Source organism: Dioscorea cayenensis, chromosome 1 (assembly GCF_009730915.1).
Source record: "Dioscorea cayenensis subsp. rotundata cultivar TDr96_F1 chromosome 1, TDr96_F1_v2_PseudoChromosome.rev07_lg8_w22 25.fasta, whole genome shotgun sequence".
Lineage (NCBI taxonomy): Eukaryota > Viridiplantae > Streptophyta > Magnoliopsida > Dioscoreales > Dioscoreaceae > Dioscorea > Dioscorea cayenensis.
In genome coordinates, this window is record NC_052471.1 from 24,490,569 (window position 1) to 24,562,657 (window position 72,089).

The following is a 72,089-nucleotide window of genomic DNA, read 5'->3' on the forward strand; positions in this document are numbered from 1 at the left end:
ACCGGCCCAAAACACTCCTGAATCCATATTTTCATCGAGGTAACGTCAACGGGCACACGTTCACGTCATAGATTGCTTTGCTTTTTTCAAAAACCGGCCTCATTGGTGAAGATCTTGCTATCAATGCACAAGCCAAGATACTCGAATATGACTGCCTTTGTGCCTCTCCAAACCATTGTGCTAGCTTGAATACATGGACTTTGGCACACATTCTGGCATCTTGAACCCAACTTATGTCTTTGTGTTTGACCTTTCTCAAGATTTCCTCCAAATAGTGCGTTCACAATCTACATTGGCTTCTTTCTTTAACATTCGGCTTCACAACCCTTTATGCATGAAAATAACACAAATGCACAAGTATTAGCGCTAAAACCTGATAAAAAATATTCTCATCATAAGGAAAGAACAATTCACATTCTTATAACACAAGCACTTATCAAACACCCCCACACTTAAGCTTTTGCCTGTACTCAAGCAAAAATTAAAACATTGAAAAGGTGGTAGTAGCTTCACACATCCTCTAAGGTAGCCCTTTCCAAAGCGGCCGCTAAGGTGGCTTTCACACTTTCGAGATAGTAGCTCTTTCTACCAGGGGTGGTAGCTTTCACTCATCCTAGGAGATAGCTTTTTCTCTCATTAGGGCATAACTAGTATCCGACTTATGAGAGTAGCTTCATACATCATAGGTGGTAGCTCTTTCCACCCAACAAGCACAAATAAACAATAAAACTATTTTGTTCTTCCTTTTCCATTTTTCCATTTTTTTCAACAAAATAAGGACAAGAAACAAAACTAATTAGTCCCTTTAACATCGAACTCGAGTTTCCAAAAGAGTTTAATGAACGAGTAGTGCAACAAGTGTCAATCGGGCAAAAATTCCTACAAATTCAAGCAAGAACTAGAGCATGAGAATATTCAATGTTAATAAGTCTCATGAACTCAAGAATACAAACATTGCAACTAAGGTGAACCTCCATTGGCTATGTGAGCATGTATGTCAATCAAAACTAATATAAAAGACATGTGCACTATGAAACTCCCCCCACACTTAAGTTGTACATTGTCCCCAATGTACACATTCAGACTCACTAATAATGTAAAACAATCAAGAATATATGTGGGATAGGCAATCGAAACAATACTCCCCTGACTCCTAGTGTTGCATTTGATGGAGCTAAATCCTTGGGAGTGATGTTCCAACGGGTTGTGAAGCGTGCATGACCAAGTGCAAATGCAACTTGGTCGTGTCCATGACTAGTTCTCAATTCCTATACTAATAAGACCATCTACACACATACACTAGGGTGTTCAATAAAGCTCAATTAACAAAAACAAGTTGAGTATATAAAAGATAGAGAAATGAATACAACTCAAAACCACAAAATGAAAAATAAACAAAGAAGAAAAGTCTTTTCTGAGTATACAAGTCCAAAATGAAATGCAAAAGTAATAAAGACGATGAAAAATAAAGTTAAGTGTCGGTGTTATCAGCTGTCGGCTCTGTTGCTGCTGCTGGATAATTAAATGGTGCTGGTGGATCAGGTGATGATGAGGCCGGAGGAGCTGAGGGGTCCATGGTCACAGAACGAACGATGGGGCAATGCCTCGCTCAAGAATCTGCTATAGTGTGTCAAAATGTGCCATCAAATCTGCGTACTACATGGCCTGCGTAGCTCGGACCTCTATAATTTCTGTCTATAACACGCCTACAACACTCTCGAGCCTCTCAAATCAATCATAGGCTCGAGATGATGTAAACAGGTGTATTAGGGTGGCTGCTCTGCCATAGGGGGTGCCTCGGTGTCTATTGGGGGCAGGCTGAGAAGCCTCAGCATCATCACCCTTACCCTCGGCTATCTCTGGAGCTGGTGTAACCAAGGCATAAACTCCAGACTTAACCCTGTGAATCATCCCCATCAGTCACAATGTCTCTTTACCCAAAGGAGCAGGTATACTTGCCTTGTCAGTCCCTCGAATCGCCTCCAGGAGACCCATGCCGATGACTAGTCTCGTGATATACGGGCCTGAAAATATGACTCTTGCTCTAACATACTGGCTCTGGTGATGCATGTACTCAGCCAGAATGCGCCCCAGATGAATCGGCTCTCTCTGTACTATGGAGTACAGGTATAATAGCTCCTATCTGATTAGTACTCCTGTGCTATCACCACGCCCATTCACTAACCTACTAAGAACGATATGGGTAAATCTGTATAACGGCCGTGAAAGGCAACTAGCCTTCGATACTCCTAGCTCATACTGCCCCTCCCCACAAAGTGTCCTATATGCTCTCTGGGCATCAGACTACCTGGGTAATCTATGAATAATCGATCGTACTCCTCTGTATATGTGTAAACCTAATCATACCAGCCCAGATAAAAGGAAAACTGTGTAACACTCTTACTATAATGATGGGTAAGTGCTCTGAACTGTATAACATCGATATTGTAGAATCTCGAGTATGATCGGTCAAACTCAAAGGATGAAAGTACCTCCAAAGTGAGCTGACGAATAACTGGCTCTCGGATAGACAAAAGACGCCTCGAGCTACCGACAGACAACATCTCCTCAATCTCATCTGCGATATCCTCAGCTGACTGAACTTCCCTGAGAATGGTCATGTCTGGAAATAAGGTCTGACCAATTTGAGCTTCGATAGCCGCTCGAAATGAGCCTGATGCTCGGGAATAGCAAAGTCTATGTAACCTGACTCAAGGGAATGCTTCCGCGGACGCTTGTCAGTTTGCTTCTTTCGACCGGGGGCCATTCCTACAAGATTTGAAAAGAAATTTGATCAAGAATGCTCACAGGTTAATGCTGCATAAATCCACATGGTTGTATGAAAATTCCGCACGCCCGTGTGGATCCACGGGCCGTGAAAAACGCACTGCCTTATGCTTAAAACTCATAAAATACATCATTAAAACTACTCAAAGTTTTCCTAAGCATGCATTCCGCTTAAAATTTTAGAAACAAAGCAAAATGCACCATTTCTAACAAGTAAAAACAAGAATTTTCAAAGAGAAAGAAGGGAGAAGTGTTTACCATTGAGATAAAATCAAGACACCTGAAACCGGCGAGAAACTCAAATAATCTATTCAAAAGCAACAATAGGAGGTTGGGAGAGGGAGTGTGTGTGTGTTTTCTGGGTAGTTAAAAGTGGGAAGGCAGAGAAACTCGATTAAATTTTAAAGAAAACCCGCGATTCTACAGTTTTTGTACATCCACACGGGCGTACAGAAATTACCCACACCCATGCGGCTCCAAAGGAGAGAGTCACAGAGGCAGATGTACGCCCTTGTGTGCTCTCATGAAACCACTCCTCTATCTTTGAACGCAACCGCACGGGCGTGCAGAAAATGGCCACGCCCGTGCGCCTGACCCACAGGGCAGACACACCCCTGTGGCTTCTCTGTCCAACCGAGAAAACACTCAAATGTCTTCTCGGAATGAAGGAGAATCTCTCTGCAAAGATTCATACGGGCGTGCGGAAATTACTCACACCCTTGTGTTTATGGGAGAGTCATCCATAGGGGTGAGTCCACGACCTTGTGTTTTCTAGGGATAAATTTGAAAGTCTCTGTAGGAAAACGTACGCCCGTGCGAAAATGCCACATGGGCTTTGACTGTTACAAGGTCGTTCATAGGGGAGCTCTGAACGAAAATGCATGCCCGTGCAGAAATTCCACACGGGCGTGTGTTTTCTCTGGACACTTTGAAAACACTACAGGCTCTATAGAAAATTGTTGAATATATAAATAAACTCAAAGCCTGCCTTATAAAGCAACTTTACCCAGAGAAAACACTAAAAATAAGCTCAAACGACCAAAATTCTTCTCCAAAACACAATAAAGCACAAGATATCACAAAAATCCAAAAGAAAAACACAACAAAAGCATCTAGAAATCAAGACACCGACATTCAAAGTCTTATTCATGCAAACACTAAACTAACAACTAAGAAAATAATAAACGCTTGGGTTGTCTCCCAAGAAGCTCTTATTTAACGTCACTAAGCTTGATGTACCTTATTTTACCTCACGGGGGCTCATAGATGAAGGTTTTCCTATTACCCAGGACTTGAAAGCACGATGAGCAAAGTCTCTTGAGGGTAGAGGGAGAAGTTATTGGGCTTGGTACCGCCTAGCAAAGGTTCATCCAACTTGTTTGGTTCACGCACATCCCCAACAGCCTTTTGGCCTTTCCTATGGCGTCTCCTCACCCGCTTCATCTTTTGAAGCACTTTCTTCATGATCCCTAAGTAGATGGTACTTCTTTCTTTAGACCAAGCATTAGCACTTCTTAATTCTCCACTTCTTGGTCTAGCAAGCCCTTGTATGGGTCTGGATTGAACATTTCCTGCATATATTAATCAATTATCTCATCAGTAATGTTAAGAAATTAGAGAGTATAATCAAAATCAAGAGAATATCGCATTGCTTCAGTGAGGCGGTATGTTGGCTTATCATCTCCAACCCTCAGTGTCAACTCCCCGCCGTCCATGTCGATCAATACCTTGGAAGTGCACAAGAATAGCCTCCCAAGTATCAAAGGAACATCTGCATCCTCATCGACGTTCAACACCATGAAATCTACAGGAAATATATACTTGTCAACTTTGACAAGCACATCTTCAACGATGCCCCTCGGATGTCTCACTGTTCAGTCTGCCAATTGCAATGTCATCCGAGTGGGCCTAGGCTCTCCCAAGCCTAGCTTCTAAAAGATGGAATATGGCATGACATTGATACTGGCCCCTGAGTCTTCCAATGCCATTTCTTTACCCAAGTTGCCAATGTTGCACGGAATGATGAAGCTTCCTGGGTCTTTCTTCTTGTTCGGTATATTCATTTGCAAGACCGCCAAGCAAGATGCATATAGAATCACAGGGGCACCCTACTCCAATTTCCTTTTGTTCGTCAACAAATCTTTCAAAAACTTGGCATACCTCAGCATTTGGGATAATGCCTCAACAAAGGGAATGTTTATATGTAGTTACCTAAATAAACCCAGAAACTTCTTAACTGCTCATCAACTTGGTGGTTCTTCAATCTAGTGGGATAAGGGATTCTTGGCTTATAAGGTGGGGGTGCCACCTCCTTCTCCTTGGTTGCTCCCTTCTCAACCTCTATGACCTTTGGTGCTTCAACATTGGTTTTCTCACTCTATTTTCCATTTTTGGAGCTTATTGTTCACTGTTGTTCATTATGCTCAGCCATGTTATTAGATCCGTCAACTTCCACTTCAGCTTGATTTGACCATTCTTGGACAGGTTCTTTCCCTTTTCTTCAGAGTGTATGTTCAAGTTCAGGATCTCCTTCAATTAATAGCGAAGGGTTCCCTCGTGTCATAACTTGGAGATGCAACAAAAAAGAAAAGAAAACTCAGAATGATGATAGAATAGGAAAAATGTGAAATAGAATGAATGAACGAATGGCTAAGATAACAAAGTGCAAAGTATCTCTGACAGGACCGAATATGCACGTAAACCGCAAGTGCACGGGTGTCAAAGTAATAATACCCCGGTGAGAGGATAATTGAATCCACAGGGAATAGTGCTTAGAACCACCAAGGTTACTATTTAAATAGAACGAAAATATGTTGAAAGTGATGTGAAAACAAACTCACTGCAAATGAAAATAAGAAAAGATAAGGGAGGTGCAAGAAAAAAATAGTAGAGGCAATCGATGATAAATGGGGTACGCGGATATTGTTCCGCCTAAGACAATCGTTTCAAGTGCAAAACCCCCTATTATTCTTTCTAACTAATGTATTAATGAGTCATGGAGATCCTTTAATACATGGTCCAAAATCTAAGGTCAACCATGCCTAACTCTATACATGTCCTCGAGGAGAAATTGAATCACCTCGTATAGAATTGCAATGAGTTCTAGGGATTCCAAGTGATAAACCCTATTCCTATGTATAGACATAACCGTTTGGTCGAGGTTGAAGGTCCCTAACAAAAATTAAGTCCTAGGAGCTAAAATCACTTCAACGTTTCACTCCATTACACTCGCAACTAAGCCCTAGCGGAAGATCATCCCTTAGCCCATTCACTCTACTATAGCTGCAAAGAACTCTTGGAATGTGGAGGTAGGATAGATCACACAGGAGGGGAAAGGGGACGATTCACTACCTCTCGACTCACCCACTCAACCCTCTCTAATCTAGCTTTGTCTAACTCTCGTGGTGTGTCACTCACTCACAAGAGCTACCAATAAGAACTCTCAATCCTAGTATCACTCTAGTGGAGTATTCAAACAATCAAGCCTACAAGATTGGAACTCACAATAAACATCAATTAATTGAAAGCATAATAAAGATATTCAATGAAACGAATACATCCTAGGGTTCACAAATACCCAAGTACCCACTAGGGGTTTGTTTAGCTCTCCATGGAGCAAAATACAATAGATAATAAAATCAAAAGGAAAGGCGGTGTCGAAGGCCGTCAAACCTCTCTAAAGCCTTGCCAAAGCCTCTCCATACCCTAGCCGCCGGCAACTCCAAAGATAGGGAAATATGGAAGAAAAGATAGGGGAAAAGATCGAGAAATCATGGCTGAATCGCGGTTTTTAAAGGGCTGGAATCGGGCATCCACACGGGCGTGTGGATGTTCCACACGCCCCTGTGGAATCTCCACACGGGCGTGTGGAATCTCTGAATTTCTGATTTTTTGCGGGCTGTGAATAGTAAATGCTAAAGTAAATTGTTGTAGTGATTTGCTGAAGTACCTGCTACAGTACTCGAAAAAAACACTCCCGAATCCACTTTTCATCGAGGCAACATAGACGTGCACATGTTTATGCGGCAGATCATGTCGCTTCTTTAATAAACATGTTTATTGGTGAGGATCTTGCTAACAATGCACAAATCGGGATATGCAAATGTGACTGCCCTTGTGCCTCTCCAAATCATTGTAATTGCTTGAATACATGGAGGTTGGCACACATTCAAGTGTCTTTGAGCCCAACTTGTGTCTTCGCGTTTGTTCTTTCCAAGATTTCATCAAATAGTGCATTTACAATATACTTTTATCTTCTTTTCTTAAAACATAGCTTCACAACCCTACCTGCGGAAAAGAACATAAATATACATGTATTAGCGCTTAAACCTTTATAAAAGTAATGCTCATTGTAAAGAAAGAACACTTCGCATTCTTAACACACAAGCACTTATCAATCTCTAAACGCCTACTACCCGGCAACGGCGCCAAAAACTTGACAACGCCCCTTGCGTATGTCCCGCAAGTGCACGGGTTTGTTGAGTAATAAAATCCCAGGTGAGTGGGATATCATATCCACAGGGAGTTGGGAGTAAAAATACTAAAATTGTTTCTTATCCGTGCGAAGATGAATAATGATTGTGTTGACAAGATGTAATGTAAACAAGAATAAAAGAAACAAGAAAGAAAAGCACAAGTAAGTAAGAGATAAGGCAATCGATATAAATGGGGTACTCAGATATTGTTCTGCCTAGGACAATCATTCTAAGTGCAAAACTGACTATTATGCCTCCTAACTAATGCATTAATGAGTCGTGGAAATTCTTCAATACACGGTCCTAAATCTAAGGTCAACCATGACTAACTCTATACCATGTCCTAGAGGAGAAATCGAACAATCTCAACACCTCACACTCGGATAGAATCGCATGGAGTTCTAAGGATTCCAAGTGATAAACCCTCTTCCTAGATATAGACCTAACCCTTTTGTCCAGGTAAGAGGTCCCTAGTCACAATTATGCCCTAGGTGCTAAAATCACTTCAACGCTTCACTCCGTTGCCTCTGCAACTAAGCCCCAGCGGAAGGTCATCCCTTAGCCCATTCACTCTACTATGACCACAAAGAATTCGAGGAAATGGAGGTAGGATAAATCACATCGGAGGGGAAAGGGAATGCTCTACTACCTCTTGACTCACCCTCTCGACCTTTTCCAATCTAGCTTTGTCTAACCCTAATGGTGTGCCAGTCACTCACAAAGGTTACCATTGTGAACTCTCAACCCTAGTGTCACTCTAAGAGAGGATTCAATCAATCAAGCATTCAGGATTGGAACTCAAATAAAACATCAATTAATGAAAGCATAATAGAAGGTTTAATGAAACAAATACATCCTAGGATTCACATATCCATGTACCTACTAGGGGGTTTAGCTCTCCATAGAGCTAGTTACAATCAACAATGACATCGAATGTGAAAACAAATAATCCATAGAAAACCCCTCGATATTCATGATGATAGTATTGTGGAGAAGTCTCGTCTCCTCCAAAGGTCCTCTTGTCCGGCCTGGGACACACCTCACCGGATCGGTGCCGATGAAGCTCTCCCAATAACCTTCTTCAAAGTGGAGCACGATGTCGAAGCCGGAAAACCTCTCCAAAAACCCTGCCAATACCTCTCAAAACCCTAGCCGCAACCCCCTCTCCAGTTTGTGAAAGAATGGAGAAAAGAATGATGAAATCAAGGCTGAATTGCGGCATAAATAAGGTTGGAATCGCTCATCCACATGCCCCTGTGGATTTTCCACACGGGCCTGTGGAATTTCCGCGCGGTCATGGATAATTTCCACATGCCCGTGTGGATTTTCTGGAATTCTCTTTTTTAGCCGGCTGTTAATCTATACAACAATTTGCTACAGTGTTTGCTACAATATCATGCTACAGTACCAGCCCAAAACACTCCCGAATTCATGTTTTCATCGAGGTAAGATCAACGGCCACACGTTCACGTCGTAGATAGCTTTGCTTTTTTCAATAACCGGCCTTACTACTAAAGATCTTACTATTAATACAAAAGACGGGTTACTCGAATGTGAGTGCCTTTGTGCCCCTCCAAACCATTCTGCTAGCTTGAATACATGGAGGTTGACACATATTCTCACATCTTTAACCCAACTTATGTCATCGTATTTGACCTTTCTCAAGATTTACTCCAAATAGTACGTTCACGATCTACATTGGCTTCTTTCTTTAACATTCGGTTTCACAACCCTATATGCATGAAAGTAACACAAATGCACAAATATTAGCGCTAAAACCTGATAAAAGTAATGCTCATCATAAGGAAAGAACACTTCGCATTTTTATCACACAAGCATTTATCACCGGACCCATAAGAGGGGTTGCTAGACCAAGAAGTGGAGAACGAGGAGTTGATGATGCTTGGCCTAGAGGAGAAGGTACCATATACTTTAGGGATCATGAAGAAGATGCTCTAGAAGATGAGGCGAGCAAGGAAACACCACAAGAAATGCCCCAAGGCTGTTGGGGATGCGCGAGAATGTAGCAAGGGTGATGAACCCTCAATTGGTAATAAGCTCGACAACTCTCCCTCTACTTTCAAAAGACTATGTTCATCGTGATTCCAAGTCATGGGTAAGAGGAAAACCTTCATCTACGAACCCCTGTGAGGTAAGACAAGGTACATCAACCTAAGTGACGTTAAACAAGAGCTTCTTGGGATGCAACCCAAGTCTTTACTATTTTTTTGTGTAGCTTTCAGTTTAGTGTTTGCATGAATAAGGATTTGAGTGTTGGTGTCCTGATTTTTAGATGCTATTGTTGCCATTTTACGTGGATCTTTGGTGCTTGTTGTGTTTTAAATGTGTATGGTGAAGTATTTGGTCATTTGAGCATGATTTGCGTGTTTCTCTAGTGTATTTTGCATGATAAAACTAGGCTCTGGGTGTACTTATAGGTACATGAATTTTCTGTAGAGCCTTTAGTTTTTCTAAGGCATCTAGAGAAAATGCATAGGCGTGTGGAATTTTCACATTCCCGTGGGTTTATACTGAGAAGCTCATCTTGAGAACACACAGGGGCGTAGACTCGCCCCTGTGAAAGATCTAGCGATAGTCGCACGCCAGTGGATAATTTCTGCACGGGCGTGTGTCCTCCTGTAGAGACTTGAAGATTTTTCTCGAGAAGACACAGGTGTGTGAACTTGCTCCGGTGGATGACCAAGTGACAAACGCACAGAGGTGGGTAATTTCCACACGCCCGTGCGGATCTCTGCAAAAGAGCGTTGTTCCATCCTGAAAACACAAATTGGCGTATGTCTGCCCCTGTGAATGGGTCCTATGAAGTTCCACAGCCATGTGGAATTTTTGCACGGGCATCGGAAACACTTAGAGAATTTTCTCAGCTGGATAGAGGAGCCACAAGGGCGTGGAGATGCCCCTGTAAATAGGGCTCATGGGGGTGGGGAATTTCAGCATGCCCGTGTAGATGCGTTCAGAAGTGTAAGGTGTTTTTCTCTTAGCACACAGGGGCATGCATCTACCCCTGTAGAGCTCTCCAATGGAGTCACACGGGCATGGGTAATTTTCACACGCCCGTGTGGATGCACAGATTTCAAAGATACGCGGATTTTCCTTAAAATCTCTTTGCGTTTCTTCTTTATTACAACTTTAATCACTTCCCCGACCTCTTACCGTCGATCTAGCAAGGTTTTACATGAGTTTCCCAGCTGATTTTCGAAGTTTTCATCTTTTCCTCATCGGTAAACCTTCTTTCTCTATTTTTTTTTGCTATACTTGATGTTAATGGTTAAAAATGGTGAATGCTATTTCGTTGCTATGATAAGATGGTCCTTACATGCTTAGAATGAATTCAGGAATGAAATTGTGGTGTAATTTTGGATTCTCGACATGTGGCCGAGCGGTTTATCACACCGTGCGGATCCACACGGGCATGGGGAATTTCCACACGACCGTGTGGATTTCTGGAGTATTACTCTGTGAGCTTCTTTGATTATTTCTTCTTTAATTTTTGTAGATATGGTACCCCGATCGAAGAAGCAAGCTGACAAGTGACCACGTGAGCTGTCCCCTGAACCAGAGGATACGGGATTTGCTATTCCCACGCACCAGTCATGATTTTGAGAGGTTTTCAAAGATTAGGTTTGGACAATCTAGGTTCTTGGATTTGAATGAACTAAGAGAGGTGCAGTGGGGAGATGAACTGGCCACTGAGATCGAGGAGTTGTTGGCCGTAGGAAGCTGGAGAAGGTTATTGTCGATTTGAGAGCCAGTTATACGAGCATTAATGCTCAAGGTTCTAGTGCCTTTTTAGTTCGACTAGTCATATTCCAGATTCAATAGTGTGGACACCATGCAGTTTCGAGTATTTAAGCACCATTGCAGTATGAGTGTCACACAGTTTTTGATCATGATGGGACTGTATAATGAGGTTTTTTGACACGACCGTATATCCGTGTAAACCGCAAGTGCATGGGTGTCGAAGTAATAATCTCAGATGTGTGGGTATCGTATCCACAGAGAGTAGGGAATAAAGACACTTAAGTTGTTTCTTAACTAATGTGGAAGATGAATAGTGATATGTGTGACAAGATTCAATTCTCAAAAGTAAAAGAGAAGGTAAGACAATCGATAAAGATGAGGTACCCAGATATTATTCCGCCTAGGACAATCGTTTCAAGTACAAGGAACCTCTATTATACTTCCTAATTAATGCAAAAGTGAGTCGTGGAAATCCATAAATTTGCATAATCCAAAATCTAAGGTCAACCATGCCTAACTCTATACATGTCCTGGAGAAGAAATCGAACAATCTCAACACCTTGCACTCATATAGAATTGCGATGAGCTCTAGGGATTCCAAATGATAAACCCTATTCCTATGTATAGACCTAACTCTTTGGTCCAGGTGAAAGATCCATAGCCACAATTAAGCCTTAGATGCTAAAATCACTTCAACGCTTTCACTCCATTTCCCTCGCAACTAAGCCCCAGCGGAAGGTCTTCCCTTAGCCCATTCACTCTACTATGGCCGCAAAGAATTCTTGGAATATGGAGGTAGGATAGATCACACCGGATGGGAAAGGGGACGCTCCACTAGCTCTTGACTCACCCTCTCAACCCTCTCCAATCTAGCTTTGTTTAACTCTCATGGTGTGTCACTCACTCACAAGAGTTACCAAGAAGAACTCTCAACCCTAGTGTCACTCTAGGGGAGTATTCATATAATCAAGCATACAAGTTTGGAACTCACAAAAAACATCAATTAATTGAAAGCATAATAAAGAGATTCAATGAAAACGATTACATCCTAGGGTTCACAAATACCCAAGTACCCATTAGGGGTTTAGATCTCCATGGAGCTAGATACAATCAATGAAATTCAATGTAAAAACAAAGCATCCATAGAAAACCCCATCGTTAGTCATGGCAATGGTCTTGTGGAGAGTCCTCTACTCGTCGCAAGGGTCCTCTTGTCCGGCCTAGGATACACCTCACTTGATCGGTGCCGATGAAAGCTCTCCCACTAACCTTCTTTCAAACGACGTTTGATGTCGGAGCCGTAGAACCTCTCTAAAGCCCTAGCCAATACCTCTCAATACTCTAGCCACAGCTCTCTCTCAAGGTCGGGAAAAGATGGAGCAAAGAATGCTGAAATTAGGGCTGAAATCTGCTTTTAAAGGGCTGGAATCGGGATTTCACATGCCCGTGTGAGCACCCATGTGGATTTTTCACATGGGCATGTGGGATTTCCACACGCCCGTGTGGATTCTCTATTTTCCTGTTTTCTCGGCTAGCTGTGAACAGTGCTGGTACAGTATTCTTGCTATAGTTTTGCTACAACACACACCACTATAGTACCGGCCCGAAATTCTCCCGAATCCATGCTTTCATCGAGGTAACGCAAACGGGCACACATTTACGTCGTGGATCGCTTTGCTTCTTCAATAATGGACATGTTAATGGAGATCTTATTCTATATGCACAAGTTGGAATACTTGAATGTGACTGCCTTTGTGCCCCTCCAAATAGTTGGGCTAACTTGAATATGAGGAGGTTGGCACATATTCCCGCATCTCGAACCCGACCTATGTCTTCGCATTTGAACCTTAGCAAGATTTCCTCCAAATTGGTGCATTATGACCCAGATTGGCTTCTTTCTCTTTATATTCGGCCTCACAACCCTACCTGCATGAAAGTAACATAAATACACTCATATTAGCGTTAAAACCCGAGAAAAGTAATGCTCAACACATGGAAAGAACGCTTCCTTTCTTATTACACAAGCACTTATGACTTTTACTGACATGGAGGAGTATGGACGCCTACTTACTGATTATCTGGGCAGCTTGACTCCTCAGAGTGCATACAGGACATTATGCGGACAGGGTCAGTACGAGCCAGGGATATCTAAAGCCACATGCCTAACCCGCCCAAGCTATAGATATATACACGCAGTGCTCAGTAGATCAGTGAGCACCAAAGTGAGAGCACAAGTGTGTTAAGTCGGCAGGATCTACTTTACTTATTCTTGATGGTCCCGAGAGTGCCGATTTCATCTAGGGCATATCATAGCCGATTATCTTCGTTATGAGGGCCAGTATGCTAGAGTTGGTGTTCTGTTCTCAGGGCCTCTACATCACCTGACTTATCATGGGGATGGGATTATTAGATGCTATCAGGGGTGGCCGAGAAGGCCATTATAAAGACTCCACTTGGCATAGACACTATGAGATTGATGGGGATGATCTGGAGTTGCGGACCAGGAGAGCATATGATGATCATGTCCCCTTTTGAGGCAGCCAAGGTCGAGGGTGACACCGGAGAGGGTTCGCACCCAGTGCTGGAGCCACAGACAGAATAGGTACAGGCAAAGGCTCCCCCTACAGTGCAGGAGCACCTACTAGTTTAGATATTTTCTCCACCTCGAGTCCATGATTGATTAGAGAGGCTTGAGAGCGCTGTAGGGGTTCTACAGGAAGACTTAGCTAAGCTTCGCACTACACATACCGCGAACCACACTGAGGTGATGGGATGTTTTGATAGTGTACAGCAGTTACTCCAGCATGTAACCTTACTCTTCATAATGCGACCTCGGACCCCTCCAGTCCTCACCGGCCTCACCATCACCAGATCCACTGGCACCATTCGATTATGTACCACCAGCAGTAGCAGTAGAGCCGACAGCAGATGACATCGACGCTTGACGCATCTTTCTTTCTTTCTTGTTATTTCATTTTATATTGCCATTAGACTTGCACTATTCAGAAAGGATTTTCCTTCTGAGTATGTCTTTTATTTTCGTTTTGTTGTCTCCAGTTGTATTCATTGCCTTATCTTTTGTATACACGAGCTATTTTTGTTATTATTGAGCTTCACTGAACCTCTTTGTGTATGCGTGCAGATGGTCTTAACAGTATGGGAATTAAGAACTAGTCATGGACATGGCCAATGTGGGCCGTGTGTGCTCACATCCCATTGGAACTTTACTCCGAAGTATTTAGCTCCATCAAATGCAACACTAGGAGTCGGGGGAGTATTATTTTGATTGCCCACTCCGACATATTTTCCTTGATTGCTATACTTTCTATGGTGCTTGCATGTGTACATTGAGGGCAATGTACATCTTAAGTGTGCGGGGGAGTTCACATTGCACATGTCCTTCACATAAATTTTGATTGACATACATGCTCATGTAGCCAATGGCGGTTCACCTTCGTTGTAATGAGTGTATTATTAAGTTTAGGAGAAGTTTTAACATTGAATGTTTTCATGCTCTAGTTTGTTCTTGAATTTCTAGGAATTTTGGCCGATTGACACTTGTTGCACCACCCGCTCATGAAACTCTTTTGGAAACTCAAGTTCGATGTTTAAGGGACTAATTAGTTTTGTTTCTTGTTCTATTTTGTAAAAAAAAAATTTGAAAAGAGAAAAGAAAGAAAATATATGGTTTAGTTGTGCATTTGGGATAGAAAGAGCTACCACCTATGAAGTATGAAGCTACTCTCATAAGTCGAATACTAGTTATGCCCTAATTAGAGAAAAAGCTATCTCATGGGATGTGTGAAAGCTACCACCCCGGTAGTAAGAGCTACAACCTCAAAAGTGTGAAAGCCACCTTAACGGCCGCTTTAGGAAAGGGCTACCTTAGAGGATGTGTGAAGCTACTACCATCTTTTTGGTTTGTTATGTTTTGTAGTTAAATAAGTTCCTTATACTTAGAACTTTGAGGTGTATACATTGGGTTGAATTGAGCGAGTTTCCACACACTTACATGATTTCGGGTTGTTGTCCTTTTTTATTCAAGTTTATAGCTAGAGCATTGTTTCTTCGTATTTAGTGTTAAAATTTTCCTTACTTATAGAATGCTCTCCTTGCATGCTTTGGTGAATGTCAAGCTAAGCACTTTCAATCTTTACTTCTTCTACGCTACAATGTTTTATTTCTTTGCTTGAGGACAAGCAAAAACTTAAGTGTGGGGGTGTTTGATAAGAGCTTGTGTGTTAAGAATGCGAAGTGTTCTTTCCTTACAATGAGCATTACTTTTAGTCAGATTTAAGCGCTAATACATGTGTATTTGTGTTCTTTTGCGCCTGTAGGGTTGTGAAGCTAAATATTAAGAAAAGAAGCCAAAAGTAGATCATGAACACACTATTTGATGAAATCTAGGAAGGAACAAACAACAAGACACAAGTGGGGGTTCTAAGATACGGGAATGTGTGCCAACCTCCATGTATTCAAGCCATTACAATGAGTTGGAGCGGGCACAAAGTCAGTCACATTTGCGTATCCCGACTTGTGCATTGATAGCAAAATCTTCACCAAGGAGGCTTTTGATTGAAGAAGAGTTACGATCTACGGCATAAACGTGTGCCCGTTTATGTTGCCTCAAAGAAAAGTGTGGAAATTATCCATGCCCGAGTGAAAATTCCATAGGCCCATGTCGAAAATCCACAGGGGCGTGTGGATGCCCGATTCCAGCTCTATTTAAGCCACGATTCAGCCCGATTTTGGGGATCTTCTTTCCCCCTTCTCTCCAACTTTTCTCCATCTTTTGAGACGCCATCTGTTAGGGTTTTGAGAGGCATTTGGCATGCCTTTGGAGTGGTTCTCCGGATTAGACATCGAGCTTTGCTTGGAAGAAGGTTATTGGGGGAGCTTTCATCAGCACCGATCCGACGAGGTGTGCCCTAGGCCGGATGAGGGGACCTTTGGAGAAGATGAGGCTACTCCACAAGACCATTGACATGAATACTCGAGGGGGTTTTCCTATGGATTGCTTATCTTTACTTTCGATTTCATTGTTGATTGTATTGTGCTCCATAGAGAGCTAAACCCCCTAATGGGTACTTGGATTTTGTAAACCCTAGCATGTTATTGTTTCATTGACTTTCCATTATGCTTTCCTTAATTGATGCTTTTATTTGAGTTCCAATCTTGAATGCTTGTTGAATGATTTCTCCCTTAGAGTGACACAAGGGTTGAGAGTCAATATTGGTAATCTTTGTGGATGGGTGACACGCCATGAGAGTTAGACAAAGCTAGATTGGAGAGGGTTGAAATGGTGAATTGAGAGGTAGCGGAGCATCCCCTTTCCCTTCCGGTGTGATTTATCCTACGTCCATTTTCTAGAGTTCTTTGCAGTTACAATAGAGTGAAGTGCTAAGGGATGAACTCCGCAGAGGCTTAGTTGTGCGAGCAACAGAGTGAAGCGTTAAAGTGACCATAGTATCTGGGGCTTAATTGTAATTAGGGATCTTTCACCTGGACCAAAGGGTTAGATCTACACATAGGAATAGGGTTTATCACTTGAAATCCATAGAACTCCATGCAACATTATGCATTGTGAGGTGTTGAGATTGAGTGATTTCTCTACCGGGATACAGTGTAGGGTTAGTCACAGTTGACCTTAGGTTTGGGACCGTGTGCTTTAGGATTTCCATGACTCATTAAGCATTAATTAGAAAGTATAATAGTAGGTCTTGCACTTGAAGCATAAGTCTTATGGGGAGCATTATCCGAGTACCCCATTTCTATCGATTACCTTACCTCTCACTTACTTGTGCCTCTCATTCTTGTTCCTTTTAATTCTATTTACATCACATCTTATCAACACAATCACTGTTCATCTTCACTTTGTTAAGTAGCAATTTAGGTATTTTTATTCCCTGCTCTCTTTGGATATGATACCCTACTCAGTTGGGATTTATTATTTCGATAAACCAGTGCACTTGCGGGTCACACGCAAGGGGCATTCTCACAAGTACACAATAAAAATTTTAATCAAGTCTGTCATACCGCAAGTGCACCAGTCATCAAGTAATACCTCGTGGATTAACATGAGGGTCGTATTTCCTGAAGAATGGCTAGGGGCTCTTATTACTTCTTTTTTGTGTAATAAATAGCCTAAACGTTTAGGTTCTCTCTTTAATCTAATTGTATAAATTATGAATACAATACAATTGGAGATGCCATTAAGCACACTTGGAAGGAGTAGGACTATGTATGATAATTATCTTGATTACTAATTATGATAGGCATTAAGTACCAATTATGTTCTAGGATCGAACCGTGAGAACTCAAGGGCCTACTAGCCATAATAAGCCATGGAGACTAGGTCTAAGTCACTAGAAACTTAAGATGGAATTCCTCCACCCCTTCACTCGGATGGAGTCAAATCCTCCTCGGCCTCCTATGATTTGCTTTAGTATGGGAACCCTACGAGAAGAAATCAAACAAACCCTAAGTCTAATGGTCAATCAATCCCTAATCCAAAAACCTAGCTAAGCCTAACCTCTTTGAACATACATAGATCTATCATGGCATGGGTGTCATCAATGTGAGGGCATATCTCCCTCATCTACATCAATAGGGATAAACAATTAAAGCATGTAATGATGAAGAAGACTAGAACGTTATATATTGATCAGTTAAGATTAATAAATAATAACAAAGGGACCTTGATATACAATTCCCCTTGAATTAGGTCCTCATGGATCAAAGAAAGTAAAACATCAAAGTCCAAAGGAAGCTACCAGGCCAAATAATGAATAAATAAATGTTCAATGTGTTCCTAGACTAACTCCCTCCAATAGTTCTCTAAAGGTTGGGAATTAGTGGATCCCAAGGTTTGTCAGGATGACGTGTGTCATGCACGCTCTCCTCCAGTGATGATCATTGATCTTCTCTTGAGAAATTTGCTAGAATCTACTAAAATATTAATAAAAATTATCTTCAATGCTTTTACTCTCTAGAAATCCGGCCGCCCAAACTCTTTCACAAAAGAATCTTTTCTCAAATTGAGTAAACTAGGGTATTTATAGTAATCAGCACCGCCACGGCTTCACCACGAGTGTTGTGAGGCGTATTGTGACTAAGTTGTTACTTAGGCTCCAAGTCTCATCCTGACATGGTCTTTGGGTGTTATACATCTTGACAATGGCCGTTATAGACTTTACAACACCCATTACGAGGCTGTTATGGCTTCTCTGCTATTACTAGTGAGCTCATGCTTCCACGGCGTGATCACGACAGTGGTAAGTATAGACAACAGGCATTGTGAGTTCCCATAACACCCATTGTGAGTTCCTTTCTTACATTGAGCATTAATTTTTTCAGATTTTATCACTTATGCATATGTATTTATGTTCTTTTGTGTATGAAGGTGATAAGTGCTTGAGTAGACATATTTTTATATATGTTTTACATGCATTGAGCATAATTTCTACCATGGTTTATGTCTCATATTGTGTATTTGGTGTTCTTTTGTGCAATTAGATTGTGAATGCCTTGAAGAATCAAAAGGAAGCAAAGAGAGGCTATAAATACACAATGTTGGGAGTTCTTGTTCAATTCAAGGACCAAGACACGAGAAGAGTTCATGAATATGGAGATGTGTGCCAACTTCAAAGGAGATTCAAGTCAATTTATGAGTTGGAACGGCACAAATCTAGTCACATCTTCATGTTCCTTCTCTTTGTGAAGATTGCAAGACTTTTTAAAGATGCGTCGACGAAGAAAAGTCTTATAGCCAATCACATGCATGTGTGCATGGCCATGTGGCCTTAAGAAAAGAGTGTTTAGATCATGTTTCTAAAAAGTATTGTAGAAAAATATCGTATCAATTTTACAGTAGCAGTACTATAGTAAAATTACTGTCCACGAGCGGTTTTGGGCTATAAATATGCTGTTTAGCCCTATTCTTTGACATCTTTTGTGCGGCTTTTGTGGGGCTAGATAGCTAGGATTTGGAGATGAGGTATTTGCCAATTTGGATGATTTTCTTCACCAACTTTGATAGTTTCCTTCACCGTCGTAGCACTTGGGAAGCCACCGGTGACCTAGCTTCGGAGAGGAATCCTTCAAAATGGTGAACTACCCATCAAGGCCAATCATCACAAATTCAAGGGGTTTTCTTTATGGTTTACACTGCTATTCATTGTATTTATCTTTGTTTTGTAGTTTTCTCCATGGAGGGCTAAACCCTAGTAGGTATTTGGGCATATGAACTCTAGGATCTTGTCATTTGTATTGATTTGCTTTATGGTTCTTTTTAATCCGAGTTGATTTGAGTTTTAATCATGTGTTCCCTATTGCTTGCATGTTATATTGATCCTTTGTGGTTGATTGTATATGGAGGATTTGTTACTTTGATGAGAGAGAGGTCTCCATTAGAGTTAGAACTCCACGGTTAAAGAGGGTTGAGAGGGAGAGTCATGAGATAGTGGAGTGTCCCCTTTCCTTTTCGATTGAGTGTTTCCTATCTCTGTATTCCCTAGACTCTATGTAACCATATTTGGTGTGAGAAATGAGATTGAGAGATTTCTCTACCAAGACCTTGTAGGAGGTTAGGGATCCTTCGCCATGAAATAGGGTTGGATCTATTTTTAGGAATCGGTTTCACTCTTAGGTATCACTAATGCTCATTGAGGTCATATGGGGTGTGAGGTATTGAGATTGAGTGATTTCTCCATTGGGACCTTATAGGGGACTATTACCAGTGGCTTGGAGGCAAGGGCCGGTTGTGCATGGATTACCTCGACTCATTAGACTCGGTTTAGAAGCATTTTAGCAAATCTTGAGCTTCATGTTAAATCCTAGGGGGAGCATTGACCGGGTATCTCATCTTTGTTGATTGAGATCTCCCTCTATTTTACCCTTTCATATTCATCTCCGACATTCATATCTTCACACATTAGATCACGCCACCATCCCTATTTATCAGTAGGCCAGATAGCAGAGAAGTAGTTAGTACTAGTAACCCTGTTCACTATGGATTCGATACCCAACTCACCGGGTATTTTATTACTTCGACAACCCGAGCACTTGCGGTTCACACGTAATTCGGACTCATGTCAAGTTTTTGGTACTGATGCCAGGGAACAGGATACTAGGAATGCTAGGACTTTGTTGTTCTAGGCATTTATCTTTTTTTTTTATTTTGTCTATTTCACACTTTCTTTTTCTTCCATCATTTTCATCGGTTTTTATTTTATTTTTATCTATTTTACTCTATCTTCTTCCACCATTTTATTTTGATTTATTTTGTTTTATATACATTTTCTTACAAGGAATATGAATGATGATTAATCCAGTTATAGATTTATATCTTCAGGTTGATGCTCTTGAGAGAAAAATTGATCGATTTATTACTGTTCATCAACAATGCAATCCATATCGTAGCACATACCATCCAAATTAAAGGAGCTATGCATATCTCTTATGAGAAATTGATGGACAACAATCTGAAGCACCTCAAGAAAATTTTCAAATGGATGAGATGCTTGAAGAGGATGTGCTTCGGTTGGAAAGAGTGTTACCTAGATTTATTGAAGCAACCGATGCCCGTTTCCAAAATATTGAGGCCACATTGAGTTGTCATGAATTCTCCATCAAAAACCTTGAGCATTGATAAGTGCTTGAGTGGACATATTTTTATATATGTTTTACATGCATTTAGCATCATTTAACCTTGAGCATCGTTTCTTGTGTATTTGGTGTTCTTTTGTGCAATTAGGTTGTGAATGCCTTGAAGATTAAAATGGAGCAAAGATAGGTTATAAAGGCACAATGTTGAGAGTTCTTGTGGAATTCAAAGACCAAGACATGAGAGGAATTCATGAATGCGAAGATGTGTGCCAACTTCCAAGGAGATTCAAGTCAATTCACTAGCTGAAAGGGCACAAAGGCAGTCACATCTTTATGTTCATTCTCTTTGTGAAGATTGCAAGATCTCTTGAAGATGCGTCGATGAAGAAAAGTCTTATAGCTTACCACATTATTGTGTGCCCGACTATGTGGCCTCAAGAGGAGAATGTTTGGACCGCGTGGGTGAAAAGTACTGTAGGAAAGTTATGTAGTAAAACACTACAGCAATTTACTATAGCAGTATTGTAGCAAAATTACTGTCCATGTGCCCGCATGGAAATTTCTGCAGCCCACGCGGGCGCGTGGAAAATCCACATGGGCACGTGGGGGCACGTGACAGATGCGGTGTAAGGCCTATAAATAGCCTTTTTGCCCTATTCTTTCTCATCTTTTGTGCGGCTCTTGAGGGGTGAGACGGCTAGGGTTTGGACAGGAGGTCTTTACTGATTTAGAAGGTGTTCTTCATCAATTTTGATAGTTTCCTTCACCGTCATAGCTCTTGGGAAACCACCGGTGACATAGCTTTGGAGAGGAATCCTTCAAGACGTTGAACTACCCATCAAGGCCAATCATCACTAATTTAAGGGGTTTTCTCTATGGCTTTTGTTGCTTTTCATTGTATTAATCATTGTTTTGTAACTTGCCCCATGGAGGGTGAAACCCTAGTAGGTACTTGACCATGTGAACCCTAAGATCTATTCTTTTGTGTTGATTTGCTTTATGTTTCTAGTTAATCCCAGTTGATTTGAGTTTTAACTTTGTAATTTCATTGCTTTCATGTGTTATTGATCTTTGTGATTGATCTACATTGCATAATTTGTTACTTTGATGTGAGAGGTCCCTATTAGAGTTAGAGCTTCAATATTAAAAAAGTTTGAGAGGGTGAGTCATGAGATAATGGAGCGTCCCCTTTCCCTTCCGATCGAGTGTTTTCTATCTCCGTATTCCATAGACTCTATGCAACCATATTTGGTGTGAGACATGAGATTGAGAGATTTCTCTGCCAGGACCCTGTAAGGGGTTATGGATCCTTCGCCGAGAATTAGGGTTGGATCTATCTTTAGGAATCGATTTAACTCTTATGCATCCCTAGAGTTTATTGCGGTCATATGGGGTGTGAGGTGTTGAGATTGAGCGATTTCTCCGCCGGGATATTGTAGGGGACTAGTACCGATTGCTTGAAGACAAGGACCGGTTTCTCTTGGATTACCTCGACTCATTAGATTCGGTTTAGAAGCATTTAGCAAGTCTTGAACTTCATCTTAGATCGTAGGGGGAACATTGCCCGGGTACCTCATCTTTATTGATTGAGATCTCCCTCCATTTTACCCTTGCATATTCATCTACGATATTCATTTCTTCACACATTAGATCACCACACCTTTCCATTTATCATTAGGCTAGAAAGCAGAGAAGAAGTTAGTACTAGTAGCCCTGTTCCCTATGGATTCAACTACCCGACTCACCGGGTATTTTATTACTTCAACACCCGTGTACTTATGGTATACACACGCTTATTCAGACGTGTCAAGCATTAATTAGGAGATATTTTAGACATACTTGCTAAGGAAAAAGAAGAATTTGAACAAGCAAGGAAAGTTTCTCCTGGACATGATGAGGCCATGAACGACCATGACGAAGTGCGGCAAATTGAGTACATTTCTGCAAAAAATTGAAATAAAGAAGATGAACACCATTTTGAGAATTTGGATTGCATGAATGAAGATTGTGCTCGTGAGTAAGGAAATTTTCAAAGGGATTTGCTAACATCATGTTCCTTTCAAGCTCAAAATACACAAGAAGGAAACCCTAAGGTAATGGAACAAGCATGTATCTTTGGGATTGATCATCACATAAATTGCAAGAAAAAGATTTTGGGTTTGGAAGAAGATGTTTGTAGGAGGTTGAAGCCATTCAATGACCCATCTGTGCTAAGCTTGGACAATTCCCAACCCAAATTGTTTCCTTGGAGTCCAAAGGTAAGATGGTTGGAATCTCTGACAAATACTCCATCCTGGCAAGTAGATTTTTGGTTTAAAGGAAGTACTTATGCAATGTCTAGTCAGGAGGAACACACTCTTTTCAAGCATCCATTAGGTAAGGAAGAGGTACATCAAGCTTAGTGACGTAAAACAAGCACTTCTTGGGAGGTAACCCAGGTTTTTAATTGTTTTCTAGCTTAGATTTTTATTCCTGTAGTAATAAATTCATGAGTGTATGCCTTGATGAATTTTTGTTGGTGTTGGAGTTTTCATGGAAAATATTTGGTGATTAAATTTGATTTTCATGTATGTGGCATAGTTTATAGTTGAAGAATTAGTGTTAATTTGAAGTTTGGAGCCTTGCGTGGACTGTCTGTAGAAATTTTGTAGCTCACATGGTCATGTGGAATTTTCACAGGCCGTGTACAGTATCCACACTAGGGTGTGGAATTTCCACACCCCCATATGGCTGATAAGAACATGAAGGGCCACTATGCATTGTCTTCATCCACAAAGCACCTTCATCTCCCATATCTCCATCTTCAAAAAATCTTAACTTTTGGACACCAAAACTAATTTTCTTCGACTCCTTGGAAATTTAGAAGTGTTTTGCAGGAATTTTCATCGATTTATCTTCACCGATTTGCTCCCGTAAGCTTCATCTTCTCTTATCTTCTTCATGCCCTTATTCTGCCAATCTATGGGGTTTTCTTGGTTTTTAAGTGTTGTTTTTCATGGGGAATCTTATGGAAACACGTGGCAATTCATGATAACTTGTTTAGAGGCTTGTTGGGGGTCTGATCTTGGCCTTTTGGCCAAGGTTGGCCACCTACACAGCCCACGCGTCTGCATGGGTTGTTATGGCCACGGCTAGGCAAGGGAAACAGGACACGCGGTCGGGTGGCCTGGGCCACCCCCATCACCCATGTAGCGCATAGGCTAGCCTCATGCCTGCGTGGGCGCATGCTGGGTAGCCAGCTAGGCCTCACGGCCGGGTGGCCTGGGCCACCCAACCGTGTGGCCTAGCTGGCTACCCAGCATGCGCCCACGCAGGCACGAGGCTAGCCTATGCGCTACATGGGCGATGGCTTGGCCAACACGCACCCACGCTGGCGCGTGGCTCTCTTCTGTGCCTACATGGCACCTTGTACTCACTAAGTGCATGCCGAACTGATTGCTTTTGATGCTTAGCATGTAGTTTTGGCACCAAGTACCAAGAAACGTGCCCAAAATCATTCACATCAGGTTCGGGAACCATCCCCACCACCAATGACGAACCAGTAACACCAACACATGATGTCGATGATTGAAGCATCCCACTCATGTTTCTTTAATTTTCTTTAATTTTGTTTTCATTTTTAGTTTTATTTATTTTATCTTTTAAACTTTAGTTATCTTTGTGCTTTGTTTTGTTTGTGCGAGTTTGTGCTTCATTTGTTTCACTTATAAGAACTCATACATCTTTTCTATTTTATTGAGCTTCACTGAAGCCCTTGTATTTGTGTAGGTGGCCTTGAGAGTGATGTTAACGATGTTTTGTCATGGACACGACCATGTGACATTGTCACATGGTCGTATGAGTTTCACAACCCGATGAACATAACACACTCATGAGTTAAACTTCACCAAAGGATGAATGAGGAGTTGACAAGGTCCCCTTGCATATATCCCGCAAGTGCACGGATTTGTCGAAGTAATAATCCCGGATGAGCGGATATCGAATCCACAGGGAGTAGAGAATAAAAACACTTAATCCGCTTCTTAGCTATGTGAAAGATCAGTAGTGATAAGTGTAACAATGATTCCATTCTCAAAAGTAAAAACAACGAGTAAGAAAGCACGAGTAAAGGAGGAGGTAAGGCAATCGATAAAGATGGGGTACTCGGATAATGCTCCGCCTAGGATAATCGTTTCAAGTGCAAGAACCCTCTATTATGCTTCCTAATCAATGCAATGGTGAGTCGTGGAAATCCATAAATACACAGTCCCAAACTTAAGGTCAACTATGCCTAACTCCATACATGTCCCGAAGGAGAGATTAGATAACCTCTCAATCTCGCACTCGAATAGAGTTGCAATGAGCTCTAGGTATTCCAAGTGATAAATCTCTTCCTAATTATAGACCTAACCCTTTGGTCCAGGTGGAAGGTCCCTAACCACAATTAAGCACTAGATACTAAGATCACCTCAACGCTTCACTCCGTTGCACGCGCAACTAAGCCCCAGCGGAGGGTCATCCCTTAGACCATTCACTCTATTATGGCCTCAAAGAACTCAAGGAATGGAGGTAGAATCTATCACGTCGGAGGGGAAAGGGGATGCTCCTATACCTCTTGACTCACCTTCTCAACCCTCTCCAACCTAGCTTTGTCTAACGCTCGTGGTGTGTCACTCACTCACAAGGTTACCAATAAGAACTCTCAACCCTAGTGTCACTCTAGGGGAAATGTTCATACAATCAAGCATTCAAGGTTGGAACTCACAACAAACATGAATTAATTGAAAGCATAATAAAGAGATTCAATGGAACAAATACATCCTAGGGTTCACAAATACCCAAGTACCCACTAGGAGTTTAGCTCTCCATGGAGCTATGTACAATCAAAGAAATAGAATGTAAAAGTAATGAATCTATAGAGAAACCCCCTCGATAGTCGTATCCATGGTCTTGTGGAAAGTCCTCTAATCGTCGTCCAAGGATTCCCTCGTCCGGTATAGGATACGCCTCGATGGAAGCTCTCCTACCAACCTTCTTCCTAAGCAATAAATCCATAGAACCTCTCCAAAACCTTAGCCAATACCTCTCAAAACCCTAGCTGAAACCTCTCTCTAGTTGGGGAAAAGATGGAGAAAAGAATGCTGAAATCGGGGTTGAATCGGCTTTAAATAGGGCTGGAATCGGGCGACCACACGGGCATGTGTATTTTACACACGCCCATGTGGAATTTCCACACGGGCGTGTCTAATTTCCACACGCCCGTGTGGATTCTCTGAATTCCAGTTTTCTCGGCCGGCTGTGAGCATTGCTGCTATAATACTTTCGCTGCAGTGTTTCACTATAGTACCTGGCCTAAAATACTTCCTGAGTCCATACTTTCATCAAGGTGATGCAAACGGGCACACGTTCACGTCGTCGATCGCTTTGCTTCTTTAATGACGGACAAGTTGGTGGAAATCTTGTTCTATGTGCATAAGTCGGAATGCTTGAGTGTGACTGTCCTTGTGCTCTCCAAGTGGTTGTGCTAACTCAAATATGAGGAGGTTGGCACACACTTTAGCATCTCACACCTGACATATGTCTTTGCGTTTGAACCTTAGCAAGATTTCCTCCAAAATCGGTGCATTATGATCCACATTGGCTTCTTTTCTTCATACTCGACCTCACAACCCTACCTGCATAAAAGTAACATAAAAACACACATATTAGTGTAAAAACTAGAGAAAAGTAATGCTCAACATAAGGAAAGAATGCTTCGCATTCATATCACACAAGCACTTATCAAACTCCCCCACACTTAAGCTTTTGCTTGTCCTCAAGCAAAAATTAAACATTCTGTGCATAGATGAAGGAAATATTGGAAGTGCTTGGCCTTAGGTTCACCAAAGTGTACAGAGAGAGCATTCTATAAGTAATGGAAATTTCAACATTAAATACAAAAAATCAAAGCTCTAGCTAAAAACTTGAATAAAAAAAGACAACAAACCCGAAATCGTGTACATGTGTGAACTCACTAAAAAACAACCCAAGGTATACTCCTCAAAGTTCTACGTACAAGGGACTTTTTTATCTACAAAAGTGACAACAATTGCAAAGATGGTATTAGCTTCACTCATCCTCTAAGGTAGCCCTTTCCAAAGCGGCCGCTAAGGTGGCTTTCACACTTTCGAGGTGGTAGCTCTTTCTACCGGAGTGGTAGCTTTCACTCATCCTATGAGATAGCTCTTTCTCTCATTAGGCCATACCTAGTATCTGACTTATGAGAGTAGCTTCATACTACATAGGTGGTAGCTCTTTCCACCCAAAACAAACAAGAAAATTATTTTGTTCCTTCTTTTCATCATTCATTTCTTTTTCAGAATTTAACACAAGAAACAACCATAACTAGTCCCTTTAACATCGAACATGAGTTTCCAATAGAGTTTAAAAAGTGAGCAGTGCCTGAGTGTAAATCGGGTAAAAATTCCTAGAAATTCAAGCAAGAACTAGAGCATGAAAACATTCAATGTTAAAAATTCTCCTAAACTCAAGAATACGATCATTGCAACTAAGGTGAACCGCCATTGGCTATGTGAGCATGTATAACAATCAAAACTAATATAAAAGATATGTGCACTATGAAACTCCCCCCCACACTTAAGTTGTACATTATCCCCAATATACACATGCAAGCTCACTCATAATGTATATCAATGAAGAATATATGTTGGAGAAGCAATCAAAACAATACTCCCCTAACTCCTAATGTCGCGTTTGATGGAGCTAAGTCCTTGGGAGTAATGTTCCGACGTGTTGTGAAGCTCACACGGCCAAGTGTCGAGACAACTTGGTCGTGCCCATGACAGAGTCTCAATTCCCATGATGACAAGACCATCTGCACGCATACACGACGGGGTTCAGTGAAGCTCAATAAAACAAAAATAACTCGAGTATATATAAAAGATAGACAATGAATACAACTCGAGATGCAAAATGAAAATAAACTCAAAAGGAGAATCCTTTCTGAGTGAACAACTCTAAAATAAAATGCAAAATAAAGAGAATGCAGAAAAATAAAGTCAAATGTTGGTGTCATGCTCTGCTGGCTCCTCTGCTACTGCATGTGGTGGGGAAACATAAGGTGGATCCACCGGTGCTAGTATAGGAGATGGGGGTGCAGGAGATGCCGAGAGGGGACTGAGGAGTCCTCGGTCCCAAAACAAATGAGGAGGCGACATCTCGCTCTAAGATCTGCTGTAATACGTCAAAATGTGCCGTGAACTCTGTGTACTGAGTGACCTGTGTAGCCTTAATATTGGCAATCTCTGCTCGAGCCTCAGCTACCTCTGTCCGTATCACTCCCACCGCACTCTTGAGCCTCTCGAAGCGATCATGAGCTCGAGATGGTGAAAACATATGTACGTGGGGAGCGTCCTCTGCCGCTAAAGGTGCCTCGGTCTCCATTGGTGCTGACTGAGGCTGGGGAGCTGGTTGGGAAGCCTCGGCATGATCACCCTCACCCTCGGCTATCTCTGGAGCTGGTAGCACCAACACATAAACCCCTGTCCGAAACCTACAGACCATGCCCATCAATCTCAGTGTCTTTAAACTCCGGGGGGGTAGGTATACTCGTCTTCTCAGCCCCATGAATCGAATCCAAGAGACCCATGCCCAAGACTAATCTCGTAATGTAGGGGCCCGAGAAGATCGCTCCCAGTCTAGCATAATGCCCCTGATGTCTGATGTACTCTGCCATGATGTGTCCTAAGTGAATCGATATGCGCTGCACCATCGAGTACAAGTATAGAAGCTCCTGCCGGCTCAGAACGCTAGTGCTATCACTACAGCCATTCACCGATCTGCTCATGATGGCATGTAACTATCGGTATGCAGGTCGGGAAAGGCACGTGGCCTTGGACACCCCCGGCTTGTACTGACCCTGACCATATAGCACCCTGTAAGCTCTCTGCGGGGTCAAAGCTCCGGGATAATCAGTAGGTAACTGATAGTACTCCTCAGTGTCTGTGAATGCCTCCTCATACAAGCCAAGCAGAACTGAAAACTGAGTGATGCCCAAGCTATGGTGGTGTCCAAGTGATCTAAACTGAATGGTGTCTAAACTGTCGAAGCTCGCATACGATCTATCAAACTCGAATGATGATAGCACTTCCAATGCAAACTCTCGGATGGCTGGCTCTCTAATCATCAATAACTGCCGCCAACCACCTGTTGAAACGAGATCCTCGACCTCATCAGCGAACTCATCTCCCTGTTGTAGATCTCTCAGTATACTCGTGTCATGGAATTGAGTCTGTCCGAATCGGAGTCCCGACAAGCGCTCATAGCGAACCTGATGCTCTAGAATCGCGAAACTCATGCCCTCAGGCTCAGGGGATGACTCACGAGATGACTCACGCGGCCTCTTATCAGCTTGCTTCTTCGACTGAGGTGCCATAATCTGCAAAATTTGAAACGAAATCAATCAAACAAGTTGATAAACTAACACTGCAGAAATCCACACGGTGGTGTGGAATTTCCACAGGCCAGTGTGGATCCATGGGGCGTGAAAACCGCACGGCCACGCCACAAGAATCCAAAAATACAACTTAAAAATACTTCTAACTTTGTTCTAAACATAAATCATCTTTCTAATTGAAGAAATGAAGCATTATTAAAAATATTTACCTATGAAAATCATGAATTGATGAAGAAAATTATAAATAGGGCTTACCAACGAGTTAAAATGAAAGAACTATGAATCGGCCAGAAAACCTTGCAACAATCCTACCAACTCGGCGATAGGAGGTCGGGCGTTAATGTGAAAGTGCTCCCAGACGAATGGAGGGTGTGAGGGAGAAGAGAAACGACTATTCTTTAAAAAGACCTCCCGCCTCTTGGCGTTCTGTACATCCACATGGGCGTGCGGAAATTACCCATGCCCGTGCGCCCCCACAGGAGAGCTTCACTGGGGCAGGTGCACGCCCCTGGGTGCTCTCGGGAAAAACTCTCACTGCCTCTAAACGCTCTCGCACGGGCGTGCGGAAAATAACCACTCCCGTGCGCCCGACCCACAGGGGCAGTCGCACACCCCTATGGCTTCTCTGGACATCCGAGAAAAATCATTAAGTGTTCCACACGACCGTGCAAAAATGCCACACAGGCGTGGACATTCACATGCCCAACACACAAGGGCACCCACACGCCCCTATGTCTTGTCGGGATGAAGAGGGCTCCTCTGCAGAGTTTCACACGGGTGTGTGGAAATTACCCACGCCCGTGCACTTATCACAAGGTCGCCCACAGGGACGAGTTCACGCCCCTGTGTGCTCTTGGGATAATCGGCCAAACTCTGCAGAAATTCACACGCCCGTGCGGAAATTAACCATGGGCGTGCGATATTCGCATAGTCGTTCACAGGGGCAGCCGCACGCCCTTGTGCCTTCTCTGGATGAGCTCGCGATACAAATCCATGGGTGTGTGGAAATTCCACACGCCCGTGCGTCTTCACTGGATGCCTTAGAAAAACCTACAGGCTCTGCAAAAAGTTGCTGACATGTTTACACACTTAGAGCATGTTTACACACTCGTATGGGTCTGGATTGAACATTTCTTGCATGTATTCATCAAAAATCTCATCAGTAGTGTCTAGAAAGTATAAAATATCATCGAAATCAAGAGAATGCCGCATGGCTTCAGCAAGGCGGTATGTGAGCTTGTCATCTCCAACCCTTAAAGTTAGCTCTCCGCCGTCCATGTCAATAAATGCCTTGGAAGTCTGTAAGAACGGTCTCCCAAGTATCAAAGGTACACCTGCATCCTCATCGACGTCTAGCACTATAAAGTCAACCAAAAAAATGTACTTGTCAACCTTGACAAGCACGTCTTCAATGATTCCTCTCGGATATCGCACTGTTCGGTCCACTAGTTGCAAAGTCATCCGAGTAGGCCTAGGCTCGCCCAAGCCTAGCTTTTGAAAAAAGGTGTATGGCATAACATTGATATTAGCCCCGGAGTTCGCCAATGCCATTTCCTCACCTAGATTGCCAATATTACATGGAATGATGAAGCTTCCCGGGTCCTTCTTCTTGTTTCGACATGTTCTTTTGCAATACCACCGAGCATGACGCATCTAAAATCACTGAAGCACTTTCCTCGAACTTCCTCTTGTTAGTCAACAAGTCTTTCAAGAACTTCGCATACTTAGGCATTTGGGCCAATGCCTCAACAAAAGGGATATTGATGTGGAGTTGCTTGAACAAACTCAGGAACTTCTTGTACTGTTCATCCCTTTGGTCATTTCTCAATCTAGAGGGATAAGGGATTCTTGGCTTGAAAGGTGGGGGTGCCATCTCTTTCTCTTTGCTTGTTCCCTCTTCTAACTCTATAACCTCGGGTGCATGTTCTTTTGGCTTCTCACTCTGAAGCCTACCTTCAACCTCATGACCAATTCTCAAAGTGATCGCCTTCACGTGCTCTCTAGGGTTGGTCTCTGTATTACTCATCAAGCTTCCATGTGGCCTTTCGGAGAGAGACTTCACAATTTGCCCCACCTGATTTTCAAGGTTATGCAAAGAGGCGGTGTGGTTGCGAAGTGTAGCCTCGACTGAGTTGCCTTGTACTCGGATTCAAACCGTTGTAAAAGGTCTGAACAATCATCCATTCCGGGAAACCGTGTTGCGGGCACTTTCTCAGGAGCTCCTTGAACCTTTACCATGTCTCGAATAGAGACTCCAATTCCAACTGAACAAAGGATGAGATCTCATTCCTGAGCTTTGCAGATTTTCCGAGAGGGAAATAACGGGCAAGAAAAGCTTCTACCATCTCCTCCCATTTGGTGATCAATGCTCTAGGTAATGAGTGTAGCCACTGCTTCGCTCTCCCCTTTAGGGAAAATGGGAAGGCCCTCAAGTTGATGGCATCATCCGTCACTCTGTTTATCTTTAGCATATCACATACCTAGAGAAAACTCTCTATATGACTGTTTGGATCCTCATCGGCCAAACTGTTGAACTGTGCAGATTGGTGCAATATGTGGATGAATGCTGGCTTCAGCTGAAAGTTCTGAGCTATAATCAGGTGATGCACAATGCTCGATTGTGTCCCCAATACTGAAGGTCTAGCATAATCAGATAATGTCTGTTGTTGCTCGTTCTGTTCTGCCATGTTTTCAGATCATTCCACTTCCAAATCAGCTAAATTAGACTGTTCTTGCACAGGCTCTTTCCCTTTTCTTCTAAGTGTAAGTTCAAGCTCAGGATCTTCTTCAATAAATATTTAGGGATTCCCTCAGGTCATAACCTGGAGCTGCACCCAAAAAGAAAGAAAAAGAAATCAGAACGATGATAGAACAAGAAGATATGAAATAGAATGCATGATGAAATAGCTAAGAAAACAAAGTGCAAAGTATCTCTAAACGCCTACTCCCCGGCAACGGCGCCAAAAACTTGACAAGGTCCCCTTGTGTATATCCCGCAAGTGCACAGGTTTGTTGAAGTAATAATCCCGGATGAGCGGGTATCGAATCCACAGGAAGTAGGGATTAAAAACACTTAATCCGCTTCTTAGCTATGTGAAAGATCAGTAGTGATAAGTGTGACAATGATTCAATTCTCAAAAGTAAAAACAACGAGTAAGAACGCACGAGTAAAGGAGGAGGTAAGGCAATTGATAAAGATGGGGTACTCGGATAATGCTCCACCTAGGACAATCGTTTCAAGTGCAAGAACCCTCTATTATGCTTCCTAATCGATGCAATGTTGAGTCATGGAAATCATTAAATACATAGTCCCAAACCTAAGGTCAACTATGCCTAACTCTATACATGTCCCGGAGGAGAGATTAGATAACCTCTCAACCTCGCACTCGAATAGAGTTGCAATGAGTTCTAGGGATTCCAAGTGGAAGGTCCCTAACCATAATTAAGCCCTAGATACTAAGATCACCTTAACGCTTCACTCCGTTGCACGCGCAACTAAGCCCCAGCGGAGGGTCATCCCTTAGATCATTCACTCAATTATGGCCGCAAAGAACTCGAGGAATGGAGGTAGAATCTATCACATCGAAGGGGAAAGGGGACGCTCCTGTATCTCTTGACTCACCCTCTCAACCCTCTCCAACCTAGCTTTGCCTAACGCTCGTGGTGTGTCACTCACTCACATGGTTACCAACAAGAACTCTCAACCCTAGTGTCACTCTAGGGAAAATGTTCATACAATCAAGCATTCAAGGTTGGAACTCACAACAAACATCAATTAATTGAAAAGCATAATAAAGAGATTCAATGAAACAAATACATCCTAGGGTTCACAAATACCCAAGTAGCCACTAGGAGTTTAGCTCTATATGGAGCTAAGTACAATCAAAGAAATAAAATGTAAAAGCAATGAATCAATAGAGAAATACCCTCGATAGTAGTGTCGATGGTCTTGTGGAAAGTCCTCTAATCATCGTCCAAGGATTACCTCGTCCGGTATAGGATACGCCTCGATGGAAGCTCCCCTACAAACCTTCTTCCTAAGCAATGAATCCGTAGAACCTCTCCAAAACCTTAGCCAATACCTCTCAAAACCCTAGCCGAAACCCTCTCTCAAGTTGGGGAAAAGATGGAGAAAAGAATGCTGAAATCGGTGCTGAATCGGCTTTAAATAGGGCTAGAATCGGGCGACCACACGGGCCTGTGGATTTTACACACGCCCGTGTGGATTATCTAAATTCCAGTTTTCTCGGCCGGCTGTGAACAGTGCTACTACATTACTTTTGGTACAGTGTTTTGCTATGGTACCTTGCCAAAAATACTTCCCGAGTCCATACTTTCATCGAGGTGACGTAAACAAGCACACGTTCACGTCGTGGATCGCTTTGCTTCTTTAATGATGGACAAGTTGGTGGAAATCTTGTTCTATTTGCATAAGTCAGAATGCTTGAGTGTGACTGCCCTTGTGCCCCTCCAAATGGTTGTGCTAACTCAAATACGAGGAGGTTGGCACACACTTTAGCATCTCACACCCGACCTATGTCTTCGCGTTTGAACCTTAGCAAGATTTCCTCCGAAATTGGTGCATTATGATCCACATTGGCTTCTTTCCTTCATACTCGGCCTCACAACCCTACCTGCATAAAAGTAATATAAAAACACACATATTAGTGTAAAAACCCGAGAAAAGTAATGCTCAACATAAGGAAAGAATGCTTCGCATTCATATCACACAAGCACTTATCAGGAGTTTAGGAGAGTATTATTTTAATTGCATTCCCACACACATTATGCTTCTATTGATACTATCTTTATTTTGCTTACGAGTGTACATTGAGGGAAATGTACATCTTAAGTGTGGGGGAGGGTTCACCTTATACATGACTTTTACTTGTGTTTTCATGAGCATGCTCTTGTTGCCAATGAAGGTTCACCTTAGGGTTAAGACTTTTACTTGTGTTTTCATGAGCATCGGGTAATCTTAAGAGGGTTTTCTTTATCATTGTGTGAGTGAGGGAGTGTTATACTCTTTACTCTATCACCTCTTTTAGTGGATTATTTTCTCCAGGCTTGGCCCCCCATACTTAGACAAGATTATGCCAAACTGGGTAACCAACTTGTGTGTCTTCTCTTTCGCTTGCATGATTATTTGTGTGTATTATAATTTCTTATGAGATTGAGAGTTTATTTTACACACACATATCCCTCTGGAACTAACATGAGGTATCAGAGCTTATTCACCATTCTGGGTCTAGGTTTCAAGGCTTACGAGGTCCATGAAAGTTCTGACGATGGCTGCAATGGAAGGAGCATCTGGCACATGACCACCGCTACTCAACGGTTCCAATTATTCATATTGGAAAGCAAGCATGAAAGCCTTCATCAAATTTCTTGAAGAGAGCGCATTGACTGCGATGGAAGAAGGTTGGTCTCCTCCAATTGATGAAGATGCCAAGAATAATGAAGTCAAGAAGAAGAAGAGCAATTGGATTCTTGAAGAAATAAGGAAAACCAATGCAAACTGGAAGGCTCTCAATGCTATGTTTGGAGGAATTGATGAAAATCAGTTCAAATATATTACAACATATGAATTGGCAAAGGAAACATGGGACATCTTACAAAATATTAATGAAGGCACAAATCTTGTCTGAATATCAAAACTACAAATGTTAACTAGTAGGTTTGAAAATCTCAAGATGGAAGAAGATGAGACTATAACTAAGTTCCACGCAAAATTAATGGACATAGTGAATCAAATATTTCAGTTGGGCGAAAGGTATTTGGATGAAAAATTAGTGCGAAAGACTCTTAGATCCTTACCTAAGAGATTTGAAGCAAAAGTAGCAACCATTTAAAGTCTTATGATATCTCAATGATGAGACTTTATAAGTTGATGGGGTCTCTTCAGGTATATGAGATGAACATGAAGTCAATAAGAAAGACCGAATACATAGCTCTAAAAGAAGAAGCCAGGAAGTAGGACATGTTGCAACAGGAAGATACAACTGAAGCCAAGATAATGTTACTTCTAAAAGATCTCAACAGACTGCTACAATAATTTCATACCAGAAAGTTGTCACAACAACGATCAACTGAAATTGAAGAAGAAAGTCAAAAGAATACAATGTTGGGAGTGCGGTAAACTGGTCATTTATAGAACAAATGTATCAAAAATGGCAAGCTACAACTTATCATTAAGCAGAATAATGAAGAACTAAAAGATCATATGACTGTCAATCATATTGCCTTTAAAACAAATATATAAGCAAGACATCATGTTCATAGAACTGATCATGTTATAACATTAGTTGCAACATCTGAAGAAATCAAAAAACCAGTGAGGCGTATTCTTGTTAATATTGCAAAATTAATAGTCACACACAATCAGACTGTTTAAGACTGAGAATATATATGAATAAAGGAAGACAAGTGAAGCTCTCTCAGTGTACTGTAATAGCTGTCAAAAGGAAAAAGGAATCAAGAAGGTATGGGTCAAGAAAATGGATTTCATGTGTGGAGTGGCATATACATTTGCAAAGAAACCATCAAAAGAAGATTGGAATTTTGACAATGGTTGTTATAAACACATGACATGCAATAAAAGTTTTCTTAAGAACTACAAAAGCTGCTTAGCCAGGAAGTTACATTTGGGGATGGTCAGAATAGTGAAGTAATTGGTGAGGGAACATTAATGTTACCAGGTTTACCAAACCTGAAGAATGTTCTACATGTGGATAGTCTAAAAGTGAACCTGATGAGTATTAGTCAACTATGTGATTAGAATATGATAGTAAAGTTCACTAAAGATAGCTATATGGTCTATGATGACACAACCAAGTGTGTTTTAAGTGGTGCAAGGTCTTAAGATAATTGTTATCTATTTTAGAAACTACAAAAATGTTACAAAACCTTGTGCAACATGACAAAAACTTGGCATCAGAAACTTGGGCATGTAAATTACAAGAACCTAATAAAGATTGTATAACTTGGAGCTATGAAAGACGTACCTAGAATGACATCGAAAGAAAACAAAGTGTGTTGTCCTTGTCAAACGAATAAGCAAAAATGAGCATCTTATAAGGTTTTGCATGATATAGTTACCTCAAGAGTTCTAGAGCTGTTACACATGGATCTTATTGGTGCTACACAAGAAGAAAACTGGTCAGGACACTGGTACATATTTGTTTATGTTGATGATTACTCCTGATTCAGCTGGGTTGAGTTACTAAAAGAAAAATCATAAGCATTTGGGGCATTTAAGAAGTTATGTACTCATCTCTAGAGTGAGAAAGATTGTTGGATCGGCAGTATCCTAAGAATCCAATGTGATTATGTAAGGGAATTTGAAAATAGTTAGTTTGCAGAATTCAGCAGAGAACATGAAATACATCATGAAAATTCTGGTCCAAAATCACCTCAACAAAATGGAGTTGTTGAACAAAAGAATTGTACTCTTTAAGAAATGCCTAGGGTCATTCTAAATACAAAGAAACTTCCCACAAAATTTTCGGCAGAAGCAGTATGTACAGCTTGAGATATTATAAATAGAGTATATCTTCGTCCTTCTTCCAAAAAAACATCATATGAAATCAGGAAAGGAAAGAAGCCAAACCTTAGTTACTTTCATGTGTTTGGAACAAGTGTTATATTTTAAATGATAGAGAGTAGCTTGGAAAGTTTGATGAGAAAAGTGATGAAGGAATTTTTTTGGGATTATTCTGCAAACAGTCATGCTTATCAGATGTTAAATTCAAGAACTAGCAAAATAATGGAGTCCTTTAATGTTGTTATTGATGATCTTTTTGATGAAATAACCAATATGGAGTCTCAAAATCTATTCAGAGAATTAGACGACAATTAGGGCAATGCTCCTATTGACGATGATGCTCAACAAACTATTGAAACACCTATGGTAACACTTGAAGCTATGAATGAAACAACTAGATGGCAGATACAATAGATGTTGCAACACAAGATACAATAGAAGATACTACTTCAGGATCTAATGGAGATAGTTAGGAAGTCAACACTTGTGAACCATCTTCAACAGTAAGGAAGAATCATCCAATACAAGATGTGATTGGTAGCATTAATGAGGGAAGACGAACCAAGAATAGTAAAAAGATAGATTATCAGGAGTTGGCCAGATACATGTGCTACACCTCTCTCATTGATCCAAAAAATATAATAAAAGCTTTGAATGATGAACACTGGATTGATGTTATATAGGAAGAACTGAATTAATTTGCTTGAAATGATATATGGACTTTGGTTCCAAGACTAAGGGATGTGAATATCATTGGAACAAAATGGATCTTTAAAAACAAAATTGATGATAAGGGAAATGTTACCAGAAACAAAGCAAAATTAGTTGCTCAAGGGTACACTCAAGTTAAAGGAATTGATTTTGATGAAACATTTACACCAATAGCTCATCTCGAATCCATCAGACTATTATTGGATATTGCATGCACCATGAGATTCAACATATATCAGATGGATGTCAAAAGTGCTTTTCTAAATAGGTTTCTAAATTAAGAAGTTTATGTAGAACAACTAAAAGTATTTGAAGAGTCACATCATTCTGATCATGTGTTCAAGTTGCAAAAGGCTTTTTTTGGGTTAAAGCAAGCACCTAGAAGTTTGTATGAAAGACTCACAACATTTCTGCTGGAAAAAGGCTACCAGAGAAGGGAAGTGGACAAGATGTTGTTTATCAAGAAAATTAGGTCTGATATCATGGTTGCTTAAATATATGTTGATGATATAGTGTTTGGTTCCACATCTCAGAATCAAGTTGATAAATTTGTGTTACTTATGCAGTAAGAGTTTGAAATAAGCATGGTGGGAGAACTCACCCACTTCTTAGGATTGCAGATTAAACAAAGCAAGAGTGGTATTTTCATCTCTCAAAGAAAGTATGCAAAGGAATTTTATGAAAAGATTTGGGTTATAGAATGCAAGACATGTCAGGACATCAATAATTGTTAATAAAATATTAACCAAGGATGGGCATGGTAAAAGTGTGGATCCAAGTCTGTATAGAAGCTTGATTGGTAACTTGCTCTATCTTATAGCCACCAGACCAAATATTTGTTTTAGTGTTGGAGTGTGTGCAAGATATCAAGCTTCACCAAAGGATTCTCATTTGATAGTTGTCTAATGATTCAAATACACACCTGGCAAGTTACAGTGATGCTAATTAGGCAGGCAATATAGATGATCAGAAAAGTACTTCAAGTGGATGTTTTTATCTAGGAAACAACCTTGTCACTTGGTACAACAAGAAGCAAAGTTTAATCTCACTCTTCACTACAGAAGCCGAGTGTATACAAACAGGAAGTTGTTGCACTCAATTAATATGGATGAAGCAAATGATTGATGACTATGGTCTACAACAAGGATAGTTGACTATTTTTTGTGACAACAAAAGTGTAATTGACATTTTCAAGAATCTGGTTCAACATTCTCGAACCAAACACATTGATATTCAACATCATTTCATACACGAATTAGTTGAAAGCAAGACTATAATGATAGATCATGTTGCAATTGAAAAACAACTGGCTGACATTTTTACTAAACCCCTTGATGCCATAAGATATGAACAACTGAGAGGTGTTCTAGGTCTTTGTCAAATGTGATTGTTGGCCAAAGGACTCTGTAAATGACCTTGTATGTGGTAAAGTTATCCTAAAGAGGTTTGCAGTAAGGTAATCCTTAAGGGGCAGTTCTTTTTGGTGTGTTCGCTCTTAGTTATCTTGCATGTCTTTGCCATTATCTGTCACAAAGGGAGAGAAATCTGTTATTTCTCTTTTTACTCTTTGTTATCTTGTGTTACTCCCTATTATTTTGTTTGTAGTACATGTCATAACACGGTGTTATAACAAGCACCAGATTGGCAGAGGCATAGAAGAGAAGATTGTGTCAAATAATTCCAAAGGCGAAGTTGTTAGATTTGAAGACTTGGATTGCCATTGATGATGTTGTAACTAAATGGATGGTGACATGTCACATGAAGAGCTGTGGACTAGAAGATCATGATGAAGGATTATGTTTAGAGTTTTTCCTCTCATTGGTAAAATTAAGTAATAACTATTTTCGAAAGGAGCATCAAGGTAAAAGGATCTCTCTTGAAAAGCTAGTTTTTATCTTAGGTATGATTTTATCTATCTTTGGTAAGATCCTGGATGATTTTATCTCTCATAAACTCCTTATTATGAGAGATCTATTTCAAAGAGAGAGGAATTATTCTTTATCGAGAAAAGATTATCATGAATATTGCATGAAACTTGAGTTAGTAAGAAGGCTATTTATGGGCAGAGCCATTTTATGTGTACAAGACATATATGATGAGATGTGGTTGAAGATTTGAAGACCCAAGTATGGATGATTGGAGATCATTCTTCGATGATATTGAAGGCTAAACTTAGATAAAGAGGAGATAAAGTTTAGTAATAATATATTCATTGTTCAAATGAAGATCATAATTGAACACCAAACTTGGACCAAATTAGGAAAGAAGATCAGGAGATCTTTGGTAGCTATCTTTGGTGAGATGGTGTTCATACCTTGGTGGGTGCAACCCTCTATAGTGGGGCTTGCTGAAATGACATGAGGAAGAAAGTGGTTATAGGTAAGAGGAGCTCGAGATGAGTCACCTACTACAAAATGAACTGAAGGAACCGGGAGAGTTGAAGGTGTCACGAGTTTTGTTTCAATTGGCCTAGAAGTCAATTATGTTCAACAAGATGGGCAATGTTGCGACTGGGCATTGCAACATCTAAATTTGGAAGGTGTCCAAGTTAGGAAGCCGTGGAGAAGTCTAAAAGTAGAGGATCTATTAAAATATAGGTCCATTTATATAAGATACCCTAATTGAAGATGTTGGATGAGCCACCCAAGATAGACATCAAGGTGTGTGAGTTGAGAAGAGTCGGCATCGGGTAATCTTAAGAGGGTTTTCTTTGTCATTGTGTGAGTGAGGAAGTGTTGTACTCTTTACTCTTTCACCTCTTTTAGTGGATTGTTTTCTCCGGGCTTGGCCCCCCAAACATGGGCAAGATTGTGCCAAACTGGGTAACAAACTTGTGTGTTTTCTCTCTCTCTTGCATGATTGTTCGTGTGTTATAATTTCTTGTGAGATTGAGAGTTTCTTTTACACACACCTATTTCTCTAGAAATAACATAAATTAAATTATTTATTTACTACTTTTATTTTTTTAATTGATTTGGATATCCACTAATGTATTGGTATATTTTATTTTGCGGATAAGAGGTCATTATGATTAATTTAAAGTCAATTCAAAGGATTGAAGCCTTAGCCTTATTATAATGTTTAAAAGTTATTTCTTTGAGATTTTTAAATGATGTTTACATTATTCTAATTAGTGGTTTAGTGCTAAGTGGGATTTTTAAAATTTTAATAAATAATTTTGATTACTATTTTATTAAAGTATGCAAACTAATTTTATAGAATTTAAATTTTATCTCACATTCAAATATTAAATTGTATATAAATAATATTTAAATTAGTATTGTGTAAAATTATACAATATTTTTACTACACTTGTGAATGTTGCTTTCACTGTTATCAACGAATACTATATGGTTAAAACAACAATAATGAAATGTCGACATAAGATTTTTTAAGAGACACTTAACAAATGTTACTAAATAATTCTTGTACAAACATTTATAAATAAAATTTAATTTTAAATTAGATATGATGAATAACTTTTACCAACATTTACAAATATCGACTTAAATTGGGATTCACAATTGCTATTTTGTTAAACATTTTACAAAAAGTCGGTATAAGTAATTTAAGAGACCTTTAACAAATGTTACTATATAATCTCTATAACAAAAATTTAAAATATTGCAATATTTCAAAATTAATGTGATAAAAACTTATGGTGAGATCTGCAAATGTTGCATATAATATAAAAAGTGTTGCCTAAGCCATATACAAATGTTGGAATAAAATCCATATTGAGACTGTTTACAAATGTTGGGAAAAATATCACAATAAATGTCAGAATATATTGGTCCGAAGTTTCTTGAAAATGTCACAACAAAGTATACCGACTATGGAAATTACAACATATAATCGACATTGGTTACAAAAGTCACTATAGAGCTATTGCAATGGTTTTTGGCTATCTTACGATCATGACAAATGTCACAGAAACCCTTTTTTGTTGTAGTGAATGGTGCTTCAACATGACTTCCCTTGGTTGTTTAAAGTAAAGACTTCTATTTTTATGAATTCTTGAACCTAATCCGGCATGATCAATGGATTGTGGAGATTCTTTATAAAAACTAAATCTTATCTCTAAGTAACTAGTCCCGAAACATGGTGAATCAGGTATATAGCACGTTCTTCCCATGAATGCATTTCAATTCTAGCCATGAGAGATCAATTAAAACCCTTTCAATTGAGGGAGATCATTTATACACTCGGGTTGTCGCTAACTAAGCTTGTGCTCATTCATATGCTCGAGTTCTCACTAACTAAACCTATGCTCACAAATTCAGGTTATTGCTAACTAAATTTGCGGATCAAGCATTGCCACAATTGAATCTTAATATCAAAATCAAATTAGATTAATAGAAAAAAAGTCAAGAAATCATATTACAACCAAGTTCCATCAAATCCAAGAACCAAGTGTTTAGCTACTAATGGATAAAAATATCACAAAAAATATGATCAAAATACAATACAAGAAGAGTTTCATGAAGAACTCCAAATTTATGGAATAGGGTAAAAGAGATGACTCAATTCTCTTAGAGTTTGATACACTTCTTCAAATCTGCTCTTGATCTTCAATTTACTCTCTAATAGGGATCAAATCCGCCTTGATCTAGCTCCTAAAGGTGTTAAGGAAGCCTTGGATTCATCTCCTATAGTATTTTATCCAACTCTAGCCAAAGTCTCCAAGAAGTACCAAAACGTTCCACCCAAAAACCGCTTGAACATCAATTTATAGAGTCTTTTGTGAAGCTAAACACATCCATTAAAGAAGACAGGGTGTTTAGTAGGCATGTAACGCCGTTATAGTTCTTAATCAACAATGGTTGAGCAAATACACGCCATAAATAGCCCTAGATCACAAACAAAACTATGTTCTTGCTGACATTTTATGAGGTGTGTGAAATATGCAAATATATATGTGCGAATAATATTTCAATTGATCTATTAGTACGTAAAGTGTATGGGTCATCAAGTAATATCTCGTGGGTGAGCACTAGGGTTGTATTTCCCCAAGAACAGTGATAGACTCCTATTACTTCTTTTTCACTTAATCAATAGCCTAAACGTTTACATTCTTTCTTTAATCTGCTTCTACAATTTATTACACAATACAATTGGAGAATCATTAAACACAATTGGAAGGAGTTGATGAGGTTGTATGCTAGTTATCTTGAAAATTACTTATGGTAGGCGTTGAGTGTGATAATCATGTTCTAGAATTAGATCAGGGGCATTCAAAAGCCTACTAGTCCCAATCTCTTGGCAACTAGGTCTAACTAACTAGGAACTTAAGGTGGAATCTCTTGCTACACCAGCCTCATATGTTTTCCTTAAGTAAGAGAATTCTTCTAGAAAGGACAAATCAAACATTTTAAGTCTAAGGGGCAATAGATCCCTACTCTAGAGATCTAGCAATACCTAACCTCTTAGAGCATGCATAAATCTAACAGAGTATGGGTCTCCTAATATGTGAGCATATCTTCGTCATCTACATTAACAAGAATTTCATTCAAGCAAACAAGCAATGATTCACCAAAAACTAGAAAGATTTATTAAATTATCAATCAAGATTCATAAACAATAATCGAGGGACCTAGACATACAATTCCCCTTGAATTAGGTTATTTTGGATAATAAAATAATAAATCAAAGCAAGATAGAGCCATAAAACCAAAGAGTAGATAAGTGTTTAAAGAATTCCTAAACTAATGCCCTCTAATAGGTCTGCCAAGTTTGAGGGTGAGAGGATCCCAAGATTGATAAGATGGCACCGAACACCTTCACGCGCCATCCTCTAACGATGACCATTGGATTTCCATTGAGAAACTCATCAGAATCTACTGAAATATGCTTGAAAGTCATCTCCATCCACTCAGATATTCAGAACTTTGGCCATACTACCTTATTTGGCAAAAGAATATCCCCAAAATAAGAAAAAAAATAGGGAATTTATAGGATCGAATCTGCGACGGCCTAACCACTGTTGTTGTGATGCCCATGGTAAGTAAGTTATTGCTTGGGCTCCAAATCATGTCTTGGCACAACTCTTTGGGCATTATGCAGATAGATCACGGTCGTGATTGTTTTAACAACAGTTATTGTGACTTCTGCGTTTCTTCTAGTGGTTACACATTGCCACGTCTTGATAATGGTAGTAGTAAGTGTAGACAACGGGCCTGGTAACCTGTCACCATGCCCAATGTGAGCAGTGGTGAAGCTTTAATCCAGTAACTTGGCCTATTTTGCTTCAAAACACCACTGAATTTGTTAAAACAAAGATAAAAGGATGAGGTGAACAAAAGAATAAAATACCATACTTATTAGGTACTAAACATGTTAGAATCCATGTTGAATGCAGTGTAAATGATACAAAAAATATAAACTATTTAGAACTTATCATGTTCCAAAGGAACACTACCTTACAAAACAAAACATGAATGTGTTTTACAAGAGTGCTTAGTTTAGCTTCTACATTTTCTTTTTCAACATTGCCTGAAACTTACTCAAATTGATTTCTTTTGTTTCAAAACCTATAAAATGTATCTACACATGAAATTTAACAGGATTGAGCATCAAATCTTAACAATCTCTCAAATTCTAGCGAAATGCATGTGAAATACTATCAAAATAGTAACTCATCAAGCACTTATCAAAGCTTCACACATTGGAAGTAGTATCTCTTTCTATTAAACACACATCTTTTGTGGTAGTCTTTTCTCTTGGTAGGGCATACAAAAGAATTTGACTGTCAAATAGTGACTTCACATTTTAAGAGAAAAGGTGTGCAAAAACTCTATGCAAAAAACTGATTTTTTTTAGAAAATATCTCTCTTTTTATACACCAAGCCCCTAAATCATACTTAATTTTAAAAAATTAAAATTAGCTCCATAAAAGAGACTCAAAATGCTCAAAAGTATCTAAGGAACCACACAAGTAAGTTTAAAATGAAATTAGTCCAAAGATTGGCCCAAAAAACACATATATTGCTATTATAAACCATTTTAAAGATGCTTTAAAAACGATAACAAGTCATAATGATCTACACTAAAGATTAATTTTTTGAAAATTGAAGCTCAAAACCCCCTTCCCCACACTTAAATATGCACATCACTCGTGATGTACTCAATAAAGCTCAGAGTTAAACTTGATGTAGTCAATTATGTAAATGAAAGGAAAATAAAATCCTTAACTCAATCTAATACTTACTGAAGATTTTTAAAATACAACAATGCAATCCTATTGATATTTCTTTGATAAGTATGCAAGCTTCCAATTATTTCTTTAATTTATTTCTCAACATGTATAGAAGAATTTGTGGAACTTAGTTGATAAGATCCACGAGTGCAAAGGTCATCAAGTAATAAACCTCTCGCGTAAGCACAAGAGTGTCATATTCCTTGGGGCCCCAAGAGTTACTATTACTTCTTTCTAGATGACACTATCTAGTCTACCAAAGACAAGTTCAAAACAAAATAAGAAAACTTACAAAGAGCCAACTATAAACAAATGGACTAAGGAACACCACATAAGCATATTAAGAAAATGTTTAACAATGAAAGAGTGAGGCCCCCGGGCGATGATCCCCTTGGGACTACTAAAGCTAGAAGGATGTTAGGATTACAAAGGCAATGGTGGTCTTGGGCCAAGAGACATCGTAAAGTAGGTTAACCCCGATAGTCGCGGTGATTAACCATAATCCCATACAAGTATCTGCTCGGAATCTTTTCAGGTTAAATCCTCCTATCATTGCATTATGCCTAGGGAAGTATCTAATTATGGTGAAACACAATATCTAGGTTCATCCATATTGCTTGGAGGGGTAAAAATACCCAATGGTCAGGGTGTATTCATATATGAATCCCTTTTAAGCTAAGTGGTCTGGTATAAGGGTGTAGGTCACGCAACCAAGTACAACCTAGAAGTTCAACCGCAGAGTTCTCATGCAATCCTACACATCAAAGAACACAAAGCTTAAACAAAAAACTAATCTAAATACACTAAAGGCAAATCACAACATCGATACAAGCAAGTTCATCTCAAGGTTCACCGGATGCCGGATGACCTTGGGAATCTAGTTCCACATCACACAAAGAGAAAGACTAGAATACAAGTAAATCATCAAAAATATCATGAACAAACTCCCTTAGATGTCGACTAGAGGTGGTGAAAAGAATCCAGTAGATCGGCGCCGACGAAGTCCTAGATGATTTCCTTGATAGCAACCTTCTTTTATCCCTTGATTTTGCTCCTTAAATCTGCCTCTCCAGCCCCTTGAAGCCCTAGAAGATGATGGTGGAGAAAGCACGGCCAAAGAACCCTTGAACGATGCCCTAGAACGCCATTAAAAAACTTCTCGGGTTTATAAAATTTCAGTAAAGTGCTACATTAGCTTCTACAGTAGCTTGCTGCATTATACCTGCTACGATAACAGGTATGTAATTTCTCTAACTGGCTTGTGAGCATTCTCATGGCCGCAAGGTTGCCTGCAAGAAAAACCTGAGGTTTTGTCTTTTCTTCAGTCCTTCATGTAATAGCACTTGCTATATTGATTGCTACAGTACCTAGAGCTCTAAATTGTCATTTTCATTGCTGATTTCTTCTTAAATTGCGTTGTCGAGCTCACCTAGGCATTTTTGAGACCTGTAACACAAATAGAACCAAATAAGCTACAAAAGGGCATCGATTCATCAAAATATACATGAATAGTATAACACATATACATAAAAAATACATAAATTTAGGCGTTTATCATTAGTTCAATTTAACAAGAATATAAAGAGATAAAACTCAAGACAACTCAAATATATAAAAGTAAAAGTGTTCAAGTACAAATTAAATCTGAAAATATGAAACAAAATACAAAATATGATAATGATGACAAATAAAATCAAATGGCTAGCTCTTAATCTTACGAGAATGTTACAACGGTTGGTGGATCATGGTGTAATGGCGATTATGAAGCGGAAGGTGAAGAGTAATGGTGTGATGATGATGATGACGATGATGATGACGACGATGATGATGATGATGTGATGATATTGTTAGCTGTCATATTGCTAGGGACTGATAAGCTTGTGCATTAAGGGCTCTAGATGGGTAAAATGAAGTAAAACTCACATCTTAAGTCCCAAAGCTTAGACTTGGTATCTTTGTACTCATTCATTAGCTTCTCAGCCCCTCTCAAGCATTAACGTTCTATCTCTGGAACATGGCATTGAAGAGGACCGAGGATTGGTAGCTGGCTACTAAGTCGGTGCCATTGTGTCAAGAATTTTAAGGCTTGATCGCTTCAAATAATTGATGATGTGTCCTTATTAATTGGTTTATGAGTAATGAACAAGAAGAATTGTAAACCCTTAGAAGAAGACTCCTTTAGGACTATTATCGACCATTACGATGGTCAGAAGTTCAAACTATAGCTGAGTGTTCCTTAGGTAAAAATACAGCAATTGGGCTTCATGTTTTCAATGTAGGTGACAGGATACAAAACGAATACAGTTTTAGTCATTCCATGCATTAGATATCCTTGACAAATTTGCATAGCATAATGCTTAATGAGAGGGATTGCTTCTATGGGAGTGTAATAAATGTACCGAACCATAATCACAGATATAAAAATCTTCAGATTGTTTTAGTGAGCTTTCATTGTCCTCTGAGGACATAAACTCCACTTGATACTTAAGTAGCAGTGTGATACATAAACTATGGCCTTTGTTGTGTAGGATTTGTGTTCCCTGTATATTTGAATCCGTAAAGGGGTTTTGTTTTGTGAAAATTGTTATCATAGAATTATTAGAGATGCAATCTAAACAGTGTTGGCAAGAAGTACCATTTTCTAGTGTGTATAAGTGCGAAAACCTCTTTATTAATTCCTAAATTATAAAATGAGTAATATTATATTGTACTGCTTTCTTTAATGATTAGTATTAAAAATTTTAGCAAATGCAATCATTAATTATAAAAACTTTAATCTTAAAATAGTCATTTAAACAAAAGTCATAATCAATTTTTTATGAAATTCCAAGTCTTATCATGGTAAATATCTTGGGTGAGTGCTTGTACTTTGTTCATTTTTCATTTTTAAAACATCAAGTTTCAATTTGTATCATTTTTAGTTATCCAACTGATTTGTGCTCATTAGGGGAGTACCAAAAGGGATTTCGAGGAGAATTTGGCGTGTATGTCTGGATATGCTTAGTCGATAATAGTCTCACCATGTCTTTTGCATATGCGGATATGATACATCATCAAAGAAAGTCATGTGGGCGACGATAAAAGGGCTAACGTGGCATGTGACGTGTCAATCGGGAGTTGCCACAGATGTACACATCACGTCCTCATATATAGATAACACAACAAGCTAGTGTTGATATGACAAATCGGCATCAAGTTATCAAATCATCTCATGAAATCCCTAGGTACCCTCACGGGTGAACTCAAACTAAAGTTCGATGACCAAAATGATAAAATTGGTTGATGATCAAAATAAAAATAAACATAATATGGAATCAACTGAAATTTATTTACCTAATTTGGTATTTAGATGACTATACAAAAATGATCATGTGAGTGCAAATTTGAGTTAAATGTAATAAAACCACTCTTTTAATTTTGTAGTTGTGAAAATGATTGATCCCTAATAGCACTTTAGATCGATTGCTTGAAAAATTCAAGTCCTCATCCAATGTGAGCAACCAAGAAGAAATGCTCATTTGACCAAATTGAGGGATCATTAACTTTTTGAATATTTAACACTTAATTCATGGTTTTTAAAAACCTCAATACATCTTTCAATCTCTCTTTAAAAATGCCAATAGATTACCATTTTTGAAGTATATTCACTTAATAATCTACTGAAAGAACACTAGTTTAACATTTTGACAAATACATCTTTTAATTAACCTGATGCTTTATTACTTTTTCAACAAAAACTTGTTCACTATTTACAATCTATGTGCCGTTACAAATTACGAAATTGGAAACAGAAATCAAGGAAAAAAAATGATTGGATGAATGAATGGGTTAGTAGAGTTCAATGTGATAGTTTACAAAGCAGTATTTCATCCAACATATGGTAAATCAGTGAAAGCCCACTGCATGATCCGCTCATATTGAGCAGTAGCACTATCCCATGTAAATCTTTCATCATTCCTCGCTTCATTAGTCTCTTTTAAGTAGATTTGTGCTCGCTGTATGTTTTTATTGTTGTCCGTAATGCCTATAAATATTCAAAATATAAAAGCTTAAAAGTTGAAATACTGATTAGAGCAAGTTAGTCAATTTAATTTTGATTTACTCTGAGCTTAACGCCAACATACTCTCCTTTGAATACAGCAAAAATGCCCAACCAGTGCCACATTCATCTTCAATAGTAAAATCTATCAAAACTTTCAACTATATCTTGCTATCAAATTGACAAGCATTATCAAGACAACAAATTAAATGTTGCGTTGTATGTGGAAAAAAGTTCATATGAGTGAAAAACTTACTCTAAGGTCACTAATGTGATGAATAATTAGAAAACATTGAAATCTCATTGCATATAATTGGTTCAAACCACATGGTTCAAATCTTAATGGCGACCACCTATTGATTTTAGAAGTTCAATAATCTTCAATTAATATATAAGAAAATAAATGTACTTCCAACCCACCAAAAAGTGTTCCACTTTAATCAGCAGTAATTTGGTGAGCCATAGGCTCAGTGTATCCAACGCACCCCGGAAGTAATAACCATAACAAGACTCAGTCTGTCTCATCAAGTTCTCAGCAAGTGGATCTCTTGATCCAAGCATAATCTAAAATCAACAACAAGAAATATCAATTTCAGATGTAAATTTTATGTGTTAGTTAACTTATAAATTATGAAAGAAATGTATAATTATCTTACAAATTGGACATCATCCTGCAAGATCTCCGGCATAGCTGACAAAATTAGAATAGTGCCGTTTTGATAGTCTAGTCTTGCAATGAATGTAATCTGTAATTCGTCAAAAACATTTCGAGCAAAGTCATAAATTTCATCAAGGAGGAGAAAAGTTATTTCTTACAAATGGGCTGCGAGGTCTGACAGCAAGGCGAAGGTTCTTTTGTAATGCAGCTTTGCAAAGGCTCTGAATTTTCAACGCAAGATGAATCTAGTCAGTGGCAACATAATTACAAAAACATATAAAATTTGAAGTAACTTTTAACATCATTAAATTAAAGTACCTTTCCATGTAAACCATCAACAAAATAGTTAAACAAAATAAGTTTATTTGATACAGGGTTCCAAATATCAACATTAATGTCATTTGCTATTCCTGCATGCAAGTATAACAAATCTCTCAAGTTGGCATCCTAATCGATCTAAAAAAAGCAAAATACCATCTAATACATAATTGTGACTGATTAATAGATCATCGAGACCCATTCCACCTTTAGGGTAGTTATTTCCCAAGCATAACTGTTGGTGTTTTTGAATGATTGTATGCTGATGTGGAACATGCTTACGTGGAGAAGAATCAATTATTTTGGTTTCTATATTATCCATGATTAGTGGGTAGTTTATATTCAGTTTATTATGTGTAAGTTGTAACTTCTCTCTTATGCATGCTACTGTTACTCTATATATATATGTGTGTGTGTAATGTTGTAAGTGTTGTCAATCATTAAAAAAAAAAGGAAATATAAATGAGTGTCCTTGTTCTTCAATACTTTTCCATTCTCTGAATTATTATCTATTCACCTAAGATTCCAACAGTGGTATCAGAGATTTTCAAAACCCATCATGTCTTCATGGTAGCCATTAACATTAATCCAGTGAGTGCACGGGTTTTCAAAGTAATAAAAGTACCATGGTGAGTGGGTAATCGTATCCACAAGGAATAGTGATTAGAATCACAAGAATTGTTATTTAACTATAGTGAAGATGAATCAATAGTGGTGTGAACAATATCAATGCAAATAAAAATAAAGAAAACAAGAGAAAGACGTAATAAAATGATAGGAGAGGCAATTGATAGAAAATGGGGCACCTGGACATTGTTCCCCTTAGGACTATTGTTTCAAACCTAAGGTCAACTGTGACTAACCCTACACTATAGCCCAGTAGAGAAATCGCTCAATCTCAACACCTCACACCGTGTAGGGTTGATTAAAGTTCTAGGGACTCCAAGTGATAAACCCTATTCCCTAATATAGATCTAAGCCTTTGGTCTAGGAGAAACACCCCTAGTAACAATTAAGCCCTAGCACTAAGGATTATTTCAACACTTCACTCTGTTGCTTGTGTAACTAAGCCCCAACGGAGTTCCTCTCTTAGCACTTCACTCTATTGTGACTGCAAAGAACTCTTTGAACATGGAGGTAGGATAAATCACACCAGAAGAGAAAGGGGCTGTATTGCTACCTCTCGACTCACCCTCTCGACTCACCCTCTCGACCCTCTCTTATCTTGCTTTGTCTAATCCTCATGGTGTGTCACTCACTCAAAAAGATTACCAATATAGATTCTCAACTCTTGTGTCACTTTAAGGGAAAATCAATTCAACAAGCATTCAAGATTGGAATTCAATTAAAAACATCAATTAAAGGAACATAATAAAAGGTCAACGAACCAATATCATTCTAGGGTTTACAAGTCCAAGCAAACACTAGGGGTTTAGCTCTCCATGGAGCAAGATACAATCAATAATGAAATCAAATGTAAAAGCATAAAATCTATAAGTAAAACCCCCTTGTAGTCTGTATCGATGGTCTTGTGGAGTAGTCTCATTTTCTCCAAGGGTTTCCTCGTCAAGCCTAGGGCACAACTCACCGAATCGATACCGATGAAAGCTTCCCCAATAAGTATCTTCCAAAGGAACGTGATGTTTAAAGCCATAGAACCACTCATAAAACCTTGCCAAAGCCTCTCCAAACTTTAGCCTCGAGTGCCTTCAAAGATGTGAAAAAGCTCTCTTAAAATGACTGAAATCGCGAATTAAATAGGCCTGGAATTGGGCATCCACACGGGCGTGTGGAATTTCCACACGACTATGTGAATTTCCAAAAATTCAGTTTTCTACGAGCTGTGAACAGTAACTATTACAGTACTTTGCTACATTAAACTGCCACAGTACTTCACCAAAATGTTCCCAAATCCACACTTTTCATTGAGGCCACATGAATGGGCACACATCCATGCAGTAGATCGTGTTGCATCTTCAATAAAAGTCACATTGATGAAGGTCTTGCTAGTGTTGCACATGTCGGAACACATGAGCATGACTACCTTTCTGCCCCTCCAATTTGCATGTTCATTTGAGCACAACAGAGGATGGTACACACTCACATGTCTTCACGCACAACTTGTGTCTTCACATTTGTTCACTCAAAGATTTCATTAACAAATTGCGTCGACCATCTACTTTTGATTTCTTTCTTTCATACTTGTCTCCACAGCCATAAATGCACAAAAGAACACAAATACACATGCATAAGCGTAAAATCTGGGAAAAGTAATGGTCAGTCTAAGAAAATAATACTTCATATTATTTATACAGAAGCACTTATCAATCTACCTAATAAATTTGCGACTGAGGCTTTGGCAACAGCTATCTACTTATTGAATCTTTCTCCGACTAAAGCAATCATAGACAAAACTCCATTTGAAGCTTGGTCAGGTAAGAGACCTTATGTTCATCATTTAAAATTGGTTGGATGCATAGCCTATACATTGTTAGATGCGATAAGTGTCTAAATGTAGGTGTTTTCATATATGTATCGTATGCACTTTGCATGTATTTTGTGAGGTTTGATGCCCGTTTCGCGCTTAATCGTCTATTATTTGCTTTGTAGGGCATATGGAAGCCATGGAGAACAAGAAGATATCATTTTGGCAATAAGAGAAAAGCGAGAATTTCATACTACCCCCATACTACCCGAGTATGGGGGCCGTATCTACTATGGCAGTGGATTGAGTTGGTGTTACGTCCGGATTTCCATACTACCCGAGTATACGGGGCCGTATGGAGCCGTATGCACCCGTGCGGAGCGAATCTAGGGGTTTTACGTGTGCTATACGACCCCCATACGACCCCTATCTGACCCGTATGCCTCGGGGGTATATATACTCACTTTTAGGGCTGATTAAAAGGGACTTTTTGTTGGCCGACTTTTTGGGAGATCATTTGGGGAGATTTTTGGGCGACCTTGGGGAGGAGAAGAAGGGCAAGAAAGCTAGAAGATCATTCAAGCCCAAGGTCCAAAGGCTCTCAAGGCAAGAAAGCAACATCATTCAAGGGGAGATCGATCACGACTTGAAGGAAGGAGAACCACGGCTAGAAGAAGCGTCATTCAGCATTTCTTTGGCGGGGGAAGCGTCATTCGGCACATTCTTACCTCATCCTTCACCATTTCATCTAGGGAGTGTCATACTATGTCTTTGTTTCATATTTTGCTTGATTGTATGCTTTGTTATGAGATGATGACACACTAGACCCCCAAAGGCCACGGGTGTTGGTGAACCTTGGGGGGTTTTATCATGTATTTTTGGATGATTACTTGTTAATTCTATGCTTGGGTAATTTTTGAGATCTAATCCATTGTTTTTCATGCTAAGTGTTACACCAAGGAGAAATCCGTAGCTCTTTTTATGAATGATGCATGTAGATGTGACTTGCTCGCATGTATTAGGTCATGAATGGATTAGAAGGGGGATACTTGTATCATCACGCCCGAGAAATTGGGTGTTTGGTAGCCCTCCATGTAGGTTTAATCCGAAGAAGAGTAGGTTTATTCCTAAGCGAGATTTCCTTGTACTTAATGCAATCGTAGGAATGTAGATTTGGAAGAAATTCCTATCTATGTTACGTATGGGATTAGGGTTCAATCGCCCTGAGAAATTGGGGTTGTTCTAATCTTGGAATCTCATGGTCCAATTTACCCTTGCATCTTTAAATCATCATCCATGTTGCATGATAACCCCTCAAGGGATCCACATCCATAGGCCTTTGCACTTCATTGATTCTCTTGCTTGCTTATTGCTTGTTCTCTCTAATTTGCTAGCAAATCTTGTGTTTAGTTTTATTTGTATTTAGTAGAGTAAATCCATCACTTAAGATCTTAGGCTGAGATAATAGCTCGAGAAGGAGTAATAGGAGATCCTTAGCCCGTGGAATACGATCCTCGTGTCTTTGCGAGGTATTACTAGCGATCCCGTACACTTGCGGGGAAGCGATCAAGTTTTTGGCGCCGTTGCTGGGGACCATTAAGGAATTCTAGGAAACTTTTAGATTATTACTCTAGCCATTTTCATTCTTTACTCATTTGTTGTTTTTCTTTTTCCCTTGATCTTAACTTTCTATCAATTTTTTTCTTGGTTGTGCAAAGGATGCATGCATGACACGTTCGAATCCATCGACCTTGATTACACCATACATGGCAAATCCGAACATCAAGTTGGAAGACTACGTATATAGATTTGACGGCTGGATTAATGGGCAAACCCAACTTCATGTTTCACAATTTCCGAATGATTGTCTAGATGCACTTTTTACTATCGGGGGACCCTAGTATAGCTTATGATGGAAGTGGCGGCACGCAGTGTTTAAGACCTTTTTTTGGAAAGTGGTGCCCCATCGGTGACGGAGGAAACATGTCACTAGCCGAGCTGTTTATGTTGACTACCGAGGGTCGGAGATCCGCTGCCATGAATCCCACTCGGAGGATTGTCTTGAAATGGGCGGATGCTAGCATTGAGTACAGGGAATCCGATGTGGAGCCTCGGTATTTCTGACATGAAAGTCACGGATGTGGTACTAGATGTTGTGAGTTTGGTGTCCATGGTATCGAAAAACAACTCGATGATATTGCGGGTCGAGAACAGGGGTGATGGGCTTTGGAGCAGAGGGTTCTTGCCATCAGCAGGAAGCACCCGACTTGGAGTTAAAAATCACTACGAGACCATCTTGAATATGCTTTTTTTGGGAGAAAAATACGCAGCTTCCGGTCATCATCTCTGCAAACCTATCAACTGAGCAGAAGAATAGATTGGTGGATATGCTAATGAGGCACAAGAGCGCGATTGCTTGGAAGATTGCGGATATAAAATGGATTAATCCGATGCGTTTGCACTCACAAAAATTCTAATGACGGATGAACACAAACCCGAGCCTTGCCGCAAAGAAGACTCAATCCAAATATGAAGGAAGTAGTGCGGGCTGAAATCATCAAGCTTCTCGATGCGGGTATTATCTACCCAATATCAGACAGTGAGTGGGTAAGCCCGTGCAAGTGGTTCAAAAAAAGGGGGAATAGCTGTGATCACCAATGACAAGAATGAGTTAATCCCGACTCGTACAACTACAGGGTGGAAGTATGCATCGATTATAGAAAGTTTGAATGATGCCACCGAAAAGATCATTTTCCCCTACCATTCATTGACCCGGATCTTTGGGGCGACTAATTTGGACATGCCTACTATTGTTTTTTGGATGGTTTCTCTGGCTATTTCCAAATTCCCATCGCCCCCGAAGATCAGGAGAAGACTACGTTCACTTGTCCGTATGGCACATTTGCTTATCGCCGCATGCCTTTCGGGCTATATAGCATCGATGACCTTTCAGAGGTGTATGACGGCCATTTTTGAGGATATGGTAGAAGATTTTATGGAAGTGTTTATGGATGATTTCTCCGTCTTTGGTGATTCTTTCGATGTGTGCCTCAAGAACCTTGAGCGGGTCCTCATTCGATGTGAAGAGACCAATCTTGTGCTAAGTTGGGAGAAGTGCCATTTCATGGTCCAAGAGGGGATAGTCTTGGGTCACAAAAATTTCGAAAAGATGGAATTGAGGTCGACAAGGCAAAGATCTCCACCATCGAAAAGTTACCACCTCAAATTCAGTGAAGGCCATAAGAAGTTTTTACGGGACATGCTGGGGTTCTATCGAAGATTCATCAAAGATTTTTTTCCAAAATTGCTAGACCCCTAACAAGGTTGTTGGAAAAAGGATGTACCATTCGAGTTCAATAATGATTGCATGACATCCTTCATGACACTCAAGGAGAAACTAATTCAAGCACCCATCATGGTAGCTCCAGTTGGGACTCTCCATTCGAATTGATGTGTGATGCTAGTGACTTTGCAGTTGGGGCGGTGCTTGGTCGTGGCGAGACAAACATTTCCATCCCATTTACTACGCGAGTAAGACTCTAGCAGGGAGCCCAAGCAAATTACACTACGGTGAGAAGGAACTACTTGCCGTGGTATTTGCCTTGATAAATTCGGTCATATTTGGTTCTTTCTAAAGTGGTGGTGTACACCGATCATTCGGCGTTGAGGTACTTACTTAGCAAATCAGATGCCAAACCACGTTTGATAAGGTGGGTCTTATTGCTTCAGGAATTTGACCTTGAAATTAAGGACAAGCGGGGAGCAGAGAATCTTGCAGCTGATCATTTATCCCGTTTAGAGGGTTACAGCACAGAAACTATAAGAGAAAAGGACATTAATGACTCATTCCCTGAAGAACACTTGTATAATATTCAGGTGGTAGAAGAGAAGGAACCACCCTGGTTTGCCGATTTTGCTAATTACTTGGTTGGTGGGGTTATCCCGAAATGGTTTACATATCAACAAAGGAAGAAATTTTTCTCTGACCTTAAGCACTACATTTGGGAAGATCCTTACCTTTTCCGAGTTTGTTCCGATCAGGTTGTTCGAAGATGTGTTTCTAGGGCAGAAGGTCTAAGCATCTTGAGGCATTGCCACTCAGGACCCACTGGTGGCCATTATGATGCAAATAGAACAACAAAGAAAATCCTTGATGCGAGGTTTCTATTGGCCTTGGTATTCCATGACACACGAAATTCATTCAAGCTTGTGATAGATGTCGTGAGTCGGCAACATATCTCGCCGGGACGAGATGCCCCAAAAATTGGAACCAAGCTTGTGAAGTCTTTGATGTGTGGGGGATTGATTTCATGGGACCGTTCCGAGCTCCCATGGAAACAAGTTCATTCTCGTGGCGATCGATTATGTGTCTAAATGGGTGGAGGCTCAAGCCTTGCAAACAAATGATGCGAGGGTGGTGGTGAAATTCTTGAAGAAATTATTTTTCCGGTTCGGTGCACCACGGGCTATCATTAGTGACGAGGCACTCATTTTACGTAATGCCCAATTCGCGAAAATATTGAAGCGCTATGGAGTCTCCCATAAAATGGCAACAGCATACCACCCACAAACTAGCGGGCAAGTAGAAGTTTCCAACGAGGGATTTAAAAGCGAATCTCGGAGAAGGCGGTATCTCGAGAACCCGAAGAGATTGGGCGAGCATCTCGATGGCGCTCTCTGGGCATACAGAACAGCCTACAAAACTCCTATTGGAATCACTCCGTATAGACTAGTCTATGGAAAAGCTTGCCATTTACCAGTTGAGCTCGAGCATAAAGCCTATTGGGCTATTAAGTTTCTAAATCTCGACTCTTCTCTTGTAGGTGGCAAGAGGAAACTCCAACTGAATGAACTTGATGAGTGGCGCTGCACGGCATATGAGAGTTCGAAACTCTATAAAGAAAAAGTAAAGGAGTACCACGACAGACGCATCAAGCACCCTAAGCAATTTCACGAGGGTGATCAAGTCCTACTGTTCAACTCTAGGCTGAAATTATTTCCGGGGAAGCTAAGATCACGTTGGTCAGGTCCATACACGGTTACTCAAGTCTTCCCACATGGAGCGGTTGAGGTAACCCACCCGGAAAACGGCACTTTTAAGGTCAATGGGCAACGATTAAAATTTTACTTCAATAACAACACTTCAAAGGAAACCGGGGGTGGTATCAAACTCTTTGAGCCCCCATGAGGTAAGGAATGAGGTACGTCAGGCTCGTGACGTTAAACAAGCGCTTCTTGGGAGGCAACCCAAGCGTTCGGTGGTCTTTGCTTGCATTTTTCGTATTTTAGTTCTTAGTTCATTTCAATTCGCGTATTTCTTAGACTTGTTTGTTTTTGAATAAGTTCATGCTCACACACTTGGCACAATGCTCTATCATTTTTATTGTGGTATATTTGTGCAACTTCTTGAGAAACTCATGTTTAGGTGTTAATTCACGCACTAGATCGTCGTTTTATTCATTTCATTCGTTTTTGGAGTAGCCTTCGACCTTGCCATACCATGTTTGCATCATTTGGAGCAGGTTTTCGAAGTTTTGAGTGAGTTTAAAAGGTTTACGACCTTACTAGACCGTATGGAGGTCGTCTGAGATGAACACAGAGCAATTCCGAGGCTCTGTGCCATCTCAGACGGCCCCCCATACGGCCCCCATACTGGGCCGTCTGGGATGCCATCCAGAATGCCCGAGAAGCCTTCTCAGGCCATACGGCCCCCATACGGGCCGTATGGGGGCCGTATGTCTCGGTCCTTGCCCATTTAACCCTCATCTCTCTTCTCTCTCTTCTCTTTCTTCCATTCTCTTCTTTTCTCTCTTTGTCCACCGACTTTTTCTCTTCTTTCTCACTCATTTCTTGGCCAAATCTCCTCATTTTTTCTCCTAAATCTTCTCCTCATCCATTTGAGACGTCGATCTAGTAGTTTTCCTCGAGTTTAATGCTAGTTTTCTCAAGATTTCGTCGGTATGCTTTTTCAATGCCCTAGTTTTATCTTTTTCATTTCTTGGGCATTCTTGGAGTTTTTGTGTGGAATTTCTTTAGCATTTTGCTTGGTTTGGATGGTGTGATTGTTATGGATGAAGTATCCCTTGAAATTATGTAAAAAAAATTTCGATTTTCATGTTTTTGGGGAGGTTCTGTCGAAATGAACAGTACCCATACGGCCCCCATACGGCCGTATGGACACTATACATCATAATTTTCATTGTTTCTTCATCTCTTACACTACATTTTGAATCATATTGGATTCCTCTATGCTTGATTGAGTTTTTCATGGTTTGTAGGAATTTTGGGGATGAAGAAATTAACATGAAACCATGGAGTGATATTTACACCACACGGGGTGACCACATGGAACAAGATGTCATTTTGTTATGAGAGACTTAATTCTAAGGACAAGGATGAGCATGGACACCTAGCATTTACTTTAGTTTGCTTTGTTTTGTATTTTTGTTGTATTTTGTTGAGTTCGCATGGTTCTACCCTACCGACTTGTGTTGTCGAACTCTATGTTATTTTCATCTTTGTGTTTTGTTGACTACTCCCTAGTTTTTCCCTTGTGCTTGTATTTTTAAAATCTTTATGGAATGATTATGCCCCCTTTTTGCCTTACAGGGCATTGAGGGAATTTGGTGAGCTTTCCTAGTTTTAAATGGAGGTCGGACAAGACGAGTATTGCTCACCACACCTTTTGTCGAGTCGTACCTCACGACGAACACAAGATAAACCGGGGAAGTTTTGTTTTTCACCCTCCTCTATTATTATTTGCATTGGCCCTTCTTGCATGTTTTTCATGATTAGTGTACATTGAGGGCAATGTACAACACTAAGTGTGGGGATGGGTGCATTTCATGTTTTAGGAACATTGTTTACATGCTAGTGTTACCAATGATGGCTTTATTCATTCTTGTAAGATTCTTTTAGCTTGGACTAATGATGGATGTGAGTTACTTGTTTTTATGCTTTATTGAATCCTGTTTCACCCCATAGTATTGTCTTGTGCACTGAATTTTTTGTCGATGCCCTGGGAATAGCCAATGTGACTACTCTAACTCTCTTGTATGCTTAACACACTACTTTGAGTACTTGGCCTTAGAACACTAAGTTCTATCCTTCAATGTTTTCTTAAGAACTTCTAAGTCTTGTTGAGCTAATCCTAGTTTGTGGTATGTAGTATACTCTGAAGATGTGATCTAGGGTGAAAGTAAAAAAGTAAATAAAAAAAGATGAGTCTATGTCAGTATTCCTCTGCTAATGAAGCATGAATGCGTCTATGTAGACTGTAATCGAGTAGTTGGGTGGCTCTTGTGCCTAACCGAGCATGTGCATCCTCTAGAAAGATTTTTAAAAATGATTTTTGATGCAGTCTACGTTAGTCGGGACTCGATGTTGAATATTGAGTTGAAAATAAAAAAACCCTAGTGATCTTTTTGAGTACCTACCAAAGGTTTTGAAAAGAAAAAAAGGATTTAGTTTCAAGCTATAGAATTAGAAGGATCTTACTTGGCCATTGAGTAGCACTTAGTAGTTTAAGACTTAGTATTCTTTGTATGTGGAGTGATTAGCATCTAGAGCTGTCTTGATTGAAGTCCTTGAGCTAGACCGGATCGAGGGCAAATGAGATAAAGGATTCACTTACATGCACATACATATTAGGGGTGAGACAGGGATATTTTTTTATTATGCTTAATGACTATAACTCAACATCTATGTTTCATTGTCCTTTGCTTTTGGAATCTTATATTTGCTTGAGCCAGAGGTATTGCATTTAGCCACTTCTCAGTCTCTTTGTTTTTCATGAGTTGTTTGCTTGGGGACAAAGCAACGCTTAAGTGTGAGGGATGTTTGATAAGTGTCTAAATGTAGGGTGTTTTCATATATGTATCGTATGCACTTTGCATGTATTTTTGTGAGGTTTGATGCCCGTTTACGCTTAATCGTCTATTATTTGCTTTGTAGGGCATATGGAAGCCATGGAGAACAAGAAGATATCATTTTGGCAATAGAGAGAAAAGCGAAATTTCATACTACCCCCATACTACCCGAGTATGGGGGCCGTATCTGCTATGTGACGGATTGAGTTGGTGTTACGTCCAGATTTCCATACTACCCGAGTATCACGGGGCCGTATGGAGCCGTATGCACCCGTCTGGAGCGAATCTAGGGTTTTACGTGTGCTATCGACCCCCATACGACCCCTATCACGGCCCGTATGCCTCGGGGGTATATATACTCACTTTTAGGGCTGATTAAAAGGGACTTTTTGTTGGCCGACTTTTGGGGAGATCATTTGGGGAGATTTTTGGGCGACCTTGGGGAGGAGAAGAAGGGCAAGAAAGCTAGAAGATCATTCAAGCCCAAGGTCCAAAGCTCTCAAGGCAAGAAAGGCAACATCATTCAAAGGGGAGATCGATCACGACTTGAAGGAAGGAGACCCGCGGCTAGAGGAGGCGTCATTCGGCATTCCTTTGGCGGGAAGCGTCATTCGGCATATTCTTACCTCTTCCTTCATCATTTCATCTAGGGAGTGTCATACTATGCTTGTGTTTCATGTTTTGCTTGATTGTATGGTTTTGTTATGAGATGATGACACACTAGACCCCCCCAAGGCCACGGGTGTTGGTGAACCTTGGGGGGTTTTATCATGTATTTTGGATGATTACTTGTTAATTCTATGCTTGGGTAATTTTTGAGATCTAATCCATTGTTTTCATGCTAAGTGTTACACCAAGGAGAAATCCGTAGCTCTTTTTATGAATGATGCATGTAGATGTGACTTGCTCGCATGTATTAGGGTCATGAATGGATTAGAAGGGGGATACTTGTATCATCACGCTGAGAAATTGGGTGTTTGGTAGCCCTCCATGTAGGTTTAATCCGAAGAAGAGTAGGTTTATTCCTAAGCGAGATTTCCTTGTACTTAATGCAATCGTAGGGAATGTAGATTTGGAAGAAATTCCTATCTATGTTCAGTATGGGATTAGGGGTTCAATCGCCCGAGAAATTGGGGTTGTTCTAATCTTGGAATCTCATGGTCCAATTTACCCTTGCATCTTTAAATCATCATCCATGTTGCATGATAACCCCTCAAGGGGATCCACATCCATAGGCCTTTGCACTTCATTGATTCTCTTGCTTGCTTATTGCTTGTTCTCTCTAATTTGCTAGCAAATCTTGTGTTTAGTTTTTATTTGTATTTAGTAGAGTAAATCCATCACTTAAGACCTTAGGCTAGATAATAGCTCGAGAAGGAGTAATAGGAGATCCTTAGCCCCGTGGAATACAATCCTCGTGTCTTTGCACGAGGTATTACTTGGCGATCCCGTACACTTGCGGGGAAGCGATCAACAACATAGCAAAAACTTGATGTAAAATCTGAAAAGTGTGTATTCATAGGCTATTGCACCAAAATGAAAGCATATAAATTATATAGTCCTACTAGTGGGAGGGTTGTCATTAATAGGAATATACTATTTGATGAAGAATCCAAGTTGATTTGGAGTTAAGAAAATGACATGTAGACAATGTATCCATTTGAAGCTATAGTAGAGAAGGAAGCAACTAATGAAGCACCACTTGCACCAATTATTGAAAGTTATAGAGGAACCCTAAATTTACCATGAAATGGTTCTCAGTCAACCACTAGTTTTGAATCTTCTTCTGAAGAAATACCTCCATTGAAGGTCCAAACATTAAGGGAGATTTATGAAGCTTCTGTATTTGTGCTTTCAATGATTGATCCAACTACGTATGAAGAAGATGCTACAAGGAGAGAATGAAGAGAGGCCATGTAGGAGGAGATTACAGCTATCGAAAGAAACCAAACATGAGATTTGCTTGATCTACCAGCAAGCAAGAAATCCATTGGGTTAAAATGGGTATTTAAAACAAAATATAATGTTGATAATACTATAAAGAAGTTTAAAGCTTGGTTGGTGGTGAAGGGATACTCGCAGTCCCATGGAATTTATTTTGATGAGATAATTTCTCTAATTGCCAGACTTGAAACGGTAAGAGTTTTTCTTACCTTGGCAGCACAGTACAGATGGCCGGTGTTCCAGCTACACATTAAGTCTACTATTCTTAATAGTGATCTACTTGAAGAGATGCACATTACACAGCTTGAAGGGTATATGAGCCAACGTAGTGAGAACAAAGTATACAAACTTAAAAAGGCTTTGTATGGGTTGAGGCAAGCTCCTAGAGCATGGTATAGTAAGATAGATACTCAATTTGTGCTGTAAGGGTTTGTAAGGAGTGAATGTGAGCCAACACTCTACAGGAAGGAAGAAGGAAGTGATGTGTTACTCATCTGCATCTACGTTGATGATATTATATATATATGAGTTTAAGCTACACAATGTTAGGTTCATTCAAGCAAAGGTTGATGAATGGTTTTGAGATGTCAAACTTAGTTCTACTTCATTATTTCCTTGGTTTGGAAGTCACACAAGGAAGAGATGTAGTGTTTGTATCTCAAAAATACTATGCTAAAAGTTTGCTTAGGTGTTTCTATATGGAGCATTGTAAGAAGGCTATTACTCCGATGAACAAAAATGAGAAATTGCAAGCAGAGGATGGTACATACGCTGCAGATGCAAGTAGATTCAGAAGCTTAATAGGAGGCTTGATCTATTTACCAAATACCCGTCCTGATATAGCCTATTCCGTGAGTACTCTATCAAGGAAACTAAGACATTAGGATTTATTATACTCATCTCCTAAACTCAACATTGACCGGCTTCACAGATAGTGATTGGGGAGGAGGTTTGGAGGATCGACGAAGCACATCTAGAAGTGTCTTCATTATGGGTGGAAATGCTGTCACTTAGAGTTACAAGAAGCAAGATGTTGTAGCCCTTTCTACAACTAAGGTAGAATACATTGCTGCCACATCATCTGCATGCTAGACTGTTTGCCTGAGGAAGTTATTCATTGATTTTGGCTAAAACAAACAAGTGCAACATGTATACATTGTGATAATAAATCTGGCATTGCTATTGCCAAGCATCCTATACAACATGAGAGAACAAAGCATATAGACATCTGTTTTCACTTCGTCAGAAACTTAATATCAAATGGAATGATATGCTTGGAGTAGTGTAGTACAGAGGATTGATAAGTGCTTGTTTATTACTAATACAAAGTATTATTTTCTTACAATGAGCATTACTTTTCTCAAATTTTATTGCTAATACATGCGTATTTGTGTTACTTTTGTACATATTGGGTTGTGGAGAAATTAATGGAAGAAAATAGCCAAAGTAGATCATGGAGGCACTTTTGTTGATGAAATCTTAGAGTGAAAAAATGTGAAGACACAAGTTGTGCTCACAGACATATGAGTGTGTGCCAACCTCCGTTGTGCTTGAGTGAACATGCAAATTGGAGGGGCACAAAGGCAGACACACTTATGTGTTCCAACTTGTGCAACCCTAGTAGGATTGCCATTAAATGTGTTTTTATTGAAAGAAGCAACATGATTTATAGCATGAACGTGTGCCCGTTTATGTTGCCTTGATGAAAAGTGTGCATTCGTAGTATTTTTGTAAAAAGTATCGTAGTAGGTTACTATAGCAAATCACTCGTACCATTTTTACTATAGCGCTATCGCTTATAGGTCACCGAAAAAGAGAATTCTTGTAGATTCACACGAGCTGCAGGGAAATTACACACGCTCGTGTGGATGGATGCCCAATTCCAGCCTATCTAAAGCAGTGATTTCAGCCCAAAAGGGGATCCTTCTTTCCATCCTTTGGCCTATCTTTTCTCACCTTTGGAGGCACCCGCAGCTAGGGTTTAGAGAGGCTTTGGCTAGGCTTTTAGAGAGGTTTACAGCTTTTAACACTGTGTTTTCTTGGGAAGTGAGTTATTGGGGAAGCTTTTATAGGCACCGATCCGGCGAGGTGTGTCCTAGGCTTGACGAGGGGACCTTTGGAGAAGACGCAGCCACTCCACAAGACCATTGACACGAACACCAAGGGGGTTTTATTCATGAATTGGACATTTTTAATTCTCATTTCATTATTGATTGTATTTTGCTCTATGGAGTGCTAAACCCCTAGTGGGTACTTGGGCTTGGAAACCCTAGGATTATATTGTTTCATTGACCTCTTATTATGCTTTCATTAATTGATGTTTTAATTGAGTTCCAATATTGAATGCTTGTTGAATTGCTTTTCCCTTAAAGTGACACTAGGGTTGAGAATCCATTTTTGTAATCCTTGTGGATGAGTGACACACCATGAGGGTTAGATAATGTTAGATTGGAGAGGGTTGAGAGGGTGAGTCAAGAGGTAGCGGAACATCCCCTTTCCCCTTCGGTGTGATTTATCCTGCCTTCATATTCCAAGAGTTCTTTGCGGTCACAATAGAGTGAAGTGCTGAGAGATAAACTACACTAGGTCTTAGTTGCGTAAGCAACAAAGTGAAGCGTTGAAGTAATCCTTAGTATCTGGGGCTTAATTGTGACTAGGGGTTTTTTGCCTAGACCAAAGGGTTAGTCTATTTTAGAGAATAGGGTTTATCACTTAGAATCCCTAGAGCCTAATGCAACCTAGCACAGTGTGAGGTGTCGAGACTGAGAGATTTTTTCACCTGGGCATAGTGTAGGGTTAGTCACAATTGACCTTAAGTTTTGGGACAGTGTGTTAAGGATCTCTATGACTCATTAGACATTAGTTAGAAAACATAATAACTGGTCTTGCATTTGAAATAATAGTCCTAGGGTGCGCAATGTCTGGGTGCCCCATTTATCGTCGATTGCCTCTCCTATCTTTTATTTGCACCTCCTTCTTCTTTTCTTATTTCTATTTGAATTGATTCTTATTCACATCACTATTAATTCATTTTTTGTTCTAGTTAAATAGCAATATGTGTTTTTCTAATCACTAGTCCTTGTGGATTCAGCTACCCACTTACCGTGATATTATTACTTCGACAAACCCGTGCACTTGCGGTACACAAGCAAAAGGGTGTTGTCAAGTTTTTAGCGCCGTTACTGGGAAATAGATGTTTAGAAACACTTTGCACTTTGATACTTTAGCTATTTATCACTTGTTCTATTTCACACTTTCTTATTCTTCCATCATTCTCATTTGTTTTCTTTTATCATGTCTTACTTTTTCTTGCAAGGAGCCTAAATGATGAATGATCCACTCACTGCTTTATATTTTTAAGTTGAAGCTCTCAATGAAAAGGTTGATAGAATTGTTACTTCACAACAACAGAACAATCCATTCTATAGCACATATGATGCAATTGAATTGGGCTACCCAAACCTCTTATTGAATTATGATAGAGAACATTGGGAAGCACCTCAAGAGGGATTTCAAAGGGGTGAGATAACTGAATAGGATGCGCTTAAGTTGCAAAAATTTTTAGCTCACTTTATTGAAGCATCCGATGTCCGTTTCTAAAATATTGAGACCACACTAAGATATTATGAAGTCTCCTTTAAAAACCTTGAGCATCAATTAGGAGGGATACTTAACATACTCTCCAAGGAACAAGAAGTATTTGAGCAAGCAATGTAAGTTCCTTATAGAGATTATGTGGTAGTGAACGAGGATGAAGAAGTGGGGTGAAATGAGTATGATGTTGTAGAGATTGAGAGGATGCAAAATGAACATTTCTTTTAAAGTGAGGATTGCTTGAATGGACAGTGTGTTTATGAGCATGAAATGATACAAGAAGGGTTGTTGAAGACATACTGCTTTTAAGCTAAAAGGGAAAAAGAAAAAAATCCTAAGGTAATGGAACGAGTATTTCTCTTTGGGATTGATCAACTCATAAATTGCAAGAAAGAGATTTTGGTAATGGGAGAAGATATTGGTAGGAGATTTAAACCGTCCTAAGACCCACCTTCACTAAGCTTAGATAACTACCAACCCAAATTGTTCCCTTGGTAGCTAAAGGTAAGATGGTTAAACTCTCCAACAAATGCTCCACTCAAGCAAATAGATTTTTGATTTAAGGGAACTAGCTATGCAATCTCTAGCATAGAGGAGCACACTCTTTTCAAGCCTCCATGAGGTAAGTGCAGGTACGTCAAGCTTAGTGACGTAAACAATCACTTCTTAGGAGGCAACCCAACTCTTTATTCTTTTGCTAGTTTTTAGTTTAGTGTTTGCCTGAATAAGAGCTTGAGTGTTGGTGTTTTGATTTTTACATGCAATTTGATAAGTGCTTGTGTGTTAAGAATATGAAGTATTCTTTCCTTACGATGAGTATAACTTTTATCAGGTTTAAGCGCTAATACATGTGTATTTGTGTTCTTTTGCGCATGTAGGGTTGTGAAGCAAAGTATTAAGAAAAGAAGCCAAAAGTAGATCATAAACACACTATTTGGTGGAATCCTGGAAGCAACAAACGGCAAGACACAAGTGGGGTTGTAAGATACGTGAATGTGTGCCAACCTCCATGTATTCAAGATATTACAATGAGTTGAAGGGGAATGAAGGCAGTCACATTTGCTTATTGATAAGTGCTTGTGTGATACGAATGTGAACTGTTCTTTTCTTATGATAAGCATTACTTGTGCCAGGTTTTAACGCTAATATGTGTGCATTTATGTTACTATCATGCATATAGTGTTGTGAAGCCAAATGTTAGAGAAAAAGCCAATGTAGATCGTGAATGCACCATTTAGAGGAAATCTTGAGAACGTTCAAACATGAAAACATAAGTTAGGTTCAAGATGCGAGAATGTGTGCCAACCTCCATGTATTCAAGTTAGCAAATCGATTTATAGGGGCACAAGGGCAGTCACATTCAAGCATTTCGGCTTGTGCATGTATAACAAGATCTCCACCAATGTGTCCATTTATCGAAGAAGCAAAGCAATCTACGACGTAAATGTGTACCCGTTTATGTTACCTCGATGAAAGCATGGATTTGGGAGTGTTTTGGGCCGGTACTGCAGCAGTGTACTATAAAGAATACTGTAGCTGGTACTATTCATAACCGACCGAAGAAGTAGTAAAATAGAGAATCCACATGATGGTGTGAAAATTCCACACGCCCGTGCGAAAAATCGACAGGGGCGCCAACATGGGCGTGTGGATTCCCGATTCCTGCCCTATTTAAGGCTGATTTCAGGCATGATTAGAGGATTCTTTTCTTCATCTTTTCCCCAACTTAAGAGAGGGCTGCGGTTAGGGTTTTGAGAGGTATTGGCTAGGGATTTGGAGAGGTTCTATAACTCTGACATCATGATCTGTTTGGAAGAAGGTTAGTGGAAGAGCTTTCGTAGGCACCGATCCGGCGAGGTGTATCCTAGGCTAAACAAAGGGACCCTTAGACGAGTAGAAGACTCTCCACAAGACCATCGCCATGACTATTGAAGGGGTTTTCTATGGATTCTTTCCTTTTACATTTGATATCATAGATTGTAATTAGCTCAATGGAGAGTTAAACCCCCTAGTGGGTACTTGGATATTCGTTTCATTGAACCTTTTTATTATGCTTTCAATTAATTGATGTTTTATTTGAGTTCCAATCTTGTATGCTTGATTGTGTGAATACTCCCTTAGAGTGACACTAGGGTTGAGAGTTCTTGTTAGTAACTCTTGTGAGTGAGTGACACGCCACGAGAGTTAGACAAAGCTAGATTGGAGAGGGTTGAGAGGGTGAGTAGAGAGATAGTGGAGCATCCCCTTTCTCCTCCGGTGTGATTTATTCTATCTCCATTTCCTCAAGCTCTTTTCGGTCATAGTAGAGTGAATGGGCTAAGGGATGACCTTCCGCTGGGGCTTAGTTGCAGTAGTAGTGGAGTGAAGCGTTGAAGTGATTTTAGCACCTAGGGCTTAATTGTGGCTAGGGACTTTCCACCTGCAGCAAATTGTTAGGTCTACATCTAGGAAGAGGATTTATCACATGGAATCCCTAGAACTCATTGCGATTCTATATGAGTGCGAGGTTGAGAGGTTATTCAATTTCTACTCTGGCACATGTATAGAGTTAGGCATGGTTGAACTTAGATTTGGGACCATGTATTTAAGGATATCCATGACCCATTGATGCATTAGTTACAAAGCATAGTAGAGGATTTTTGCACTTGAAATGATTATCCTAGGCAGAACAATATCCGGGCACCCCACTTATATCGATTGCCTTACCTCCCCTTTACTTGCACTCTTTCTCTTGTTTCTTTTACTTTTGTTCATCACATTTTGTCACACAAATCACTATTCACTTTTCATTTAGTTAAGAAACAATTTAAGTGTTTTTATTCCCTACTCTCTGTGGATACGATACCCACTCATTTCGGATTTATTATTTTGACAAACCCGTGCACTTGTAGGACATACGCACATGCGTTGTCAAGTTTTTGGCACCGTTGCCGGGGAGTAGGCGTTTAGAGATATTTGCACTTTGTTTTCTTAGCTATTCATTTATTCATTCTATTTCACATCTTCTTTTCTATCATCATTCTAATTTTGTTTTCTTTCTTTTGGTGCAGCTCCAGGTTATGACTCGAGGGAACCCTTCGATTTTGATTGAAAGAGATCCTGAACTTTAACGTACACTCAGAAGTAGGGGAAAGGATCGTATACAAGAACCGTCTAATCAAGCTGAGATAAAAGTGGAAGGGTTAGATAATATGGCAGAACAGAATGAGCAACAGAGGACACTTTCTGATTATGCTAGACCCTTAGTTTTGGGCACACAATCGAGTATTGTGTGACCCCCGATTACAGCTCTAAACTTCAAGCTAAAGCCGACATTCTTCCAAATGATTCAGTAATAGCGCAGTTTAATGGTTTGGCCGATGAGGATCCAAACAACCATATAGAAAACTTCTTCAAAGGTTGTGATATGCTGAAGATTAATGGTGTATCGGATGATGCTATCAGATTGAGGGCTTTCCCATTCTCTCTCAAGGAAAGAGCCAAGCAGTGGCTACATTCTTTGCCCAAGGCATCCATCACGATGTGGAATAAGATGGTCGAAGCTTTTCTTGCTAGATACTTTCCTCTGGGGAAGTCTGCCAAGCTTCGCAATGAAATTTCATCATTTGTACAGATGGAGTTGGAGTCATTGTTTGAGACATAGGAGCGCTTCAAGGATCTTCTGCGGAGGTCCCCACAGCATGGATTTCCCGAGTGGATGATTATTCAGACTTTATACAATGGGTTGAATCCAAGTACAATGCAATTGTTAGATGCTGCTGTAGGAGGTACAATGGAGAGTAAACCACCGGAAGAGACCCGATAGTTAGTGGAAGACATGGCCATGAAGAGTTATCAGTGGAATGCATAGGAACCAAGGAAATTAGATCTTCTAACTTCGAATAGAGTGGCAGCCATGACTACTTGCTCCAGGTGTGGTGGAGGACATGCTTCCTTCGATTGCCTGACTTCCATTGGTGATGCATCTTCCGTTGAGAAGGTTGATTTTATGGGTAATGCAATGAGGAACCAAGGAAATCCATATAGCAACACCTATAATCCGGGTTGGAAGAGTCATTCCAATTTCTTGTGGAGCAACCAAGGTCCACAAAAGGAAATGGTACCACCGAGTTTCCAACAACAACAAGCCCCAAACATGGAGAACCGAGTTTCAGGTTTAGAGACCCGAATGACTGATTTGGAGAAGGCCTTGACGAGGTTTGTGCAATTATCGGATACAAGGTTTCAATCAGTTGAGGCTACACTTCGCAACCATACCGCTTCTTTGCACAGTCTTGAAAATCAAGTGGGACAAGTTGCAAAGTCTCTATCGGAGAGACCACAAGGGAGCTTGCCGAGTAATACCGAGACAAATCCTAGAGAACATGAGAAGGTGATCACTTTGAGATGTGGTCGTGAGATTGAAGGTAGGCTTCCAAGTGAGAACCTCAATGAACATGCACCCAAGGTCATATAGGTCGAGGAGGGAACATGCAAAGAGAAGGAGGTGGCACCCCCACCTTTCAAGTCAAGAATCCCTTATCCCTCTAGACTGAAGAATAACCTAGGGGATGAACAATATAAGAAGTTCCTGAGTTTGTTCAAGCAACTCCAAATCAATATTACTTTTGTTGAGGCATTGGCTCAAATGCCTAAGTAAGCAAAATTCTTGAAGGACTTGTTGACTAACAAAAGGAAGTTGGAGGAGAGTGCTTCAGTGATCTTAGATGTTTCTTACTAGGCAGTGTTGTAAAAGAATATGCCGAACAAGAAAAAAAGACCAGGTGAGCTTCATCATTCCGTGTAACATTGGCAATTTGGGTGAAGAAATGGCATTGGCTGACTTAGGGACCACTATCAGCATCATGCCATACACCTTCTTTCAGAAGGTAGGCTTTGGAGAGCTTAGGCCCACCCGGATGACTTTGCAATTGGTGAACCGAACGGTGAGACATCCGAGGGCCATCATTGAAGACGTGCTTGTCAAGATGGATAAGTACATTTTTCTAGTTGACTTTGTAGTGTTGAATGTCGATGAGGATGCGGATGTACCTTTCTAAGGCATTAATTGACATGGATGGCGAGGAGCTGACACTAAGGGTTGGAGATGATAAGCTCACATACCGCCTCGCCGAGGCCATGCGACATTCTCTAGATTTTGATGATACTTTGTATTTTCTAAACACTACTGATGAGATTATTGACGAATACATGCAGGAAATGTTCAACCCAGATCCATACGAGGGTTTGTTCGACCGAGAGGTGGACAATGAAGAAGTAATGATACTTGGTCCAACAGAAAAAGTACCATCTACTATAGGGATCATGAAGAAGGTGCTCCGAAAGATAAAGAGGGCTAATAGACACCACTAGAAACGCTCCAAGGCTGTTAGAGATGGTCATGAACCGAACAAATTGGATGAACCTTTGCTAGGTGGTCCCAAGCCCGATAATTCATCCTCTACCTTCAAGAGACTTTGCTCATCATGCTTTTAAGTTATGGGTAAGAGGGCAACCTTCATCTATAAACCCCCGTGAGGTAAGACAAGGTACACCAAGCTTAGTGACATTAAACAAGCACTTCTTGGGAGGTAACCCAAGTGTTTACTGTTTTCTTAGTTTAGTAGTTTAGTGTATGCATGAATAAAGTGTTGAGTGTTGGTGTCTTGATTTTTAGATGCTTTTTCTGTGTTTTATTGTGGGTTTTTAATGTCATCGTGTGGTTTCATGTGGATTTGGCGAAGTTTTGGTCACTTGAGATAGTTTGCATAATAGGGCATGCTTTGAGTATGTAAACATGTTCAGGAATTTTCTGTAGAGCTTGTAAAGTTTTTAAGGCATCAGATAAAACGTACAGGCGTGTGAAATTTTCTCACGCCCATTGATTTGTACTGCAAGCTCATCCAGGGAAGACACACGAGCGTCGACAAGCCCCTGTGAGTGACCTTGTCATTTTCGCAAGCCCGTGGGTAATTTCCGCACGGGCATGCATTTTCCTGCACAGATTTAGCAAATTATCCTGACAGCACATAAGGACGTGGACTCGTTCGGCGAACCTGTGACAAACGCACGGGCGTTGGGATTTTCTGCACGCCCGCGCGGATCTTTGCAGAAAAGCTCTCTCCATCCCGACAAGACACAAGGGCGTGCGTTCGCCACTGTGAGTTGGGCCTGTGAATGTCTACGGCCGTGCGTAATTTCTTCTCAAACATGCGAAATACTTAGATGATTCTCTCGATTGGACCGAGAAGCCACAAAGGGCGTGCGACTGCCCTTGTGGGTTGGGCGCATGGGCGTGGGTATTTTCTCGCAAGCCCGTGAGGTTGCATTCAGAGACAATGTGTGTTTTCCTGAGAGTGCAGAGGGACGTGCATCTGCCCCTGTGAAGTTCTCCTGTGGAGGCCCACGGGCGTGGGTAATTTTCGCATGCCCATGTGGATGTGTAGAACACCACTAGGCAGCGAGTCCTTTTATATGATCGTCATTTCGTTTCATTCCCACACTCTCTATTCGCTTGAGAGCACATTTACACTTCTTCCCGACTTCGTACAACCATTTTTGGAGATATTTTCACTTGGTTTTCCAGCAGATCCAAGTTTTTTTTTCATTTCAACTCATCGGTAAGCCCATATCTCTTTGTTTTGTTCGTCAATTCTTGATTTTAATCGATGAAACTAGTTAATGTTGCTTTATTTCTACAATTAGAATAGTTATGCGTGTTTAGAATGAAGTTAGACATAATTAAACGGTG

The 72,089-nt window shown here is 40.1% G+C and overlaps 1 protein-coding gene and 2 non-coding genes across 3 annotated transcripts; 1 reads left to right on the top strand and 2 right to left on the bottom strand.

Moving 5' to 3' along the window:
• The first annotated feature begins 31,254 nt into the window (after positions 1-31,254).
• Positions 31,255-31,361, top strand: LOC120266340. The gene has a single exon (XR_005538143.1). It is a non-coding gene; the product is annotated as a small nucleolar RNA R71 (small nucleolar RNA).
• Positions 31,362-48,379: 17,018 nt separating this feature from the next.
• On the bottom strand, positions 48,380-54,125 carry LOC120258028 (soluble starch synthase 1, chloroplastic/amyloplastic-like). Its single transcript, XM_039265371.1, has 7 exons — positions 53,969-54,125; positions 49,529-49,620; positions 49,369-49,455; positions 49,209-49,298; positions 48,973-49,116; positions 48,638-48,713; positions 48,380-48,537 (listed from the first exon to the last, which is right to left on the bottom strand). Exons 1-7 carry the CDS (start codon positions 54,123-54,125, stop codon positions 48,380-48,382), a joined length of 804 nt encoding a protein of 267 aa, XP_039121305.1.
• A 14,814-nt stretch (positions 54,126-68,939) lies between these two features.
• LOC120268357 lies at positions 68,940-69,046 on the bottom strand. The gene has a single exon (XR_005538917.1). It is a non-coding gene; the product is annotated as a small nucleolar RNA R71 (small nucleolar RNA).
• Positions 69,047-72,089: the final 3,043 nt, after the last annotated feature.

Excerpts from the sequence above, each read along its gene's own strand:
- LOC120258028 (XM_039265371.1), bottom strand. The coding sequence starts at position 54,125 with ATGGACACCAAACTCACAACATCTAGTACCACATCCGTGACTTTCATG. Across the intron at positions 49,117-49,208 it reads TGCAGGATGATGTCCAATTT|ATTATGCTTGGATCAAGAGA; the intron begins GTAAGATAATTA and ends TGTTGATTTTAG. Across the intron at positions 48,538-48,637 it reads TTTGCTGTATTCAAAGGAGA|GCATTACGGACAACAATAAA; the intron begins GTATGTTGGCGT and ends GAATATTTATAG.